A 71,562-nucleotide genomic window follows, 5' to 3' on the forward strand; every position below is an offset into this window, starting at 1 on the left:
TATCCATGTTATAGCCTGTCAGTATTTACTTCATTTTTATAGTTAAATAATATTCCATTGTGTGTGTGTCTATATATATGTGTGTATATATATATGTGCATACATATATATATATTGTTTTTGCTTATTCATTCATCTCACTAAAAGTTTTTGAATGATAATCCTGTAATCTGCTTTTGGATGGAATCCTATAGATTACGGGAAAAGTTACCACCATTCCACTTGAAAGTTTCCCAACACTTCCAGATTTTATTTGATAGCCTAGAATTCCTTGGGGAGTTTTTTGGTTTTTTTATTCTCAGATATAGCTGCTGTTGTCCCAGGAAGTAAGGCATCTTAGGGCCAGAGCTGTGGTGTAAATAGGAAAAGAGTGAGGTCAGGCCCATAAACTGGTTCATATTACATTGTTCCATGAATATTCTCAGGTCACTCCTCTGTGGAAGGTACCACCTTAGTCACTCTGGTGGTCACTCTTCCCACGATGGCCATATGCCCACTTGGTGGAGAGAGTGGACATATGTGCTAAAACAGCAGGCTTAATACTACTGAGGCTCTGTGCTGCATAGCCAAGTAGATGTTGAAGAGAAGTTATGCATTTCACTCATACACAGGTATTGCCATAAATCAACAAACAGCAGAAGATGGTCAAGTAACTTTTTGGTCCGTACCCCACCCTCCCCGCCCCCCGCCCCGCCCCGCCCCGCCCCTGACCCGACCCTGACCCTGCTTCTGATAGCTTGGGTTTTGCGAGCATGTCGTCAATTAGGTGCAGAAGAGGACCCGGAAGATTCCTTCTTCTGATGCTCTTTCCCTTTACCTCATGAATTCCCCTGAATCTCATGCTACCATCATGGTATTTTGGGTAAGGATCTATCCATATTTTGGGCAGGGCACTGCACCACACAGAATGACGCAGTGAGAATTAATTTTCTCCTTTCAGACACTTCCACATGTTATCACAGTTGTCAAAGCAGATGAAAAATAGGGCTGCTGCTGAGTCACAGCATCCTCCATTGCACACCCTCTCCTACATGAGTCCAGAGAACTGATGTAATTTCTCCAAAGATTTTTTGGAAAAAGTGACTTTTTGGTGTTTCCCAGTAATATTACTTTGCTTTGTGGCCATAAAAGCATAAAATTTGGCTCTAATTTTAATCAGCATTTATGGAACTATTTTTTCCTTATTATTTTCTTCTAGGGTTCTCCTCGCTATCCATATCTAACGTCTCTGTAGTGGTAGTGCGCTCCAAGAAGTTTCAGACAATAGAAACCAATCCCAAGATTAATAGTATATAAAAGATTGTGTACTTTTTTTCCCTAAGAAATGAAACAAATCAGTATGACATATGAGAAAGTATAATTTTTCTAGACTTTCATGTCTCTATCATAACAGGGAGCTTCCCTTGTGAATAAGTTCTTTTTTTTCTTCCAGAGAGAAGTTTATTACAAGGAAGCTAGTTTAACTACCTTCGGGAATTGATGGAAGTCCATCTCTTTGAGTCATGGTGCGTAACTCAGTGGGAGTCGATTCCACACAGGATTTCAGTGACGATGATCTCACTATTTTATGCCTCATGTCTACACTTTAATTTATGTACCAAGGTTGCTTTCCCTGATGAACAAAGTCCTGTCTAAGACACAGTTGATCTTGCATTTTCGTATGTCCCCTTTCCCTTCCAGTTAGAGATGAATCACACTCTTCACACTTTGGTGTGTGGTACTTGTTAACTAGTTTAACCAAAGATGCTGTGACTTGAGATTGTTACGGCAGTTGTTACTTGACATCTACAAGTATAACCAGTAATAAGTGCACGTTAGCTGAAACCCTCAGGCAGTAGTATAACATTTCTGGAGGAGACTGGTCCACAACAGCAAGCATGTGGGTCCTGCTGTTCTTCTGCCTTCCAGGTAAAGGTAAGAAAATAAACCCTTAGGGCGCCTGGGTGGCTCAGTTGGTTAAGCGACTGCCTTCAGCTCAGGTCATGATCCCGGAGTCCCAGGATCGAGGCCCACATCGGGCTCCCTGCTCAGCAGGGAGTCTGCTTCTCCCTCTGACCCTCCCGCCTCTCGTGCTCTCTCTCTCAAATAAATAAATAAAATCTTAAAAAAAAAAAAAAAGAAAAGAAACCCTTAGATACCATAAGACAAGGAAGGAAAAAGGATGAGCTCTCCTGAATCCTCTCCCCTACTGGAATACCAAGATACCAGCTAAGTTAAGTCTTTAGTAGTTGGTATGGGGTTTGGTGTGGTCTAAGCCATTTGTCCTGTGCCAAGATGCATATTAAAAATGTGTGGCTCGGGGCGCCTGGGTGGCTCAGTCGTTGGGCATCTGCCTTCGGCTCAGGTCGTGGTCCCGGGGTCCTGGGATCGAGCCCCGCATCGGGCTCCCTGCTCAGCGGGAAGCCTGCTTCTCCCTCTTCCATTCCCCCTGCTTGTGTTCCCTCTCTCACTGTGTCTCTCTCTGTCAAATAAATAAATAAAATTTAAAAAATAAAAATAAAACATGTGGGGCTCCTCCATGAAGTCCTACTATACTCAAGTTTACCTGGAGATTTGGGTAGGAATGGGGTTGATGGTCTTCATAATTTATAAAGTCGAGAGTACTGATAAAAGAAGTAAAACTTTGAAAACTTTGAAAGCCTGCTCACGGTCATCATGAACAGCTTTACTTGGAGCACCGATCATATGAAATGTCAGTCTGGCTGTACATTTAAGCAAGCCCTGTTAAATGGGAACATGAAACATTGCTGTACACTTATGTGTACAAGTGCTGTTTCCTTCATGAAATGAATAAGTGTAACTGAAGGATCCATACACAAAACACACAAAGTTATTTCCTTAGGTTAGTGTTCTAATTTCATTTAAAATTTCATTTAAACCATGCTCCTTAAACTTGGTTCCATGGACTCCCAGGAATCTATGAATGGCTTGGGGGTTAGGTCAGATACCTGAATTTGAATGCACAATTTTGTGTGGCTATAGATGTTTCTGGGAAGAGAGTCCCTAGCTCTTATCAGAGTCTCAAAGAGGTCTGTCACTCCCCCACTCTCTAAGTGGTTTGAAATGTCTGAGTTATGAGGTATATAACTCAGTTCTCTTGTTCTCGATTATTCTCAATTATTCAGTCAAGCAATTCTCATTAATAAATATAGGATAAGTGACTGTTTAAGAGAGGCCCTGTATTTGGCATTTAGGGAGAGACAAAGAGTACAATTCTTGATTTCCAACCTCTTGGGAAAAATTGATTAATAGTCCAATTAATGATGCAAAGCTGTAAATGTGCCTAGTAAGTGGAATGGGCAAAACATGCTAAAATATTTAGTGGGGAGGTATCACTGTCCCTTGGTTTGTTGGACAGGAGCTTAAGTTGAGCCTGGAGATGAATGAACAAAGCCTGACTTTGGTGTTCTGCCAGTATACTCTGGGTGTGCAGATGTTAAATAATGAAATATTTTCTGTGCCAATTGGTTGCCATCTTCCTCCATGCCCACCCCAGTGTCTCCGCTGCCCTGGCCATACCTGTCCCTCTATCAGGAATTCCCAACACTCCCCCTTGTCTCCTCCCATCTCAGCAACTGTAGGACTAATGCCTGGCTCAGAAAGAATTCTCTAGGACACTGCTCCAGCTCTTTGGCTAGAGCCTTTCTGATGGCTCAATGTCCATACTGCAGTTATTAATATTATTTGTTAATATTTTGGGTATCGCCACTGCATTTAAATTATAATGTGTGTTTGTTGGAAGTTCACTTGTAACTGAAATGATAGGAAGGAGAGGGAAAACATCTCAGGAAGGGGAAATGGTGAGAGGGAAAAGAAGCCCAGTTTGTTGATAAGACCGTTCTGGAGTTGGATAGCTGAGTAATTAGTTGGATACAGAGAAGGGGAGTAATAAATCCTAAAGTTAAAAAGAAAAGCTATAGCCAGCTTGTTGCACAAACAGTTTGGGGTGGGGAGCTTGGAAGGGAGAGTAGGTCTTGCACTCTGGAGCTTGGGCTGTATAAGTTGGATGGCATCTGCAAGTGCTTAGGTGTGGAATGACATGATGAAAGTTAACACTTTTAGGAAAATAATCTGGCAGGGGTGTTCGGGATGAAAGGACAAAGGGAATCATTAGCAGGGTAAATTCCAAATGTAAATTAGCCATCATGAAAAGCCTTGTGGAAATGAAACAATCCACTGTGAATTTCAATGCAAGAATGTGTAGTGGAAAAGAGACACCGGCTATGGCACATGAATAAAGAACATTTGAAATGGAGTCTTAAGAAACCTGGGCCATCTCGTCACATTGTCCCTTGGTGGAGGGCAGATCAGGGTGGTAGCCACAGAAGGGAGCTCTGTGAAGAGCAGGGAAAATTGCATTGTTGCTTGGGGTACCTTCAGGGTAGAAGGATGGAGACTATACCACAAAAATGCCACTCAGCAATTATGTCTTTCCTATGTAAAGTTCATAAGATAATATGACAAAAATAGTTGAGACAGAGAGAGAATGAATGGATCTTAGGCTTATTATTTGATTGTTGACTTGTTCTTACTTGTTCTATCCAATTCTAGACTGGCAACCAAGCAAGTCTTGGCAGCCCAGAATCCCTCCCTAGCACATGTTGCGCGATCCTAGGGAACACCAGCAGGCCTTGTATGGTATACATCCCGTGTGGTTATATGCAATTGCCTTTGTGACCCCATGAGATCTTAAATTTTATTTAACTTGTCTAGTTATTTTCTCCTATCCCACAACCACCCCTGAAAATCAACCCTTCTAATTGGAGCTTAAGACCAGAAGACAACATTAATAATATTATTTTACTTTGCATTTACTGTTCAAAAAGTGTTTTTATGTATATTAGTTCATTTAATCCTCACAAAACACCCTATAATTGTTAGGTAAACATTATTGTCTTCATTTTGCATTTGAGGAAACAGAAACCAAGTTTCTGAAAGTTAAAGGGGAATATGGTTAGAACTCACATTTTTTGAGTCACTATTATATGCCAGACCCATTACATGTGCCCAGGTTCACGGAGCTAATTAGGGTCAGAGCAGAAACTCAGCCTGGTTCTCCTGGTGATTTTAAGGCGGCGACAAGCAATTTACCAGCCATTGTTCATCCACCTGAGAAAACTTTGCTTTGAGTATTGGCACCAAAACTAGAGTTCTTATTCTTCAAACGGTTGAAAAACAGCTGAGGTCAACCTCCCAAAAGGTTTTAATGTTTCCATTTCAATTCATAAGCAATAAGGGATCAACCAAGCAATAAGATCCAAAGGATGCTTTTTTGTTTTATTTTTATTGGGGATGAAGCCTGTTTTTTTTTAATTTTTTATTGTTATGCTAATCACCATACATCATTAGTTTTTGATGTAGTGTTCCATGATTCATTGTGCATAACACCCAGTGCTCCACGCAGAACGTGCCCTCTTTAATACCCATCACCAGGCTAACCCATCCCCCCATCCCCCTCCCCTCTAGAACCCTCAGTTTGTTTTTCAGAGTCCATCGTCTCTCATGGTTCATCTCCCCCTCTGACTTACTGCCCTTCATTCTTCCCCTCCTGCTATCTTCTTCTTCTTTTTTTTTTCTTAACATATATTGCATTATTTGTTTCAGAGGTACAGATCTGTGATTCAACATCTTGCACAATTCACAGCGCTCACCATAGCACATACCCTTCCCAGTGTCTATCACCCAGCCACCCCATCCCTCCCACCCCCCCCACTCCAGCAACCCTCAGTTTGTTTCCTGAGGTTAAAAATTCCTCATATCAGCGAGGTCATATGATACATGTCTTTCTCTGATTGACTTATTTCACTCAGCATAACACCCTCCAGTTCCATCCACGTTGTTGCAAATGGCAAGATCTCATTCCTTTTGATGGCTGCATAATATTCCATTGTGTATATATACCACTTCTTCTTTATCCATTCATCTGTTTATGGACATCTTGGCTCCTTCCACAGTGTGGCTATTGTGGACATTGCTGCTATAAACATTGGGGTGCACGTACCTCTTCGGATCCCTACATTTGTATCTTTGGGGTAAATACCCAGTAGTGCAATTGCTGGATCGTATGGTAGCTCTATTTTCAACTGTTTGAGGAACCTCCATACTGTTTTCCAGAGTGGCTGCACCATCTTGCATTCCCACCAACAGTGTAGGAGGGTTCCCCTTTCTCCACATCCCCGCCAACATCTGTTGTTTCCTGACTTGTAATTCTAGCCATTCTGACTGGTGTGAGGTGGTATCTCATGGAGGTTTTGATTTGGATTTCCCTGATGCCCAGCGATGTTGAGCACTTTTTCATGTGTCTGTTGGCCATTTGGATGTCTTCCTTGGAAAAATGTCTGTTCATGTCTTCTGCCCATTTCTTGATTGGATTATTTGTTCTTTGGGTGTTGAGTTTGATAAGTTCTTTATAGATTTTGGATACTAGCCCTTTATCTGATATGTCATTTGCAAATATTTTCTCCCATTCTGTCGGTTGTCTTTTGGTTTTGTGGACTGTTTCTTTTGCTGTGCAAAAGCTTTTTATCTTGATGAAATCCCAATAGTTCATTTTTGCCCTTGCTTCCCTTGCCTTTGGCGATGTTTCTAGGAAGAAGTTGCTGAGGCTGAGGTCGAAGAGGTTGCTACCTGTGTTCTCCTTTAGGATTTGGATGGACTCCTGTCTCACGTTTAGGTCTTTCAACCATTTGGAGTCTATTTTTGTGTGTGGTGTAAGGAAATGGTCCAGTTTCATTCTTCTGCATGTGGCTGTCCAATTTTCCCAACACCATTTGTTGAAGAGACTCTCTTTATTCCATTGAACATTCTTTCCTGCTTTGTCAAAGATAAGTTGACCATAGAGTTGAGGGTCCATTTCTGGGCTCTCTATTCTGTTCCATTGATCTATGTGTCTCTTTTTGTGCCAGTACCATACTGTCTTGATGATGACAGCTTTGTAATAGAGCTGGAAGTCTGGAATTGTGATGCTGCCAGCTTTGCTTTTCTTTTTCAAGATTCCTCTGGCTATTCGGGGTCTCTTCTGGTTCCATACAAATTTTACGATTATTTGTTCCATTTCTTTGAAAAAAGTGGATGGTATTTTGATGGGGATTGCATTGAATGTGTAGATTGCTCTAGGTAGCATTGACATCTTCACAATGTTTGTTCTTCCAATCCATGAGCATGGAATGTTTTTCCATTTCTTTGTGTCTTCTTCAATTTCTTTCATGAGTATTTTATAGTTTTCTGAGGACAGATCCTTTGCCTCTTTGGTTAAATTTATTCCTAGGTATCTTATGGTTTTGGGTGCAGTTGTAAATGGGATCGACTCCTTGATTTGTCTCTCTTCTGTCTTGTTGTTGGTGTATAGGAATGCCACTGATTTCTGTGCATTGATTTTATATCCTGCTACTTTACTGAATTCCTGTATGAGTTCTAGCAGTTTTGGGGTGCAGTCTTTTGGGTTTTCCACATACAGTATCATATCATCTGCAAAGAGTGAGAGTTTGACTGATGAAGCCTGTTTTTATTTGTAATTTTTCTGGAGGAGTTTAAGGGCTGAAGGGATGAATTACCTCTGGTTTTCTGTTCCAACATCATCAAAATGCCCCAGTAGATATTATGTTATTAAAAGGGATGCTGTGTGTGAGGGCATTCTATCTTGTTACATTGTATACTAGGACAAAGTATTTAGAATAAATTGAAATGAATAATTAATGAAGGGAAAAGAATGTTTCTTTCAAGTTTCCCAGATATACTAGTCCTGTTCTTACCCCAACCCTACTGACTTCTCCTTACTTCCTCTTTCCATTTTTGCATCATCTTTACCTGTTTGTTCACTCATGGTTTATTCCTTCCTTTCCATTTTAGAATAGCTGTGATAGCAGACTATCTGCCAATAAGGAGCCTTTGTTCTCTCAAAGAGATGGCATGGAAGACAGGAACAGCTGTTGCTCTTTCTACCATGAGCTCCTGGAAATGCCTTGCCTTCAATCCATGGACCCACCCACCAGGCTGGCAAACAGGAAAAGGGCCCTGTGATCACTGACTAAGCCAGGACAAGGGGAGCCCCACAGTATACGGTACCCTTCCACTGGAATGACCATTTCTGGTCACTCTCTGCTGTTTTAGTGAACTGGTTAGTCTACAGCTTCTCTACTCAGAGTATAGTCCAAGAACCAGCATCATTAGCATCACCTAGGCAGTGTTTGAAACACAGAACCTTTACCCCAAACTTGTGGAATCAGGATCTGCATGTTAACAAGACCCTCAGATCCAAATGGACATTAAAGTTTGAGAAGTACTAGTCCACAGGATGTCCTTTTGCCCACAAACACATTTTTCTTTCTTACAACTTTGGCACATGCTGCAAGGAAAATCAACAAATATCATACACTATACTGAGATACATCTTAGTGAAAATTATATTCTTACATCTAAGTTCACTAATAACCAAGAAAACAAATTTAACTTAGAACAAGAAGTTGAATTCTTCTCCCTGGTTATGTTATTAATGTGCTGATTAGATCAGTGAACTTCCTTGTTGCAATGATTTGACACCTCTTTTGGATTACTATTTAAACCAAAAAAATAATCAGAAACAACTTACTCAAGCACCAACTCAAATCTTGCTTTTTGGCAATTTCTACAACTCCTCATATAGCCCCTCAGGCAAAAACAAACTAGAAATTCCCAAATCAAAAAACAAAGATGGTAATCAAAATACATTTCTTCTAACATTTTTTTTTTTTTATTTTTTTTTTTTTTTTATTTTTTTTTTTTCTTTTTGGCAAAGAATTTTATTCTTACGAAGAGTTCCACGTATATGCAGCCTACAGAAGGCCAAGAACTTCCTTTCTAGGTGTCTTCTCTGAGCTAGTCCCATACAGGGCATCCATCTGTCACCCAGAAGGAACTTGCTACCCAAATAGCTACTTCACAGCTTCTGCCACCCTGGCCCACCATCTGACCACAAAGGAGCTAGCTCCCCCAAGGAAGAGGCCACATCAAAAGGTCCACTGGTTGTCAAATGATCCTTTATTGAAACATTTTCCTTTGTAGTTAACTAGCCGGGCATTCCAGCGCACCACTGTTGATGTCATCTATGATGTCATGAGGGTGGCGGCCATCTACATTGCAGCCCACAGACTGGGCAGTCCCCAGGATCTCTTTAATGGTTCCAGAGAGTTCTCTCGCTAAAGATCGGTGTCGCATCTGTCGGGCAATATTGACAATCTCATCAAAAGTGATATTTCCACTGTGCTTAATGTTTTTCTGCTTCTTTCTGTCTCTTGGTGGTTCCTTGAGGGCTTTGATAATCAGGGCAGAGGCAGAAGGTACCACTTCAATCTGGGCCTGTCTGTTCTGAATGGTCAGTTTCACCATAATCCTTAGACCCTTCCAATCACCGGTTGCCTTGGCGATGTCATCACCAACCTTTTTTGGAGACAGACCCAGCGGGCCTATCTTCGGGGCCAGGGCAGACGTGGCACCGACTTCGCCACCGGTGCACCTCAGGTACACGACTTTGATCTCGTTGGGGTCGAACTTAGGCGGCATGGCGGAGGCGGCTGGTGTCGGATGAACCCAGATTCGGGACGACCGAAGAAAGTTGCACCTTTGCCTCCCCGAGCCGAAAGCCAAAAAAAACAACATTTTTTTTTTTAAAGATTTTATTTCTTTGACAGAGAGAGAGAGAGACACAGCGAGAGAGGGAACACAAGCAGGGGGAGTAGGAGAGGGAGAAGCAGACTTCCTGCTGAGCAGGGAGCCCAATGCGGGGCTTGATCCCAGGACCCTGGGATCATGACCTGAGCCGAAGGCAGCCGCTTAACGACTGAGCCACCCAGGCACCCCTCTTCTAATATTTTTTTTTAGCTGTTTTCATTATGTTTATTCATGTTCTCTTAACAGCTGACCTCCCTGAGAAGCTACATTAATTTATTTGAATGCTTTGCCTGATTCTTTCTCATTTGGGAATTTTGGTGATAACACAATCAGAATTTAATATTTTGATTTTCCCAACATTCTGAGGCTATGTTCTTTTTAAACACCCAATATTCTAAGGCTGTGTTTTTTGTTTTTTGTTTTTTTTAAGATTTTATTTATTTGACAGAGAGAGAGACAACGAGAGAGGGAACACAAGCAGGGGGAGTGGGAGAGGGAGAAGCCGGCTTCCTGCCGAGCAGGGAGCCCGATGCGGGGTTCGATCCCGGGACCCTGAGATCATGACTTGAGCTGAAGGCAGTTGCTTAGCCAACTGAGCCACCCAGGCACCCCAAGGCTGTGTTATTTTTAAACACCCTGGGAATCTCAAGATTTTTTTAGTTTTTTATTTCCTGTGATTTTTAAGTTCAAGCCTAACAGTTTGGTTAATCCTTTCATCAGTTCAGCCTAAGAGAGTTCTGTCAGAAGCAGTATTCAGTTTGCAATTAGACAAGCAAAGCAAGAAAACATCAGCAATATTCTCAGATTTTTTAAATTTTCTTAATATACAATTGAAGTTTACTGCTTGCTGTCTTTCAGGCTTGGATAGTAAGAATTGGTGTTTATTTTTGAGCCTCTAGTTCATGAGCAAGGATTCTAACTTAATTGTTCCCCTTCCAGCATTGGAAAGAATTGATGTTTATTTTTGAGCCTCTAGTTCGTGAGCAAAGATTCTAACTTAATTGTTCCCCTTTCCAGCATTGTCAAAGACAGCAGCTTCATTTTCTAAATACTTTAACAAAACAGAATTTTCTAACTGATCAGTTATGTATACATGATAAATGAGTGGCCCAGGGAAGATTCAAGAAGATAATGTCCTTTATTCTTTATCCTTATTATTATTTTCCTTGGATTAACTTTTATTTATTTATTTTTTAAGATTTTATTTATTTATTTGACACAGACATAAAGAGAGAGAGAGAGCAGAAGCAGGGGGAGCCAGAGAGAGAGAGAGAGAGAGAGAGAAGCAGGCTCCCTGCTGAGCAGGGAGCCCAGTTTGGGGCTTGATCCCAGGACCCTGGGATCATGACCTGAGCTGAAGGCAGACAGACGTTTAATCGACTGAGCCACCTAGGCTCCCCTTAACTTTTTTTTTTTAAATGTTTCATCTATCTCACAATATTTTATTCACTTATACGAACTTACTCATACAAACTAATATGAAAACTCAGACAAAGGGGTTATAACATTGGGTCCAGAGTATTTGGCTTCTCCTCTTGCATCTTACCACTAGTTAGAAATAAGTAGCTGTATAGCATGTACTAGGTATAGTTATTGGACTAGTAACTGTAGGTGGCACAAAAAAAAAAAAGATCTCTGTCTTAAAAGTAGTTCTGTAGGTGGGAAAGACAAAGGAGAAGAAATGTGTAAGAAAAAAATGGAAAAGAAAATCTCTCCAGTGTATAAAATGGTAACAGCCACTATTTACTGAGCTTCCCATGGGTAAGGCACTGTGTTTAGCCCTTGACATGTACCGTGTATCTCATTCACAACAGCTCCATTTTACAGATGAGGAAACCGAGGGCAGGGAACTTCAGTAACTTGAAATTGGTACTTAAACCCCCATCTGATATCAAAATCATGCTCTGGCTGTGTAGTGTTGCTTGCTTGATAGAGAGTAAGGGATGGGATACTTATTTTGCTTAACTTTTTAAAAAAATCAGCTGCTTACTATTTTATTTTTTCCAGCTTTAGTGAGATAAAATTGGCATATAACACTGTGTAAATTTTAGGCGTACATCTTGTTGATTTGATAGACTTATATATTGCAAAATGATTACTACCACAGTGTTTTCCTTAACACCTTCATCACATCTCATAATGACCATTTCTTTTTTGGTGGTGAGAACATTTAAGATCCTCTTCCTTAGCAACATTCCTTTACTTTTATATATTTCAGTTGCAAACCTCTTGAATCCCTCAGGATCTGGCACAATGCTGGGAGCGTTGTAAGTATTCTAACTTCCCCAAGGAGGAACTGCAAACCAGGTCACCAGAATCTTGGCAACAGTAATATAAACTTGAGGTACAAGACCTTCTCTTTTTTTTTTTTTAAGATTTTATTTATTATTTATTCCTGAGAGACAGAGACAGAGAGAGAGAGAGAGAAGCAGAGGGAGAAGCAGGCTCCCCGCCGAGCAGGGAGACCGATGTGGGACTCGATCCCAGGACCCTGGGATCATGACCTGAGCCAAAGGCAGACACTTAACCATCTGAGCCACCCAGGCGCCCTACAAGACCTTTTCTAAAAGGAAGGGCATAATATAATGGATTTCAGGTAGTTTCCTCATTTGCATAGCCACGAAAGTCTTGGTGCCTCCCTAAATTGTTTCATGCCCCTGGGGTTTTCACCTCACCCTTGGTTTCAGTTGGCTTCCTAGAACTTTTTTTTTTTTTTTAAGATTTTATTTATTTATTCATGAGAGACAGAGGAGGAGAGAGAGAGAGAGAGAGAGAGAGAGAGAAGCAGAGGGAGAAGCAGGCTCCCAAGGAGCAGGGAGCCTGATGCGGGACTCGATCCCAGGACCCTGGGATCATGACCTGAGCCGAAGGCAGACGCTTAACCATCTGAGCCACCCAGGCGCCCGGCTTCCTAGAACTTTAAGAGTCAACTCACTCTCCATCTCTTCTCTAGAGGAAACTGACCTCCTGAGATGGTGGGGACCATTCCCTCCTTTGTGTTTTGCTAGTTCCTGTCTGTCACTTCTTCATAGCACACATTATACTGTACTACGTAAGTGGTGTGTGTGCGTGTGCGCCTGTGCTGGTGCTTGTGTGAATTTATAGAAAAGTCTGGGAGGAGTTCCTTGCCATCTGGTGGGGGAGATAAATATGTAACGTAATAAACATATCATGGCAGTGCAGATTTACACGAGATGTCTAAGGCATCTCATGTGTGACATAATATTCATTGAGTGTGTTATAGACATTCAATAGTTTTTATATTAGGAGATGGTATAATTTAGTGTAGGGAAGGAAAAAGTTTTCCTGTATGTCCTTAGGGTAGCTAGCTGGGTCTGAAAATTAAACTGACAAAGAGATTAGCAGGAGAAAAGCATACAAATCTGTGTTTAATACAAGTTTTACATGACATGGGAACCTTCATAAGGAAATGAAGACCCAAGGAAACAGTCAGGCCTGGGTATTTGTATGCTAGTTTTAATGAAGACTGAACAGTCATGTAGAAATATGTTAAGATCAGAGAGCATGAGGCAATCATAGTGAACTAAGGGAAACTTAGCAACTCCTGCTTCTTAGGATTCTTCTCAGCGTCCCTTTGTCTTCAGAGGTAAGAATGCTCCCTTTCTCCAGGTATAGGGAGGGCACCTCTCATAGTAGAGTTTCATGACCTGTTTCAGAGGAGAAGGGTGGTGGTAGGGAAAAGGTCAGAATGATCTTGCTTCTACTGTTTCCTCAAACTCCTTCAGTTTAAAATATTCAATATGCCGTATTTTGAAGTAGCATGTCCTGAACCCCGTCATTAGTGAAGCATACTCAGATTGCCCTATTAGAAACTCTCTGAGGTAGTAATAGCTGCTATGTGAGGAAAAAGAATTTAGTGGTCAAATTAGTTTGATAAATTTGAGGTTGAATAAAATTAAACTTTTTAACGTGTGCTTTAATTTTTTCCATGCAGTACCTTTCAAAATTCTTAATGTGCCGATGCGCATTGTGAATCTCCAAAAGTGAATCCAGTATGCAACATTTTCCAATCATATTTGGCCATGGAATTCTTTCTTCTCTGGGCACCTTAGAACACAGCATGGAGATACTTGATTTCATGGTCGAGAGTGAAATATAGTATCAGTGTCATCATATATTAATTGCTTGACTTTCATCACCTCTTTAAGCCTTAGTGTGCTCATCTGCACATGCAGGTAATTCCTATATTTCATATTGTTGACACAATACAAAAAGGTTATAAAACATCCAGGAGTCCTCTGTAGATGAACAATTACGATTGTTAATAATAATATGTCCAACAGCTGACTGCTCATTGTTAGAACCCTCATCACTTTGCAGAGTACTGGATCTGAAGACTGTTACCCATGACCCAGCTTTAGCATGTAGGTGGCCAAAAAAGGCTTCCCTACTACCTGTATCTTTTACCCTCTAACAGGATCTGAGTCAATATTAGATCAGTCCTCTTCTGGTTATGGTCCTACTGCTTATCATCATCTTATGAAAAAATAAGATAAAGAAGAAGTAAGGTTGGGGCGCCTGGGTGGCTCAGTCGTTAGGTGCCTGCCTTAGGCTCAGGTCATGATCCCAGGGTCCTGAGATCAAGCCCCACATCGGGCTCCCTGCTCGGCAGGAAGCCTGCTTCTCCCTCTCCCACTCCCCCTTCTTGTGTTCCTTCTCTCGCTGTGTCTCTCTCTGTCAAATAAATAAAATCTTAAAAAAAAAAAAGAAGTAAGGTTGAACTAGATAACCTCTAGAGTTCATGCTTTCTAAAATTCTAAGGTGGAACAGAAGTAATTCTCAAGCTGCAACAGATGGAAGTTTTTGTACTTTCTAACTGGGCTGCTGAGAACAAAAGTCCTTGTCATGCACTACTTTATTTTTTTCACTTAGAAAAGCAACTTTATTCCCATTAGTATTCTTTTTTTTAAAGATTTTATTTATTTATTTGAGAGAGACAGAGAAAGAGAGAATGAGAGAGCACAGAGGGAGAGGGAGAAGCAGGCTCCCCACTAAGCAGGGAGCCCAAAGTGGGCCTTGATCCCAGGACGCTGGGATCATGACCTGAGCTGAAGGCAGATGCTTAACTACTGAGCCACACGGGCGCCCTTCCCATCAGTATTCTTGGTATAAATGAATTTGACTTTTGTTAACCTGTTATTTTAGATCAGTGTATCTGTATCGATTATTATATATAACTCATAGCACTATATACTAGAATGTATGCCTGGAAATCATTTTGGTACATCTCCTCCCTGACCTGTATTTATGAGCAAGTGCAGCTGTGAGGTGGTTCTTTGTGTAGGATTAAGAAACACTGCAGTTCTTGAAATAAGCCAGATGTTTTTATTTTCAGAGGAAAAGATCACACTTAGTGAAGTATTTATTTACAACTTCACAACAGAACAGAAGATTGTAAGAAAACTTTCAAGGGACATGGGTCATAGAAACCAAGTGAACACCACAGCTTTCCCAACTTCATAGCCTGGAAGATGTTGCAAAAGACAAAAACCGACCTTGTACTGGCTGTAAATATTTGTAGATTGGGGTTATAATGACCAATAAATTACAGTGAGAGTTACTATCTTGAAGAGAGACTTCCACTTTGACCTTATTTGTTTTGTTTTGTTTTTAAGATTTTTATTTATTTGACAGAGAGGGACACAGCGAGAGAGGGAACATAAGCAGGGGGAGTGGGAGAGGGAGAAGCAGGCTTCCCGCGGAGCAGGGAGCCCATGCCAGGCTCAATCCCAGAACACGGGGATCATGACCTGATCTGAAGGCGGACGCTTAACGACTGAGCCACCCAGGCGCCCCCTTATTTGGTTTCTATCCATTTTTTCAACAGTATGTCCAGTAATATACACATAAAAAGAGTGATTTTTTTTAAAAAAAACGTCCTGAAATTAGTGCTTATGCAAACTTCAGGAGTACTTTTTGGACAGACTCAAAACAAAGAAGCACTTTTATTTTTTAATTTAAGTATAGTTGACTTACTATATCCTATTAGTTTTAGGTGTAGTCATAGTGATTTGATATTTTTATATCGGGAAATGACCCCCATGATAAGCCTAGTTACCATCTGTCATCATACAGAGTTATTACAATATTTACTGTATTCCCTATGCTGTACATTTTATCTCTGTTACTAATTTATAACTGGAAGTTTGTACCTGTTTAATCCTTCACCTATTTCGCCCAAACCCCTCCCGGCTTTGTTACCCAATGTTTAACTTCTACATCAAAAGAGCCGTGTTTTAAAAATCGAAACTGAAAATACTTGTAACTCGTTAGTAATTATTCATTGGAAACACCATATTTGGTATTCCAAACAGTGGTTAGTTTTAAAGAAAATCCCCATTTGAGCAGAGCTTTCTTTTCCTTCCCTTCCTTTTCTCCCTCTTCTTTTTTTTTTTAGGAACCCAGCTGTTGATCGGAGTGATGAGCCCTCTCGGGAACCAGGCCGCGCCGGCCTCGGGGACCCGGGCGGCCCGCCCAGTCCGCGGGGCTCCTGGCCAGTCGGGCGGGCGCTCGCTCGGCGCGCCGCCCAACCCGCTTTCCCGGAAGGGCGGGCGCGCTGGGCTCGCCGCGCTGCCTTTCACCGTCGAGGCGGGTGAGTGGGCGCCCTGCCGGGTTCCCTGGCTGCCATCCCTGCTCCTAGAGAAGCCCGGGTGGGGAGGGAGGCGTGTTCCGCGGGGCTGCCCACTGCAAGGCAGGAAGCGCCCCGCGGGGAGCTAGCGGGTCGCTACGGGACGCGGCAGCCGGGGTGGGGGTGAGGCGGGCTGGGTCAATCGGGCCCCCCTACCCCATCCCTCCCGCGCTCCTTTCCCCACCCCTCAGCCGCCGCCCTTGACCTCGTCTTCTTAGAGTGGTTTGCTTAATTTCGGAAATTGAAATGTAGAATGGTTTGTGTTTCCCCACTGTTTCCGTAGTGTCTCCCAAGATAGTTCTTAGGGAAACTTGATTGCTTAAGGAGATTTACTCTCCTTGGCAGGTGCAAGGTTTGGCAGCTGTGCCTTACTTTTCGGAATATGCAGGGATTTTCTCAAAAGAGACATCTAAAGGAGAACACGATGTTTTTCTGTCTATAGAACATGTATACTTTTTTTTTTTTTAACTATATATGTGTATCACCATTGTATTAATCACCCCCTCCTTTCTTCCAGCCCCTCGTTTCCTTTATTTTGCTGCCAGGCATGCACATGGAAAGATTTCATTCCGTCAGACCTGGCACGAAGGGATATGAGTATAATAGGAAAATAGGTGACAGGTGGGTGGTGGTGATAACAATGACCACCGACTTAGTGGTTTAGAAACCACAAAGTTAGGGAAGCCTGGGTGGCTCAGTCGGTTGGACATCTGCCTTTGGCTGGGGTTGTGATACTGGGGTCCTGGGAGCAAGTCCCATACTCAGCTCCTTGCTCAGCGGGGAGCCTGCTTCTCCCTCTGCCTATCGTTCCCCCTGCTTGTGCTCTGTCTCTGATAAATAAATAAAATCTTAAAAACAACAACAACAACAAACCACAAATTATCTTAACAGTCTGTAGGTTAGAAGTCCAACCTGGATCCCACTGGCCTAAAATCAAGTTGTCTACAGGGTTGCCTTCCTTTCTGGAGGCTACTGGGGTGAATCTATTTTCTGTTGTTTTTTTTTTCCCCAGCTTTTGTATGTTGCCCACCTTCCTCTGCTTAGTGCTGCCCTTCCTCCATCTAAAAAGGCAGCAACACTGCATCTCTCTGATCTTTATTCTGTTGTCACACCTCACTCTGACTCTGCTCTTCTGCTTTCCTCTTTTACTTTTAAGGGCCCTCATGATAATATTGGCCCTATGGATAATTCAGGATGATTTTCATATTAAAGTCAGCTTTAATTCAATCTACAACCTTGATTGTAATCTGACATATTCATAGATTCTGGGGATTAAGAGTGGGTATGTTTGAGAGGGTCATTATTTTGCCTACCATATAATGGCATGAAAGGTAACCTATTACTGTACATCCCACTCATGCGAAGAAAGAAAGTATCCAGACCCTAAATATACCAAAAAAAAGTTCTGGGAATATTATGTAGTAGACCATTTATATGAGTTAAATATATTGAGAGTCTTCATTACAAGCTTTTAAGAATATTGATTTAAAAAAAATAAAAAATGTTGCCATTTCTGCTTTCTGGAAATGTAATAACAAAACTTCATATGCATGGGATGTCCTGAACAAAACAAGTACTAGTCAAGATACCACGCAATTCTGTAAATACTGTTTTCAGTGTGTGTGCTTATATTCTCTGAATGGATGCAAGGAGGAGTGGGCATGGTTCTTAGCCTCAACGTCATGACCATCTAGTCATGGAAAATGACACGGGTACACAAATAATTAAAGCTCTCCAAAAGAGCTAAAAGAGGGAGAAGTAATGTCCTGTAGGGGAATCAGAAAAGGCTTTAAAAACTTGGGGGAACTTGGAGTAGACCTTGAAGAACCGTAGAATTTCATTAAGGTTGGGAGCAGAGGAAGGATGTGATGTATTAAGGGACCAGAAGGGAGAAGAGGGACCCTTTGAGTGTTTAGTGTGGTTAGGGTACTTAGTCTAGTTGTCTAAATAAGACTAGAAAGTAAGTTTTGGTTAGATTGTGTAAGACCTTGGATGACTGTTGGGTGTTGTAAGGACTCTGCAGGTGGTGCAATAGGGAGCTACTGATGTATTTTGAAACCATCTCAAACTTACAGAAAAGTTGCAAGTACAATAAAAACAGTAAACTGTTTTTCCTGAATTATTTGAGAATAAGATTCTAACTTCAAGACCCATTACCCTGGAATTCTTGAATATATATTTCCTAGAAAAAAGGTATTCTCTACATAACTAAAATTCAGTAATCAAAATCAGGAAATTATATTGATACATTACTGCCATGTAATCCTTGGATCCAATTCAACATTTTGACAGTTATGCCAATGATATCCTATATAGCAAAAGGACCCAATTCAGAGTCATGCATTGCATTTAGTTGTGATGTCCCTTTAGTCTCCTGTCTGGAAGAGTTTCTCAGCCTTTCCTTGGCTTTCATGAACTTAACACTTTTGAAGAGAACAGGCCAGTTTATCTAATGTTTCCTCGTGCTGAGATTCAGATTATGTATTTTAGGAATATCATAGAAGTCGAGCTGTGTTCTAAGTGCACTCTATCAGATGGCAGATGATTTTGACTTATCTCATTATTTACTTTGATTATTTTATTATGGTGGTGTCTGCCTGGCTTCTTCAATGTAAAGCTACTTTTCCCGCTTTGAAATTAATAAGTATTTTATGGGGAAGTATTTTGAAACTAACTATGTGGTCCTTTTCTCACCAAAATTTCAATTTGTGTATATGTATGTATGTCAGTATGGACTCATAGTTTTTTATTTTCCTCAGTGGATTTAATCATTAGTGTCATTATTTTTTTATGCTTAATTTATTCTTAGACTTGGCTAGTGAGAACCTCCTCAGGCTGGATTCTGTGTTTTTTTTCTTTTCTTTTTTTTTTTTTTTAACATGCCCTCATTCACTGAGCATTTTCTTGCTTTCTGGCACTATAAGGTGCTTATTTTGTATTTTTCTTGTCCCAGTCCTGGAACCAACCATTTCTCTGAAAAGCCTTGGTTCCTTGTAAGGGAAAACAGTATTAGAAACCAAATTCTGGGTGTTAGGTGTGCTCATTGCTCCTAGGCCCTCTGAGCAGGCAGAGCTAGGGAATATATATACAGATAGATATACGTATGTATATATGTGAGCACACACACATATATATATTTATATCTCTGTATCTTTCTCTCATTCTATTGGAAATCATGAGCTTATACCGATAGTTCCAGTTCCAACCCATAGCATTCATTCTAGTTTTCTGTCTTTCTATATTTATAATTAACTTACCTGGCAATGAAAAACCTGGCTTCTTTTATCCTCTGTATATTTACTTACTTGAAAATCCCCTTCATGTACCTTTGGCCACTGGAAGCTCCAGGCTTATCTTGTATATTTCCTGGCCCATGGGTGGAATCAGCCATTGCTCCAGGGAATCCTGGTTCCTTGTATTGGAGGAGAGATTAGAAACCAAGATCATATGCTATATGATCCCCTCTGTTTTTGGACACTGCTTGTGTTCACACTAATTTTTTGCCAGTCTTCTATTTTTTTTTTTTAAGGAGGAATAAATATTTTTCCTGTTTCTTCTACAGGAATAGTGAGAATTTACCTACTTGAAATTTTAGAGGATTATATCACAAACTGGGTATTAATGTGCTTCTAAAGCAATAAAAGCAGTTATGATATTCCTTGTCTCATTTTTGATCTGGGACCTCTCCATCTCAGTAACTTCATATGCAGGCAAATGTTCTTTACTTTTTTTGTGCCCTGGATTCCTTCCCAGTCTGATAAAGCTCATGGGCCTTTAAAAAAAAAAAGTTTTTCAATGTATAAAATAAAATATGTGGAATTACAGGGGCGCCTGGGTGGCTCAGTCATTAAGCGTCTGCCTTCAGCTCAGGTCATGATCTCAGGGTCCTGGGATCGAGCCCCACATCGGGCTCCCTGCTCGGCAGGAAGCCTGCTTCTCCCTCTCCCACTCCCCCTACTTGTGTTCCCTCTCTCGCTGTCTCTCTCTGTGAAATAAATAACAATCTTTAAAAAAAAATATGTAGAATTACAAAGGAAACCAATTATATTGAAATATGATTATCAGAATATTAAAACAAATTTTTGATATAGTAATATATATCAATATATTACAGTATAAGACCTAGTAGTGAGTTTAATAACTACCATAATTTTTTAAAAATATTTTATTTATTTATTTGACAGAGACACAGCGAGAGAGGGAACACAAGCAGGGGAAGTGGGAGAGGGAGAAGCAGGTTTCCTGCTGAGCAGAGAGCCTGATAACATGGGGCTCCATCCCAGGACCCTGGGATCATGACCTGAGCTAAAGGCAGATGCTTAACGACTGAGCCACCCAGGCGCCCCAGTAACTACCATAATTTTGAAGGAAGGTTTTAGACAAAAAGTATTTCAGGATATCTGCAATAGTTAAAACATTTTATGAAAATATTTGTGCTGTATTGGGAACTTTTGCAAACGCTATGTGGCTTGTTGCCTATATTCATATTTGAAGAGAATGCTAAGTTTCAATCAGAGATTATTATAAGTAAAGATGTAACTTTTTTCTTATTCAGGTGTATGGACTAGGGAGGATTTGTGAAAACTCCAGAAAAGAACTGGGTACATGTAGGGACTCCTGGGTGGCTCAGTTGGTTAAGCATCTGACTTGATTTTGGCCTGGATCTTGATCTCAGGCTCGTGGGTTTGAGCCCCGCACTGGGCTCCATGCTGGGTGTGGAGCCTACTTAAAAAAATTTGAAAAGAACTACTGTACATGTAGAGGAGTTTGGGGGGGCCTTTTTACTGCATTTACATTTGGGAAATACAATAGGGAGAACTGGGTGTTTAAATTAAAACCTTTGAAAAGACCAAAATAGTAATCTTTTAAAATGGGGCACCATAATATGATTAAGATGTGAACCTCAAAGGAATGTTAATACCTATCATTTTCTATTATTGTGTTGAAAAGCAAACGATCTTTAGAACCCTTTTATATATTTATAGGTGTGAAAGTTATTTGAAATATAGACTCTGTTCAAATATAAGCCACATGATAATAAAGACTTTGATGATAGGAAAAAAGATACGGCAAAGAAGAGATATTTCTTTTTCTGTAAAAGGGTAAAATTTTTTCTTTTTTCTTGAATTTGTGTATATGTACTAGTTTTAAAAATATTTACTTTTTGTAATAATTAGGTAATCATGGCAGCTGATGAAGATAACAAAAAACAAGTTCTTAAGGAGCCTTGGTCAGATGAAGGATTTATGAAAGATGAACAAAGAGAGGTAAAAATTACTGGGTCCTATTAAAAATTAATTTATATCTATTAGTTTTACAGTGAGGCATGTTTTGTATGTTTTTGCCCAACATTACTTTGAATTTGGGAAGATTTTAAGGTTTTCAAAAATTTTTTCCTCCATTATTCAAGCCTTACAAAAATAATCATATTTCTATTCTTTCTTTTACAAGGCTTCAACATTAGCTGTTTTTTCCTTCCCTCTGTCCTTCTTTGATTTACACCCAGAAATTAAGAGCTTAGTTAGCAATTATCTGATCAGACCCAAGAGGGGATGGAGGCTCAAGTAGCTTAAGCCACTTACCCAGGGCCATATGCCTGGCGTGTCAAGGCAGCTGTACTGTGGGACTCACAGCAAAAACATTTTTTGATTGCCCCCAAGTAACATATTCCACAATTAGGTGCAATTTATTTATTTATTTTTTAAAGATATATTTATTTATTTTAGAGAGAGAGAGCACATGCAAGCATGAGCTGGGCGGGGGGGGGGGTGGTAGGGGCAGAGGGAGGGAGAGAAAGAGAGTCCCAAGCTGACTCCACACTGAGCGCAGAGTCCAACACAGAGCTCAATCTCATGACCTTGAGACCATGACCTGAGCTGAAACCAAGAGTCAGATGCTCCAGCGACCGTGTACCCAGGCTCCCCTACAGTGCAACGTAAAAGTCATATTGTTGTCACAAATAACCAGGAAAGGAGTTGATAAGATTGAGGTCTGGCTCTCAATCCTTGCTCTACTACAAAAATTTCTGTGATTCTGGTTTAGTGTGAAAGGTAGTTCCCCTGCTTGTATAAAGGAGATAATAAAATATATCAGAGGTAGGAGAATCAACAGGTGATGATGTCTTTCTTTGCCTTTATTAGGGTGATAGAAATTTAGCTTCTTCAGTTCGTTTAGAAAAATGAGGTCAGAGGCTGTTGAATTTTTTGGTGTTTGATTTTTTTTAGAGATTAATTGATGAAATTGCAAAGGAAAATATTCAGTTAAAGGAGGAGATCCAAAGGCTTGAAACTGAGTTACAAGAAGCCACCATAAATTCCCAGGTACCTCCTTAATTATTTTATGTATCACATTTTTAAATGACACCATTTTTCAGAAAAATCAATTTAGTTACACAAAATTCACTTTTAAAACATTGTGGTCATTGATGGCACCATTGTTTGTAATAGCCCCAACAACTCAACTCTCCCTCCATAGTAGAATGAATTATTAATTTGGGGTGTATTCACACAATGGAATACTACACAGCAATGGGAATGAACAGACTACAACTATATGCAGCCACATGGATGAATTTCATAGATACAGTGTTGAGCCAAAAAAGATAAAAGAGGGCACACCATATGCTTGCATTTAAATAAAGCACAAAAGTAGGGTGTTAGAAGTTAGCATCCTGGTTACCCTTGGAGGCAGGTAGAAACTGGAAGGGAGCTCAAGGAGGCATCTGGGGTGTTGGTCATGTTCTGTTTATTGATCAGGGTTCTGGTCACATGTGTGTGATCACTTTGTAAAGTTTCATCTGGCTGTACATTTCTGATAATACAGTTTTTAAATTTATGTATACTTATTTTTTTTTTATTTTTTAAGATTTTATTTATTTATTTGACAGAGAGAGACAAAGTGAGAGAAGAAACACAAGCAAGAGGAGTGAGAGAGGGAAAAGCAGGCTTCCGCAGAGCAGGGAGCCTGATGCGGGGCTCAATCCCAGGACTCTGGGATCGTGATCTGAGCCGAAGGCAGATGCTTAATGACTGAGCCACCCAGGCGCCCCTATATTTTTATTTTTTATGTGTGTATGTTAATGCAAAAACAAAAAAAAATGATGGTCATTATCAGTCATTTTTGGATCAAATTCTTGGTCTTCTCACTAAGTTCCTTTATTTCTCTTCTCATCCAAGTAATTTAAATGAATTTCATAGTTTAAAACAATTGGATATATATCTACACCATTTAAGTTCTCTCCTAAATTCTCCTGTATTTGAGTTAGATATAACTTTCACCCCTTTATTCTTCATAACAACTCATACTGTTAAAAAAACTCTGTCTTTAAACAATTTAAGTGCTTAAAACATTGTCACTTTTTGTTTCCGAAATGGGGGGTAGGATATTGAATATCAGGAAGTGGAGTTCCCCACGTTGATGGGACTTAGCGAACACTCTGTTACAGTTCTGGTTACTTCTCAGACTGGAGAGGAATCACTTAGTCCTACAACTCAAAAGGCCTTGGGAACCCAGCCAGCTCAGCTGACCCAATTTACAGAGGACTGAAACTGTGGTCTAGAGAGCATAGGTGAGCTGCTCCTGGCCAAGTGTGCCCAAGACCAGAATCAGGCACTCTCATCCAAAAGCTCTCGACTTTTCAGCATTATGTTGGGTATTTCCACATTATTGGGAAACACTCTGCCTTTTCTCAGACACTGCCAATTGTTTTGAAATTGGACTTATGGTAATCAGAAATTCTACGGAGGTTATGTGTGAAGATAATAGAACAAATGTGAGATTAGGTCCGATAACTCATTGAATATTTCTAACCCCTTTGTGATAACACAAACATTTTCTTTCAGCATATAAAATGATTATGGGAAATAGAAATGCAAACAACAGATTCATCTGTGTATTTATGTACAGTTGTATATGCTTGTTAATCCCAATGATTTTAAACAGATAAGTATAACCAGTAACTTTATCCTTCAGATTATGAATTTTGTTGATAGTGTCCCTTACATTTTTATAAACCTAAGTTTGATGATGGTTAAAAAGTTGATGGGCAGGTGTTGGGAAGGGGGAATTTAAATTTGATGATTGTTAAATGATATGATTCAGGAGTTTTTCTTTTTGGATAAAATTATCTGGGCTTGCTATCAGAATAAACATGGTATATACTCAACTCTAATTTATACTGCTTTGTAGTGAGCGTAAATGTACTGTCTAATGATTCCCTTGTAAGATAGCCTATTTTGGGTACAATTGTTTAAAAGGTACATATCTGTAGGAGTGATGTAGGCTTTAGAATCGAACACCATACAATATTGGCTTGTTTAAACATTGATTAGAAAAAGTGAGAGATTATATATTTACAGTTTCATCTGGGAAATAATATTAAAGGATCAGCATCTGATTAGATTACTGAGTACTTACCTAGGAAGAAGTAATTACTAAAGATATTAAATAAGACCATAGTCGGTATTCGGAGGGATTCTGAAATCAGTGGAGAATGAATTACTGGATGATCAAATCACATTATCACAAGAAGGGCTTAAGTTATTTCTTGTCTTGATTTTAATCAAACATTTCTGTTTAAATTAGATTAAAGAGGATATTCCTGAAACAAAGGTGAAATTCACATCTTTAGAGAATCCTGAGAATGACAGCCAGTTTTTAAATATCTCCTGTTCATTTCAAGTGAGCTCGCAAGTTCCTTATGAGCTACAGAAAGGACAAGCTCTTATCACTTTTGAAAAAGAAGAAGGTATGAATAATGTTCAAAAATTTGACCATGTTACTTTTGGAAAGCACTGAAACTTTCAAAGAGCTTTCTTAGATATTTGGCTATTGCTTTCCAATTTTTATGTCTATCATTTCATCTCATCTCATAGTGACACCCTGGGTCAGATAGGATTATCCCCATTTTATGATGAGAAAACTGAGACAAAAATGTCTCAGCATCTTTCTTCTTTCTACTCCACCTGCTACCTCCAAATGATACTAGTAATAATCTCTTAAGCTAGTAGAGCTCTACACAGTTCAGACAGTTCTCTCAGACATCTCATTTTATACTCACATGACTCTGTGAAAGCAATATGATAGGAGAATTGTGGTTTACATCTTATTACTAAGAAAACAGATTCTCGGGTGTTTAAGTGATTTACCTAAGGGTACGTGACCAGTCACTGGAAAGAGCCCATTCCCATTTGGGAATGGGACCTGATGTTTGCTAAGTCTGACATGGTGTAGGACCCTGTTCAGAGCTAGGGGCACATTAGGACAATCTGGTCTTCAGTGTCAGCTTAGCCCATTTCTAGGTGTGTGATTTGGGTTGGGTTCTTTCTAAATCTCAGATTTTTATGATAGGCTTTGTGGTAGTCCCTACCTCTTGGGTTTGGGTTGAGTATTAAGTGAGAAATGCTGACATAATACTTAGCATGGTGTCTGACACATAATAAACACTTAATAAATGTTAGCTGTCATTATTGCTACTCATTAGGAATTTTCCAGATAAGGAAATTGAAACTTGAAGAAGATAAAGAACTTGCTCAAGGTCCATACAGTTAAAAATTGCAAAACCGAGAGCCAAACCCATGAGCACCCATGTGCCTTGTACTGGACCAACAGTCCTTGGAGCAGACCACTCTTCCAGGCCTTCAGTCTTATGTATGTCTAGTTATGGGGTGGGACCAGATGGTCTTAAGCCCTTCTGGTGCTCAGATTCTGAGAATCTAGGATTATAACTTCTATCTCCTTATACCTGGTCTGTCACTATAGCCTGAAAATAAATATTAAAAAGAAAGGCATTCTAGCAGGTCAGTATATGCACATACTGTTGGTTCACCATGGGTCCACCCTGGGTCTACCCTTGAGCTGAGGGTAGAGGAGGAGGCCAAGAGCCCTGTGTTGGCAGTTGGCAATGGTAATGGGGATATAGCCAAAAGACAGAAGCGAGGGTTTGGGAGGCAGGGATCCTGCACAGGAATTACCCGGGAATGCTGGGAACAGGGTTGTCTTCAGAAACAGCTGCATCGCTGCTTCCATTCTGGGCACGGCTCTGAGGGCTTGCTCTCCTGGGACAACTTTGGGCTTATACACAATTAAACAGGAGTTGGCTTTTGATAGAGTCACAAAAGTTGAAACGCAAGCGGTCCTCAGCTGCGTCAGATCACCAGATGTTGGAGGTTTGGGTGGGGGCTGTGGGAGGGAAAGGGCATCATCTAAGTATTACTTAATTGACATTTTCTGTTATTGTTGCCTGTTGTCATTAATAAAAAAAAAAAGTTGAAATTCAAGTTATCGAGTCATATCATGGTACAATGAGTGTGAATTCCCACATGACAACGCCCTGCCTTTTAGACTGTTTCTCTCGGCCTTCAGCTGTGATGTGTGTGCTGTCTGGTTGTCATAAACATGTGAGATTTATACGACCAGAGTGGGCATCTCTTATCTTTATGACAAATTAGAGCAAGCGGCTCTGTATTAACAACTGAAGTGTTATAACCTCTCATGTCACACAATTAAAAATAAATGCACACCCACATGCATTTTAAACTGAAATATAATTGCTATCTGGAGTTTTAATGATTTTTGGCATAATGACATTACTGAGCCTCTCCCATTTGCACAAATAAATTAGATTTGGTAGTTTTGTGATTGGCATAGGCTATCATCTTTCTAATAAAGTGATCTCAAAAGCATTTTAGCAAAAGTAGAATTCCTCATTAAATACAGCAAAAAAAAAAGACTCACACTTTGATATTCAAACCTATGTGGTCTTTACTATATCATTCTTAGGAAAGACAAAAATGAATATTTATTTCTTTGGTGTTTATAACATTAAAGAGAAGTGACAAATGATAAATAAGATTGTCAGAATGCCACTGACCCACACAACTTTTTCCTACTTACTCAACATGGAAGAAGTTTCTGGCTGTGCTTCAGTTAATATACTAAGGGAATTCTCTCATCATTCTGTTAACAGGGGAATTCTAAAGGGTGTGTGGCTGTGCTGAAGTAATATATGAATTTCTGAAGGATCACCAGGCTTATCTCTTAAGAGATGAATCTAGAACTTGATGAGACTTTCTACATTATAGTTTTTTTTCCAGTTTTACTGAGAAATAATTGACGAATGTCACTAAGTTTAAGGTGTATGGCATGATGGTTTGATTACGTATATTGTGCAACAGTAACCACAGCAGGTAGAGCCAACATCCATCTTCTCACATGGGTACAATAAACAGAACTCCCATAGATTCAAAAAAAGGAAAAAAAAAAAAGGAAAAGCTTTTTTTTTTTGCTGTAATGAGAATGCTTAGGATCCTACACCTCTTAACAACTTTCCTGTATATCACACAGCAGGATGTTGTACATTACAATCCTGGTACTTACATATCTTATAACTGGAAGTTTGTATCTTTTGGCTACTTGGTAATTTTTGCTGATGTATTTTGACATTTTTGACATTAATGTATTTATTTGCCACTTTGGTGGCAAGACCAATAACACTTGGAAGTCCTAGGAAATTTTTAAAAATTAGATCCTTTATTAAAGAAAATTTAAAATATTTAGGATAATTTGTTCTTAAACCCAAAGTGAAAACATTTATCAAAATATTGGCAATTAATACTCCCAAATTGTTTTTCAGTTGCCCAAAACATCATCAGGATGGGGAAGCATTATGTGAAGATAAAGGATGTAGATGTGGAGGTTTTGGCCAAGCCCGTTCCATTAAATTCAGGAGTCAGATTCCAGGTAACATGCTGATTATAGCTTTTTAGAATTCTGTTAGGTGTCACTTTTCTCACCCCTATTGTTGAATATGAAATGATTTCCCAGGTTCATGAAGAATACTCTACAGTGAAGATCAATGTTACTGACATTCCTGACGGATTGCCGGAAGATCAGATGAGAGACAAGCTAGAACTGAGCTTTTCTAAGTCCATAAACGGAGGCGGGGAAGTGCAATGCGTGCAGTATGATAAGCAGTCACGGAGTGCCATGATCACATTTGTGGAAACTGGAGGTATTTGCCCATTTAGGTAGTTAAAAAATACTTCACCATTTAAATTATGTTCTGCCATTTCTTTTCTTTTTTTCTTTTTTTGTAGATTTTTATTTATTTATTTGACAGAGAGAGAGCAAGAGAGTGCACAAGCGGAGGGGGGGGCAGGAGAGGGAGAAGCAGGCTTCCCATGAGCAGGGAGCCTGACGCGGGGCTCCTTCCCAGGACCCTAGGATCATAACCTGGGCCGAAGGCAGACACTCAACGTCTGAGCCACTCAGGTGCCCTTTTTCTTTTAAAGATTGATTGATTGATTGATTGATTGATTGATTTTTTAAAGCTTTTATTTATTTGACAGAGAGAAACACAGGGAGAGAGGGAACACAAGCAGGGGGAGTGGGAGAGGGAGAAGCAGGCTTCCCGCGGAGCAGGGAGCCCGATGCGGGGCTTGATCCCAGGACCCTGGGATCATGACCTGAGCTGAAGGCAGACACTTAACTGATTAAACCACCCAGGTGCCCCTATAGGTATAGTATTCTAATCATAATTTTCAGTTATACTTCTTTAGCAACTGGGAAACTCGCAGTCTTGTTAGGATGATGGGGGGCAGGTTACTTTTTGCAGATGGTTATTTTGCATTTTGTGTAGCTCAAGATAGATCTGAGGACATCACAGCTGTCTGCACTGATTGTAGTGGATAGTTCAAGACAGAAGGATCTATTAAACCTCATTATTGTTGGGTCTTGTATTTTTCAAAATTATGTACTGTGAAGTGGATTGTAGAATTTTTAAAAACACTCAGTTCACTGTTTACTGTGATGTTCTGTTTGAAGAAAGTTTTAACTTTGGTTGAAAATGTCTATGATATAAAAAAGAAAATAATTTTTAAAAAATTTACTTCTAGTTGCTGACAAGATTTTGAAAAAGAAAGACTATCCGCTTTATATAAATCAAAACTGCTATAGAGTTACTGTTTCTCCATACACAGAAACACACTTGAAAAATTTTCAGGTAAAGTCATCTCTTTTCCTTCATTTTGGGAACTTACAGCTCAACCCACCCCACAAGAAATTAAGAAAAAGTTGTGAGTCTGTTCCTGTTGAATCTTATTAGTGAGCAATCTCAAAAAATAGTTTCTTCATATCTGCTTGGTGCAAAATAAGTTTGTCTTTTAAAAAAATACTTTAATGCAAAACTGTACCTTATTTAATTTCTTACATACTTTGTAAAACCTGAAACTACTCAGGTAATGGTATGATATTTTTATATGTGGAGACATAGCTACATTTCTCTTGTGTGTCTACTATCCTTGGGCATTAAAAACAATTCTTCCCGCTCATTTTCTCTGAACTCATTATCTTGACCCCAGACCTATTCCTTTTTTCTGTTCCTACCTAGGTATTAAGTGGCACCCCCATCTACCTAGTTCACCATCCTGAAAGCTACAACTCATGCTGAATTCTTCATTTTGCTTCACCTCCCACATTCATCTGGTCACTCAGTCTTGTCACTGGCCCCTCTGGCTACCTGTCTCACTGGTCTTTCTGTCCATAGAGATGCCTGTCTTTCCGCTATTCATCATAATGCCACCAGAGTTATCTTTCTGAAATTCAGATCTGACTCGGATTTTCTCTTGCGTGAAACATCTTGCTGAGGCTCCTGGTGTCTTCTAAGATAAGGTCCAAGATATGAAGCAGAGCTTTGTAAGTCTAAAGTTTTGTAATTCAAAGCTCTTAGAAAACTTTCTATTTATCTTTTTAATTTTCCTTTTTAGGTATTTTCAGGAATATCGGAGAGGACGGTGCTTCTGACTGGAATGGAAGATCTTCAGATGATGGATGAAGAACTTTTACAGGATTTAGTTAACATTCACTTTCAACGGAAGACGAACGGAGGTGGAGAGGTGGAAGTGGTCAAATGTTCTCTAGGTCAACCTTACATCACGTACTTTGAAGAAGAGAGGAATGGAATGGTCTGAATATTAGAGCCTCTGAGCCCAAATCACTGTCAGTTTGACAAAAATGAATATCCCTTTTCCTTTAAAGAATGAAGACTTCAGGGCGCCTGGGTGGCTCAATTGGTTAAGCCACTGCCTTCGGCTCAGGTCATGATCCTGGAGTCCCGGGATCGAGTCCTGCATCGGGCTCCCTGCTCAGCGGGGAGTCTGCTTCTCCCTCTGACCCTTCCCCCTCGCATGTGCTCTCTCTCTCTCTCTCTCATTCTTTCTCTCAAATAAATAAATAAAATCTTTAAAAAAAAAAGAATGAAGACTTTAATTCTTTAGTGGCCACTTATTCTTAGATACAAAATACATTTCCTTGTTTTTGAATTGTTCTTTGTTTCAAACTCTGCTGCATGCTTATAAATGCAGTAAGTGCACTGCATTAGAAACAGTTTTATTTGTTCATAAATTATGTGGCTTGGTGCCATGTCCATTGAAATCAGCCATAAGTGATGCAATTGTCCCCCTGCTGTGTTGGCTCCTTTGGTCATGAGCATGTGGGCCAATTCTCTTTTGGCCCCAAGTCCACCAATATGCAGACTTGACTCCTGACATTTCCCAAAAGAAATGTTACATTCAGCTGTTTGTGATTTCTGTAGACTTGACTTTCGAGGGACTTCAAGAGCAAGCATTTCCCACTTTCCCATTATATAGCATTTTCCTCCACAGCCCCAGAGGTATTTTTCAGAGCTGAGTGTGGTCTTTTTACTTGAAATTTTCTTCGCCCAGAGTGCCCAGTGTCCCGATTCTTTCCAAAACATCTTCTCCAAATAGAACTTGTAAAGACCATAATTTTCTCTTTTACACTTAAGATGGAAAGAATGTTTAACAGAATGACATCCTTGGAATAAAGGTAAATGCAAAGCTAGTGGCTCATCACTCATCAGGCTAGATGCTGAGGAACCCCTGAAGATGAAAACAGAGGAGCTCCCCTGTATGGGCTTACATTTTAGTTTGAGAGACGCCCAGTTCATTAGCATCCCACTGGTTTTAAGTTGTAGAAACTAAAAACAGTGAGAGGTGAGGTTCCTGTTCAGAGGAGGTAAAATTCTCTTTGGTAAAGAATGTTGGAACAGGGGTGCCTGGGTGGCTCAGTCGTTAAGCGTCTGCCTTTGGGTCAGGTCATGATCCCAGGGTTGTGGGATCAAGTCCCGCATCGGGCTCCCCGCTCTGCGGGAGGCCTGCCTCTCCCTCTCCCACTCCCCCTGCTTGTGTTCCCTCTCTCGCTGTCTCTCTCTCTCTGTCAAATAAATAAATAAAATCTTAAAAAAAAAGGAACGTTGGAACAGCTTTTATCCTATACAGTGTGTTCCATAAAGAGTCAACAGCAGAAGTAAATTCATATTAAAATGCTAGCAGAAATGAAATGCTTTAGAAAAGATTCTAAACCTAAACCTACCCCATGCTGCCTGCCATCTAAAGTAAAGGGAAAGTTAAAAAAAAAAATTGGCTCGCTTCTGATTATTTATTTTTAGATTTTAAAGTTTTTATGCTACCGTTAGAAGTACTCATTGCATTCACATTTCTCTTTAGAATGAGAGATGGTGCCTAAAAACTGGGCAATGTATAATAACTCTACATTTTCACTGTTTTAGGAAAAACATCATATGTCAGTTGTTCTTTGGGAATGGCAAGATTATTTCAAGCCCCTCAAAATATTAAGAAAAATTTAAAGAACCTAATTAATTTTGATTGGTACGGCTTCACTGACACAGAAGGTATCATTTTTTAGTCGGTGGCAGACTGCCAATCAGGAAGAATTTTTTTCCTAACATTTAGGACAAGGTTTGAAATAGTCACTTTTGTTTCCTTTGGGGGCCTTCTTCAGGCCATAAAATAGTTTATCTCATTCAATTCTAAATATATACAATGGTTGTTTTCTTTATATAAATACTACTTATTGTAGAAAGTGAGACTTTTCCCTCGGGCTCCTTTCACCATTCCGCCCTTGTGTGATCTGGCAAGGTCTCAGAAATCAAGCACTGGCTACCCTGCTTATTTCTAGAGTTTTAGAGATTTTGTAGGAGCAAAGTTGCCTTTGAAAATTTACCAGAAGATACTGTGTTGACTATTGCATATTAAGTTCGAAAGCCTAGACAGTCAGCCTATAAGTCAGGAAAGATGAATTTGTAGAATCACAAGTCCCTCTTGCCTTTTGTGGACTTATCAGTCAAGATAGCCTAGGCTCTGCTGTAATGACAACCTCCTGAATCTCAGGGGCCTAACAAAACAAAAGTTTAATTCTCATTCATGTTGAATGTCCAACACAGGTTGGGAGGGGAGTCTTTTTGTCCTAATCACTTAAGACCCCATCTTGAGACACACTTCCAGAAACATGGAGGTGTAGAAAAACGAAGTCTGCAGAGTCTTGCACCAGGAATTAAATGCTGTAATTTAGAAGTAACGATGTCTTTTGTCTCACATCTCATTGGCCAGAAATAGCCATCTGACCTCATTGAAACAAAAAGGGATTGGAAAATTCGGTCTTGTAAAAATGAGGAGAACCAGATACAGTTGAGCCAGAATATTAATGAATGTAGTCTTTCCTGTACTATGATCTTCAATATTTGGATCGCTCTTCTTCATACACGAAACACACACTCACCCATACCCTAGGGTGGAAAAACCAAAAGTTCCATTAAGTCGTGGTATCCAACTCAAAGTGCGTGAACTCTAGGTGGTATGTGGTAGTTTCTATATCAAGTCTGAATGTTACTCCCCTTTATCCAGAGCCCCCACCCCATGGTAGATAGTAGTGGAACTGGAACAAGAGAACTGCAATAAACTCTCGAATTTGGAAAAGGGGATGAATGGGGGACATGTAGTCTGGGCCAAAATCATTCTGAAATCTCGCTGAGTAGATACATGCTTCATACCCCCCGAGTGTGGAATTTTGGGTAAGCCATGATTCCACTCTGGAAATTCTTCTCTTGCTCATTGTCTGTATAGCTCCTGGGCATTCTTCTTTTTTTTATTATTCTCCTTTTCCATATCTAGAATATATCTTTTTGGAGGCTGCAAACCTTATTCATTCAGCACACTATCTATGATCAATGTTTGGTACCAAAATTTTTAAAGTTTTGAACCATCACAGTCTCTTTACTCTGGCTGGTAGCTAGTTAGCTGTTACACTTCAAAAACTTAATAGGCTTCTCATCTATTTTATTTTGGTCAGTTTACATGTGCTAATAGCCAGATCGACAGTTTTTTCTAGACTCCCTTTTTAGAGTTGTTATAATTCTCTGCTTTCTTGGTCCTATTCTCTCCCTCTCTTAACTGTAGGTACTTTAGTCTATCAGACCACTTTTATTTTCTTTTCCCTGAGCCAGTTTGTCTAACTGAAAGGGTTTATTGGATTCTGTTTTGAATTATTGGTTTTTGTTGTTGTTGTTGTTCTGAGGGACCTTAATCTGTTCAGAGATCCAAAGCTTGATTTGATTATTGATTTGATCCTTTCAATAAAGCAGAGTTCTAATCAGCCTTTGTTACTCAAAGGTTTTGTCATTTGAGAATGAGAAGTATTGTTTCTTCCATCCTATAAATTCCCATATTTCTGTATTTCTCTATTCCCTTTCATTTTGGCTTTCCAACTGGCCGATTCTTTTCTAAGCTCATTCGTTTTTTATATTACTTTGTCAGATGCACTCAACAGTAACAGACATATGCTACTAATTTTGTTTTTCACACCCTTTTTTAAAAAAGCTACAAGCTAATTAGGTACATTATCTGCCTTCCAAGCTATTACATGTGACAGTTTTACCAAATGTTTTTTCACTGATAATATGGATCACCATCCTTCTAATCTCTGATAATTATTTTCTAATGACCTGCCCCTAAACCAAAGCCATGTATTTTAGATTGTGTTGGGGATTGTCTTTTTTTTTTTTCTTTTGACTATAGCAATGCTCCAGAATACCAGTTCTGTATCAATCAGGATAGATTATATGATGCCGGTGTGGCAAATTATCTCAATTTCGGAGACCAAAACAACAAAATTTTACTCCTTGGTCATGCTACATGTCCATGATGGGTCAACAAAAAGAATGCTCGGGGTAGACACTCAGAGGGACCCAGACTAACAGCAACCACAAACTTTTTTTTTTAAAGATTTTATTTATTTATTTGACAGAGAGAGACACAGCGAGAGAGGGAACACAAGCAGGGGGAGTGGGAGAGGGAGAAGCAGGCTTCCCGCTGAGCAGGGAGCCCAACACAGAGCTCGATCCCAAGACCCTGGGACCATGACCTGAGCCGAAGGCAGACGCTTAACGACTGAGCCACCCAGGCGCCCCACTTTTTTTTTTTTGAAGATTTATTTATTTCAGAGAGAGAGAGACAGCATGAGTGGGAGGGGCAGAGGGAGAGAGAATCCCAAGTAGACTCCCCACTCAGCAAGAGCCTGATGCAGGACTCCATCTCAAGACCATGAGATCCACCTGAGTGGAAATCTAGAGTCAGAGGCTTAACTGACTGCACCACCTAAACGCCCCAGCAACCATGAACTTTATTGCTGGATATCATGCCAGAGGAAAAGAGCTTTGAAGTGTCTTGAAATAGCAATTAAATTCTTGGCCCAGAAATGCCCTTTTCATTCACAACTCAACCAGAACTAAGTATGTGGCCCCACCCAACCATAAAGGAGCTTGGATGTTCAATCCTACCACATGCTTGGAAGGCAGGAAGCCAAAACTATACAATGAATAGCATTAATGATATCTGGTTGGTATTGAAAAAAAAGATGCTCATTCTTGAAAGATACACAAACTATAATGAAGATAATAATCATCAAAAATCCACACCCAGGGGCACCTGGGTGGCTCAGTCAGTTAAGCGTCTGCCTTCAGGTCAGATCATGATCCCAGAGTCCTGGGATCGAGTCCCGAATCGGGCTCTCTGTTCAGGGGGAAGGCTGCTTCTCCCTCTCCCTCGATCTACCACTCTGCCTACTTGTGCTCTCTCTGTCAAATAAATAAATAAAATCTTTTTAAAAAAATCCACACCCAGATAGTGGTAACATTTTTAAGTCCTCCTTTCCAATTTTTTTCCCCAATCATATATCACATTCCATTTTGTGAATATAACCTATTTCTAGGGTTATTATTTCTCTATTGTAGGACATCAAGATTGTTTCCAATTTTTCACATTTATAAGTGCTATGATGTACATAAACCGTTTATATCCTGGAATACAAATCTTTTTCTGCAAGTTTAATCTTATTTCAAGGTGATAATTACTAGGTTGATAGGGTGAAGAATACAAATTCTTTTTAAGGATCTTGATACGTATGGCTACAGTTGCTTTCCTGAAAGGTAGGCATCAGTGTGTACTTTTTTTTTTTTAAGATTTTATTTATTCACTTGACAGAGAGAGAGACAGTGAGAGAAGGAACACAAGCAGGGGGAGTGGGAGAGGGAGAAGCAGGCTTCCCGCTGAGCAGAGAGCCTGATGCGGGCCTCAATCCCAGGACTCTGGGATCATGACCGGAGCCGAAGGCAGACGCTTAATGACTGAGTCACCCAGGCACCCCTCAGTACTTTTATTGTAAGTACAATAAGGACTATTTCATTGTTCCCTTTCAGCATTGAGAACTACTCCTTTAAAAATTATTTTCTTCTCGTGCTATTTTTAGAAATCTTCACAATATATGCCACATCTTATGAAATTAAACAATTAACAAAATACAGGTGAAATATCCAATAATGGGTTTTATTTTTGGTTTTTTGGTATCACAAATTATAAACACCCAGGAAAATGTCAATTTGATTTTACTTAAGCTATGATTCAGAGCAAAGTACAGTGAGATGGGAGTCCTCATAACTGGGGCTGTAAGAGATTAAAATATTTTTTTGGATGCAGTTTCAGTAATAAGCTGCTAGAATTATTTTGACCACATTTGGAGTCATGCTTCCTCAAGGATTGTTTGGCACACTAGGGGAAGAAAAAAGTTTCCTTAACCCTCTTAGAGTCAGTCCCTGGCTGGGCCTGAAGATTAAACTGATACAACCAAATTAACAGGAGAAAAGCACAGAAATTTATTTACTTAAATTTTATGTGATATGGGAGCCTGCATAAGGACATAAAGACCCAAAGAAATACTCAAACCTGAGGGTTTCTATGCTAAAGTTGATGAAACGTATAAAGTCATAAAAAGTTGGAGATGATAGGACAAAGAGTGTTAGCTAAGTGTAATAAACGAAAGGAAACAGCAAGACCTATTCATTCAGATTCTTTTTTGTGTCCTTGTGTCTTTGGACGTAAGGCTCTTCCTTCCGTATCTTCTGGATACAGAAGAAAGGGAGGAATGAGGATTACATAAAACACAGGACGGTTTTATGACCTGCTTCAGGGGAATGTCAGAAAGTCCTTCTTGCACATGTCCTTTCTCTTATTCCCCCAGTTTGAAATATACAGTATGCCAAATGGCCATATTTTGGGGGTAGCATTGTCCTGTGCCCTGTCAGCACGTACAAGCTGGAATAGTTGGGGCATACCAGGTTAAGGGTCATTCTAAGTCAGGTTCCGTGGCACACATGGGTAGACCTGCCCTCCTGACTCTAATCCTGACTCTAATCCTACACCTCTCGTTATTGCCTGGAGAGGGTCCCAGCTTGGATCATGGTGCTCATGTCCATTTACAGTTAATTTTGTTCCCACCTCCAGCCCAAGGCACCTCTTTTCTGCTTTCTCTCTTCATATGTTTGTCTTTTCTGGTTAAACAGAAGTATACAACACATGACCTTTTGTATCTGTTTTTTTCGCTTTGCTCGATGTTTTTGAGCTTCATCTTTGTATCATGTATTAGTATTTCATTCCTTTTTATTACTGAGTAGTATTACATTGTAGGTATATACTGCATTTTGTTTATACTTTGAGCAATTGATGGTCATTTGGGTTATTTCTACTTCTTGGCTATTATATATAATGTTGTTATGAACACTGGCAGTCTTAGTTTGGACATATGTTTTCATTTCTCTTGGGTAGTTATCTAGGAGTGAAATTTCCTGGTCATGTGGTAAATTTATGCTTAACTTTTTGAGAAACTGCTAAACTGTTTTAAAAGATGGCTGTAACATTTTACTTTCTCACCAGCAATGTATGAAAGTTCTCCTTTCTCCACATTCTTGACAACATGTTATTATCTTTTTGATCATAGCCATTTTAGTCAGTGTGGAGTGGTATGTCATTGTGGTTTTAATTTGCATCTCTTTAATGACTAATGATGCTGAGTATATTTTCATGAGCATATTATCCATTCATGTGTCTTCTTTGAAAAAAGTCTCTGCAATTTTTTGTCCATTTTTAAGTTGGATTGTCTTCTTATTTTTTGTGTTGTAATAGTTCTTTGTATAATGTAGATACAAATCTTTTATTAGATGTGTCATTTGCAAATATTTTCACGGTGTTCTTTTATTCTAGTATGCTAGGTGATATTGCTGAAGAAAATTCAGTGGCTTAAAACATCAGAGCTTTATTTTTCTTTTCTTTTTTTTTTTTTTTTTAAAGATTTTATTCATTTATTCATGAGAGACAGAGAAAGAGAGGGAAGCAGAGGGAGAAGCAGGCTCCCAAGGAGCAGGGAGCCCGATGCGGGACTCGATCCCAGGACCCCGGGATCATGACCTGAGCCGAAGGCAGACGCCCAACCATCTGAGCCACCCAGGCACCCAGAGCTTTATTTTTCATTCCCATATATTTTGTTATGGGTCCAGGCAACTCTCTAGTGCAAATGTGTTCCACGTATTGGCTCAGCGGTGCACATTTCCTTCAATGCATTCTTCCATGAGCACCAAGGCCAAGAAGAGAACATTGGAGACTCTTGTGCTGCCAATGAAGTACCTTCACCAGATACGAGACATGTCAGTTCTCTTCACTTTCGTTGGCTGAATGAATGATATGGCTTTGCCTAAATCAAAGGCTGAGGAAGGGCAATCCCTCCAGGTGCCTGAATTGAGAAGATCAAGCAACATTGGTTAGCAGTACTAATGTCTACTATGTGGGGGGAGACAAGTAGAAAAAAATAAATATATGAAGATATTTTTAGAAAGGGGTGATGCTATTAAGACAGAATAACAGGGTGATAGGATAACAATTAACTTGGGGGGACAAATTCGGAAGGGGTAATCAGAAGCAGTCCCCCTGAAGAGAGGTCATTTGAGCTAAGACTCCAGTCCTAGCAAGGAGTCGTTAAGTGAAGATCAGGGAGGAGCTATCCAGACCTGGACAAAGAACCAAGGGTAAGGGGCGCCTGGGTGGCTCAGTGGGTTAAGCGTCTGTCTTCCGCTCAGGTCATGATCCCGGGGTCCTGGGATCAGGTCCCGCATTGGACTCCTTGCTCAGCGGGGAGCCTGTTTCTCCCTCTGCCTCTGCCGCTCCCCCTTGCTTGTGCGCGCTCTCTCTCTGTCAAATAAATTAAAACAAACAACCCCCCCAAAACAAACAACAACCAAGGGCAAGAAAAGACACGAGTTAGATGGCTTGTTGTGTGGTCAGAAAAGAGGGATTGAGGACAGTTTATGGGGGTCTAGCTAGAGAAAGCAGATCAAGGCCATTTTGGTTTCCTGGTGAGAAATGTAAATTTTATTTAAAGTGCAATGGAACTTAGTAAAACAAAAACAAAAACAAATGTACAGTATTAAAAACAACAAAGTGTTTTTGGTTTTTTTTTTTTAAAGCTTTAATTTATTCATTTGACAGAGAGAGACACAGTGAGCGACAGAGGGAACCCAAGCAGGGGGAGTGGGAGAGGGAGAGGCAGGCTTCCCGTGGCGCAGGGAGCCCTATTTGGGCTCGATCCCAGGACCCCGGGATCATGACCTGAGCCGAAGGCAGATGCTTAACAACTGAGCCACCCAGGAGCCCCTAAAAACAACAAAGTGTTTAAACAGGGAACAAACCTGATTTACATTAAATAGGAATTGTTCAGTGTGTGGTATCCAGAATGAATTGAAGGGGAACAAGGCTGAATGCGGACGATCTGGCTGGCGAAGGTGGGGTTGGAAAGAGTGTGTGTTTATGGGATGTACTAACAGAGCTAAGGAAAAGAGGAATCATGGAAGACATGAGAGTCATGAGCTTGGGCTCCTGGGTGGGTAGTGTTATTATTTACTGAGAGGGAAGAAAGGGTGGAAGGAGAGTTTTGCTTGGTCTTGTTAAATTTCACATGCTTATTACACATACAAGCAGGCATTTAGATATAGGAATCTGAAGAAAAGTCTGAGTTGGGGAATTACATGTAGATTTACCTCATACTGTTTTAAAATCGTCATAGTCTTAGGCCTTATAGATGTGCCATCAGCCATATAATAAGTAGCTCTATTCATGGACTGAGTGAAAAAACTTAAATAAATTACACATATTAAAGCAATGCAAAGTTGGAATTTGTGTACAATATCTTTGTTCCACTTATGCACTAGAAGTTTTAAGTTACAAGTCCACTTGTGCACTGTAAGTTATACTTGAGTTCTGAAAGTGGAACTGCCAAGTCTATGCATTTTCACACTTCTTTTTCACTTTGCATTTTCAAAGGGGTCAAAATCCTTAGAAATGTTTGCACCTATCTAGGCTTGCAGCAACAGATGCTTCCTCACACTCTGGCTAACACTGGCTGTTACCACACTTTTTAATTTTTACCAACCTAATCGTGGCAAAAAGGGATCTCATTATGATTTCAATTTGTATTTCTTTACTTAGGAGTGGAGCCAAGCTTCTTCATGTTTGGCAGCCATTTGCCTTTCTTTTTCATGCTCTCTTTGACTTCGAAGCCACGTAGGTAGATGACTTGTGTTCCCCTAGGTGCCAGACTCTGGAGTCTGAAGGGCGTGGACAAGATGGTGAGCTCTCTGTTGACAGGGACCCTGCGCTTTTCAACCCGTGCCCGGTGCACCTGGCCACCGCGCGACTGGCCCTGGGCAGGCAGGTGAGGAAGAGGAGAAACAGGTGTGGTGTGAAGTCCCACGACTGGGGAGCTGAGGGCACAGAAAGGACGGTCCAGATTTCCACTGAGCACGGGACAGACACAGCCCCCGGAGAGTCCCCGGATTACTGCCGGGGATTCCTGCTGGGCCCCCTCCAGCGCGGTTTCAGAAGTTGTGAAACTACCGAGGCAACAGCCCGCCCAGGTCGGAGCTTCCGCCGCGAGGCCAAGAGGCGCAGAGCAGCAGGATGGGGTGGAGGGGCCGTCCTTTCCGCTCATTGTCTCCAAGCGGGCGGCGGCCAAAAACTGAAAGCAAAACCTTCCTGCCGGGCCCCGCCTCGTGGCCCGCGCCGTGAATTTGGGCCCTGCCGGCAGCCGAAGGCGCGTCTCTCCTCCGCCATGGCAAGTTGCTTTCGTTTCGGATTTTGCGGGGCAGGGTCGTTCCCGCCCGGTTACCACGGTCCCCCAGAAGGGCGCGGAGCGGGGCGGGCGGGGGTGCGGAGCTGCCCCGGGCGGCGCGCGATGGAGCCCGGCGCTGGCGGAGAGCCACCTGCCGCGAAGGCCGACCCGCCGGCAGACCTGGCCCTCACTTCTCTGGCACCTGCTCCTCGGGCGGTGCTGCGCGCGCCTGCAATTCCTAGTAGGCCGTGTGAGCGACTCCAGGGAACGCCTTGCCACCTCCCGCACTCGGTGTCTCATGGTCGGGGACACAGCTGTCTCGTCGAGGAGTCCCTTCGCAGGCTGTTTGGGCTTAACTGTCGCCTCCCACTTCTTGGGGAACAAGAGCGGAGAGAATTACCCAGAAACCGAGGCCACTGTTTCCTTTTGAAAAGCGCCAGCAAGAAGGATTCGAGCCAAGGATTCGAGTTGTGAAGGCATCCTCATGTCTTGTCTGCATTAGTGGGAATTCTCTCTTGTGACCTTAGTTCTTTCTCCAGGCACAAAGGGCTCTGTGTTTTCACCATCTGTGCTGGCTAGCAAGAACCGTTAGCAAGTTCAAGATTTAGCCTTCCGTGTTCTTTCCATCAAGCGCTTGAAAGCAGTGGCAGGGTCTTTAATTGCTAGGGTCCCGGTAATGCCAAAGCAGTCGTGAGGTTCCAGTACGATTTTGTTTATTGGCAGCAGTAAAGGCAACGTCAATGAAAATAAACAACTAAATTTTTTAAAAAGAAATATACACAAACACAGGGAATGAATCTAATTATTTCTCTCTAGGGCCTTACTTACAAACTCACAGTTTTTCTTTATAGCTTTTTGCTTTCTGACACTATGGTCAAAAGTGTCTTAAAATATATCATTGATACTGGGAAAATGCCATCACCTATTATAATAACTCCTGGCCAAAATGCTGCTCTTGTTTCAAAATCCTGTATCTCTGTGGTAACTCTTGAAGGGGTTATTTCTGAGACATCTCTTTTCCTTATGCTGGATAGAAGAGATTAGTAGTCATCAGGGAGAATTCCTTTGATTTCAAAGATAAATTAAATGCAGACACTTGAATAAAGAAATATGGCATTAGAATTGATGAGGGCAGAGGTGCAGTAGCATTTTCTGAATTTAAATTGATTGAAAGTTTTTCTTTGACGTTGACGAAAGGCAACAAGGAAGCTCAGTGACTAGCCATGTAACCATTGAGATTGGGGTGGACCATTACAGCCAGTGTTGTATGGAGACAAGTCTGTGAAGTAGAATTCCTGCAAAATCTCTTTTTCTTTTCCTCTCCTAGGAAGAACTATTTTGGGATTATCACATCATACCATTTGGGACTAGGGTGGAGGAACACATATATTTTTACTGTTTTCTACACAGTCTAGTTGTGAATATTTTAAGAAACTCTGTTTTCCTCCATTAAAAGTATCTTCTGTAACAAATAATAGATTATTATAAGTTTCATTTTCAGAAGACACTCCCTTTGTTTTATTTATTTTTTTAATATATATTTTTCTTTTTTTCTCCCTTTGTTTTGTATGTCTCAACATGAGCCATTTTCATCCCCTGTCCCTTTGCTGTTGTTGTGAACTCTTCTTTTGAATTTTTAATTAAATTTGACCATTAATTAAAATTTGACCTCAACCTTTTTTATTCTTATACTTTCATTTTTTTAAAAGATTTTATTTATTTATTTGACACACGGAGCGCGCGCGCGCGCGAGAGAGAGAGAGAGAGAGAGAGAGAGAGAGCGAGCACAAGCAGGGGGAGCGGCAGGCAGAGGGAGAAGCAGGCTTCCTGCATGAGCAGGGAGCCCGATGTGGGGCTCGATCCCAGGACCCTGGGATCATGGCCTGAGCTGAGGGCAGCGGTTTAAACCAACTGAGCCACCCAGGCGCCCCTCTTATACTTTCATTTTAAGGTGCCGTTGGGATGAACAGGATGTTGTGTACCTAGACTGTTTTCTTGACCTGGAAGGTCAAACGTAGCTTGCTTGTCCCCAGTGAAGTCCTATTCTGAGTACAGAGTCCTCTGAGCTGAGAGCCCAAAACATCTTTGTGATCTGTTAACCCTTACTCGGGCTCATGAGATACCCTGTCCTCCCTGAGGGTAATTTAGGATAGATTAAGTCTGAGTTTTGGTATAATCAGGTTGGACTATCTATTTAAGCACTGGGAGCAGCTTATGAGTCCACTTCCCTAAATGGGCTGGGGAACAAATCAAAACATTGAAAGAGAAGCCCCTTACCTGGATATTAGAAGAAGTTCAAGAGAGTGAGCTCAGGGAAGGATCTACTTGTAGTTAGTACTCTGTGCTCAGTATGGTGGCAGGGTCTGCAGTAGCGAATGGTCTCAGTAGCTGAATTCCATCTCAAATAGGTGCAGGAGGGTAGGATTTACTCCATTGCAGCCCCAGTATTATTGCCAGGGTTTTATATTTTTTATGGTGTTTTTTTTTTCTAATTCTGACAAAAAAAAGTAGGGGATATGTTTCTTATTGGCTTATGTATTTTGGGACTCTACAATCAACAAAACATACAGCCGTCTCCAAACTATCATATTTTGTGGTTAGCTTGATTTGTTTTTAAACTTAAATTTTTAAAATTTTATATCTCTGATCTCTTCCTTTGTGACTGCCATTACTTTTAGGCCTTTCTAAAATCAGACAAATATTAAGCAATGCTTTCCATTTATAAAAAAATTAAGAGGGCGCCTGGGTGGCTCAGTCGTTAAGCGTCTGCCTTCAGCTCAGGTCATGGTCCCAGGGTCCTGGGATTGAGCCCCGCATTGGGCTCCCTGCTCCGCGGGGAGCCTGCTTCTCCCTCTCCCACTCCCCCTGCTTGTGTTCCTGCTCTCGCTGTCTCTCTCTCTGTCAAATAAACAAATAAAATCTTAAAAAAAAAAAAATCTTAAAAAAAAATTAAGAGTTCACTTTTTATATTTAACTCTCAAATTCATGTGGTATGTGATGTGAGGCAAGGCTCTAGCCTTAATTTTTTTTTCTAGTATCTAATCAACTGTACCAGCACTTTTATTGAATAAAATAGCCTCTCCCCCACTGGTGTGTGATGGTGCCTGTATAAGTTGAATCTTATTTTTATATTTAAAAAGCATCCTGTTTCTCTTACAGGCATCGGGTTTGAAAGGCAAGGAATCCAAAACTTCTGAAAGAACAGCTGCAGTTGCTGGTCATTCAGTTGGCCTTTTTAATGATCAATTACTGACCACAGTAGTGAAGACTCACTTCCAGGATATTAAGAATGAAAGCAGAGTTGTTGAAAATGTGATATATCCAACAAGAACCAGGGGAGTTGAAAATGTGACCTTCAAAGGAAAAAAAGGTATCTCCAAATCAAATTTTGTAATCTTAGAAATACTTCTGCAATGAAATTAAAAACTGAATTTCATTAAAATGATTCATGGGATTGGTAAAGTTTAAAGTAGCTTTTTGGAAATATTATTCTATTCTGAATATAAAAGTGGTAAAATATTGCCCTAACGAGAATATATGTGAAAATGGTTCATGATAAAGTTGGTAGTAACTGCCAAATTTCTTGAAGACTTCTTTCCTTTTATATTTGGAATCTGTCTAGATCTTGGGGAAAAAATGTGATACATTTTATTGTAGAAAACTTGTGGGGTGCCTGGGTGGCTTAGTCATTAAGCGTCTGCCTTCGGCTCAGGTCATGATCCCAGAGTCCTGGGATCGAGTCCCGTGTCTGGCTCCCTGCTCTCAGGAAGACTGCTTCTCCCTCTCCCGCTTCCCCCCGCCCCCCCCGCCCCTGCTTGTGTTCCCTCTGGGATCATGACCTGAGCCGAAGGCAGATGCTTAATGACTGAGCCACTCAGACGCCCCAATAAATAAAATCTTAAAAAAAGAGAAAACTTGTAAAATACAGAAAAAAGTCCCCACAAAAATAATCTATAATCTCACAAACAAGATGACTGCTTTGGGAATTTTCAAGTGGCTTCAGCAATATAATCATACCATTTGCTGCCCTCCGTTCAAAGCAACAAAAGGATATTTTAATATAGCATTGGCTTTATCACTGGTAAAGTTGGACTGGAGAAATATGGCTTGGATCTGAGATCAGATCGAGCCATTTTGTTCCTCACCTCCACCCCGGACATAGGCGAGGACGTCGGGTCTGCAGAACAAATTCATCCCTTCAGGCTCATGGAGAGGAGCAGCCTTCTCTACAGTTCAGTGACTGGCAAAATAAATTGCCAGAGAAAGATGAGTTTCCATGCCAGCATCTTGGAGCAGAAGAAAAGATCTTGTTTTGCTTGAGGGAAGATAGGATTTAGGGAGAGACCTAAGAGACTATGGATTATCAGAGTGCCTTTATCTGTCACCATTAATTCAGTCAAATCCTTCCCAATGGGGATGTTCAGGTAGGGATGGCAGGAATGGCTCCTTATTATTTCTCTCAGGGGTTGAGGTGTTTTTGGAAGTTAATTTTTCAAACATTGAATTGGTAACTCAGAGAAAGAGAAGGCTCATTCATTCATTTGTTCACAAATATTTATGAGTGCTTATTATTTGCCAGGCCCCATTCTAGGCCTTCTGGATACAGCAGTGAGTGAAATAGGCAAAATGTTTTCTTTCCTGAAGCATACATCTGTGCAGGTGGACAGATAATAAAAAAGCAAATAAATGAATATATATTGCATTGGGAGTTTTATTAATTTGTATATTCATAAATTATTTATATATTTATATTTACTTATGTTTATATATTTATTTGTGTATATTAACATATAATGTGAGTGTGATGAAAAAACATAAAACAGAATAAAGGGATAGAATGTGATGGAGAGGGCTACTTTATTAGATAGAGTGGGTGGGGAAATATTCTCTTTAGGTGACATTTGAGCAGAGACCTGACTGAGGTAAGGGAAAGTGCAGATAAGGGGGAAGAACATTCTAGGGCAAGGGAAGGACTGGGAAAACTTCTCTGAGAGGGTAGCACGCTGGGCATTTTGAAGATAGCAAGGTGGCCCTAATGGCTGGAGCAGAGCGAGCAAGGGGGAGAGTAAAAGGAGATGTGGTCAGATGGGTAGCTGGAGGCTGGTTTATATTAAGCAGCCTATAGGTCAAGGCAAGGTGTCTGGATTTTATTCTGGGTGAGAAGGAGGGTTTTGAGCAGGTGACTGACAGAGTGTGACTGCCTTCTCTTAGGTGATCACTCTGGCAGCGGTTTGGAGAGCAGGAGCTCGTAGTCATTGCTGGTTTTGGCTAGGGTGTTAACAGGGCTGGTGATTGAGAACTGGTGGCCATTCAGGATTTGCTGATGGATTCGGTGTCATTTTCTAAGATGTGGAACACTGGAGGAAGAGTACTTTTGGGAGGGGGGATTGTTATCAAGAGTTAAATTTTGGTCATTGAGATGTTTACTTGGAAAATGAAGTAGAGATTTCCAAAAACAAAGGAAAGTCAAGGCCAAAGATAGAATTTGCAAGTGATGCATCTAGAGATAGTATCTAAAGCTGTGGGATTATCGAGATCAACCCTTGGCTGGGTGTATGTTTGCTAAGAGGTACAAGGCCTGAGGCCTGAGTCATGCCAACATCTAGAGAATGGGAAGAGAAGGAGAATTAGCAAAGGGCACAGTGAATTTTGAGGAAAACCAGGATAGTGTGGTATCCTGGATTCAAGAAGGTGGTCTCCTCATGGCCATAATTAACAAAGGGAGAATTTTCTCTTAGGTTTTTGTTATATATATATATATACACATTATATATACATACTATATATATATACACACATATACACACTTGTGTGTTTTCAAAAAATATGATTAGGATCATATGTACACATAAGATGAATTTTAAAGTAGAAGGAAAAACTAGATGTTGCATTTAGAGGAAAATGTAGAAAAAATCAGATGTGCAAAATAACAGAGTTGAAGATTTCTGTTATTAAAAATTAAAGTAATTATTAGTGTGTCATCCCACTTCTGATGGCAGTGTTTCCACTTAGGTACAGAGAATGTCAACAGAAAACAGGAACACTGTCAGGCAGAAAAGTTTGGACCCTCTCAGTTCACAGACTCTCATTTCAGTGAAAAGGTAAGGTGTGATACTGACAGTCCTGGATCCTGTTTCCTTCCTTCCTTCCTTCCTTCCTTTTTGATTTTTTTTTATTTATTTGAAAGAGAGAGAGAGCACAAGCAGGGGAGGGGCAGAGAGACAAGCAGACTCCCCACTGAGCAGGGAGCCCAAAGTGGGAGCCCGACACAGGGCTCCATCCCAGGACCCTGGGATCATGACCTGAGCTGAAGGCAGCCGCTTAACTGATGGAGCCACCCAGGCGCCCCCTGGATCCTGTTTCTTCTGTGTGTTCCCTACATAGAAGACCCAAAGCACTCTCACCTCATGGTTCCTACCAAAGAAAATGCAAACTTGCTAACCTGAGTCAGTGTTAAATGCCAAATGTGTGTCTTGAAATTTTTTGCTTATTGCCTGGTCTATTTTATGTTTCTGTGTTGAGGCTTTCAAAGTGACAAGGAGCTTTTATGCTCATATGGAGGATGTCAGGTATCTACCTAAAGACTTTTTGGGGACAAAAACCCAATTAAGATGAACATTAAAAAGGAGCTTTCAGAGAGGCAGGAGTAGAAATAAGAGGAAAGCGTTAAAATTCATTGGTTTAAAACTATTCACTAAGAAACGCAGGATCCTGGGCAGCCTCTGATGAACTTCACTAGAAGGGCTCTCTAGGGGGACCCCTGCCACAGAGAAGAACCAGACCAGAGTGTTATCTGTACATCATAACAATGTATGGGTTTTGTTTAAGGCTTTATTTCAAATAACATTCTGTCTCCAAAAAATATTTGACTATGGGGCGCCTGGGTGGCTCAGTTGGTTAAGCGACTGCCTTCGGCTCAGGTCATGATCCTGGAGTCCCGGGATCGAGTCCCACATCGGGCTCCCTGCTCAGCAGGGAGTCTGCCTCTCCTTCTGACCTTCTTCCCTCTCGTGCTCTCTCTCTACCTCATTCTCTCTCTCAAATAAATAAATAAAATTAAAAAAAAAATAAAAAATATTTGACTATCTCTGTTCTAGGATATGCAATGAGGGACTGTGAACCCAAATTGAACACTGTGGTCTTTATGGGGTTGTGGGACCCTCAGATGGGCTGCCATGGCGCAAGAAACCAGTCTGTGCTGGGCAGTTGGGGCTTGGTTTGGGGTAACTGCTGTGGAGACAGAGAACGTGGCAGGAAAAGCATGTGTTTATGTAGTCTGCTCCACTAGCCAGTGCTGTTTTAATTTCTCTCTGTTTAATTTTAGGTCTTCAGCTCTGTAAAAGCTATCCTCGATCTTTCTGTTTTTCGGAGTCAAGTCCCTCTAGAAAGTCTGGTAATGGACCTGAAAAGGAATATCCCAACTTTATGCTTCAGTCCTTTGGAACCCAATGGAAGAATCTCCATTCAAGGATCGTTTCTGGCTATGCAGAAGCTCAAAGAATCTTTGCTATTAAAAGCAAGTTCTCTTTTAGAGAAAAACAGGAATTTTATCAATAAGGAGAAAAGATGGAATAAGCAGAACTCCAGAAGGCAGCTCCAGAGAAGTAACTCCTTAGAGTCACTCGGGTCCTCAGTACCTGAGGCCACCAGGAGAGGAGAAACACTTGTTCTTGACACAGATATTTTCCTTTACCTCAAAAAGAGCAGATTTTATGAAAGCACACTGAAAAACTGTCATGTTTTCTGTGAGGAAAGAGTGGATGGTGCAATTACCACAATTTGTATAAAAAATGCTCAAGAATGTTCTCAGCCAAACAATGCAAAGGTTGTAAAAGCACTTTTTGAGGAATATTCACTTGCTCTTCACTTCGAGCTTAGAAAGGAGACACTTATTTTGAAAAGAAAGGAGAGCCAAAATAAAAGAAATATTAAGTTGGCATGTGAACAACTAAGTTCAAGGTTCCCTCAGGTTCTGATTAGTTTTTATGACACACACATTGACATTATAGGATCTTCTTCTGACACAAACTTGTTTAAAAAAGAGGTCATGAAATTAATAAGGTTAGACAGGCGATGAGATCTTAGCTGTAATAATGACAATGGCAGTTGCTTTTCCTGAGTAGTGACGATGCTGCGTCTGATGCTGGCTTTACACACATGATCTTATTTAATCCTCGCAACCATCCTTCAGTGTAGGCATTACTATCCTCATGTTGTAGGGGAAGAACCTAGGACTTGGAGAGGTTAAAACTTTTGTCTGGAGTTATCCAATGGGCAAGGAATGGGACTGGGGTTAAACTCGGCCTATCTGACTACAAAATGCTGGCAAAACTCTCTTGAGAAGGTACTTTGATTGAAAGTACTTCTGAAGCAGGTAATCATTACTTAACTAAATCTGATTGGTACGAGGCTGCTGGACCATATGGGACATTTTTATTGTTGCTTATTTAGCCTAAGTACATACATAAAATGTTGGTTCTGTTAGAATTATGAAGAATTACAAAGTATAGTGTCTTTTTTCTTTATTCCCCCCTTATTTTATAATTGTATGGTTAAAGTAATAGCATTTGAGGAATAAAATCATGGGTGTTTCCTTAAAGATGACGGAAGGACTTGAAAATTCATTGCTGGGGCACCTGGGTGGCTCAGTCGTTAAGCGTCTGCCTTCGGCTCAGGTCATGATCCCAGGGTCCTGGGATCGAGCCCCGCATCGGGCTCCCTGCTCTGCGGGAAGCCTGCTTTTCCCTCTCCCACTCCCCCAGCTTGTGTTCCCTCTCTCGCTGTGTCTCTCTCTGTCAAATAAATAAATAAAATCTTTAAAAAAAAAAATTCATTGCTGAAGAAGGGAAAACAAGAGCTTGTAAGTTATTTGGTTGTCTATGACTACCCTGAATTTAACTTTGGGATAGTTTTAAGTGCCTGGGGCGTATTATCTTAGGATAATAAAATATATACATCTTGCTCATCTCAAAGTAAATGTGATCATGATAATGTGAACTGTTTATATTAAAAGGAAACACAAGACAACTCTCTCTCTATGCTTTCATTTTTCTTAGCCATCTAAATCCCAAATATTTCCATCTTTTAAAATACGGTATTTCGTTGTTTGAATAAACTTTTTTTTTGTCATGGCAAGCTGCTGTTTTATCAAGTACCCAATAAGATGTCTTTGAATTAAAAAGATGCTTCATTTTTATTTTGCTCCTAGGAGTTTGTTGTAGTCTGGGTCCAATCAGGAGAGAGAAGGCACATGGCAATTTGAATAGGGAGAGTTTACGATAATTGTTAATTATAATAGGGGATTAGAATAATGAGGGATTGGCTAGTAAGGAATAAAGAGAACTCTAAAAAATATAGGAATAGCAGATCTAAGAAGCAGTTTAGATAGAGCACCCTTGGAAGAGTCCTCCACCCCCCATCCCAGGACTGAGAACTTGCTGGAAGTTTTGTGCCAAGGGGATCTTGCTGGAAATCCATCCCCTGGGTTGCTGGAGGAAACTGTTTAGAGGAAGTGTCTTACCAGAGACATTCCATTACACAATGTACTCGGGAGTTGCTGGGGGAAGCTGGCCATTACGCTCTTAAGGGCCCTGAGTGCTGGGAAGGCCTTGTGTGCTGGGGGCTGAGCTCATGCTGCATGCGCTTAATGTTGGAGAAGCTGCCCATGCTGCAGAAGCTGGGTACCGGGAAAAGCTTCCTCTGCGGAAAAACTGGATCCCTAATGGCCTGCCAATTAACAATTTGAAGTGGGAAAAGGCTTTCCTCTTGCAGTGTCTCTCCAGCGCCCTCTACTGAGAAAACTTAACATCCTATCAGCTACAGAGGAAAAATATTGAAGGGTCCCAGATTCATTTTCAGAGTAGGCACATAGGATGAATTTAAAGCAGAGTCAATAAATTGATGACTGGCAAAGTTTAATTTGATACCTACTAAGGCTTTCATTATTATCACAAATTTAATGCCAACAGAATAGTCTTTTTTTCTACTTTTTTTTTTTAAGATTTTATTTATTTATTTGAGAGAGAGAGAGAGACAGCATGAGAGGGGAGAAGGTCAGAGGGAGAAGCAGACTCCCCGCTGAGCCGGGAGCCTGATGTGGGACTCGATCCCAGGACTCTGGGATCATGACCTGAGCCGAAGGCAGTTGCTTAACCAACTGAGCCAACCAGGCACCCCAGAATAGTCTTTAAACAAAGAGCTGGATCAGAAAAATGCTCATTCCATGATCAGATAGACATTGATTTATAAGTATGGATATAGCATCTTCTGCTTGACATTATGTATTTCAGATGTTTTTACATGTTGCTGTGTATTTTAGAGTTTGTTTAACAGCACTTTCCTTATAATATGCTAGTTGTATAACCAATTTCTATCTTTAATAAAAACCGATATTTTTTCCAAAGTGGCAGTAGTGACTTTCATTAAGATTTATTTCTGCGGGTTACTGATGCTTAGGCAGATGATGTGAATTCCAGGCCTAAACCCTGTTGTATGTGTGCAACCGGGAGAAAAACCTATCATTTAATTAGATAATAAGTTGATACTTTTCAAAGAGGCTGCAGGTAGTGAAGAGGGCCATTATCCAGTTAAAAAAAGAGAATGTAAGAGATTCAGATCAAGACAGACAAAGGAGTAGAGTGGGAGAAAGGGTTCCAAGGCATTTAGTTAAGAAATGCTTTCAGAAATACTTGTTGAACTCATCCTCTGGGACAACCATTCTGCAGGGTTCTGGAGATAATGATGGGACGTAAGACAGAAATGTTCACTGATTTCCTAGAAGTCACTGCTTAGTCTGGCAGAGAAGGCAAACAAGCTATTACCTTAGTGCTTGCTACAGAAGTAGTTGGTGTAAGGTGGAAGGGACTGTCAATTGTTACCTAGGATATGTTAACCATTTTCAAATTATTTGCATAATTTTCATAGAAAAAGATAATGAGCATGTGTCAAAGTTTTATTTGCCTTATTGAGGAGTAAACTAACAGAATGACAATACTGGTTGAAAAAGAACATGAGAAATAGAATTTAAAAATCAGTAGGGATGGGGCACCTGGGTGGCTCAGTCGTTAAGTGTCTGCCTTCGGCTCAGGTCATGATCCTGGGGTCCTGGGATGGAGCCCCGCATCAGACTCCCTGCTCTGCAGGGGAGCCTGCTTCTCCCTCTCCCACTCCCCTTGCTTGTGTTCCCTCTCTTGTTATGTCTCTTTCTGTCAAATAAATAAATAAAATCTTTAAAAAAAATCAGTAGGGAAAAGCATGTTCATAAAGGTTGCTAAACTAGAAACAAAGCTGATTAGTGTCCAATGAGGCTACAAAACTGTGTTTTGGGGGGTTGTTTTCTCTGCTAGACAGAAAAAATAATCACACTTTATCATGTTTTTTAGAAGTTAAAGTTCTAACTGTACTGAGTTGTAAAAGGTCAGTGCCCCAATCAATTGTGATATTAAGTGAAACGTAGTTACATTCCCCAAGAGATGCCCCACTAGTGGGCTTATTGGAGCATGTCTAGCAAGGCATTACAAGGTCACATAATTATTTTTTGCCTTATTTCTGTGTTTTGAGGAATTTTCTTTAACAAGGGTCAGAAGGAGCTTCCCAGAGGTTATGAATTGATGGATGGGTGTTAGCTCAGTGAAGAGATGAGGAGGGAGGGCAAAACAGCATTTGGTTTGGTAGATGAAAGCCAAGTTTAGGGATGGCTGAATTTTGACAACTTAGTTTTTACAAATTTTATTTGATGGACAAGATTATTTGATTCCTCAATAAGAGAGACACACATACAAAAGTACAGAGGGAAGGAAATCTCTAATTTCCTTTGTGAATCTCTCCATATAAATCATGTTGGTGGCTATGTATGGATTTTCCCAAAGACAGTAATTTAAGAAACTTACCTATCAGTGCTTAGATTTAATTCCTCTAGGATCATTTCCTGGTGTAAATACTGGTCTAGGAAAATAAAAACTCTTTCAACTCCAGTGGACTCTCTTCCATATTTTCTACCCATCCCTTCTTTTTCATCTTTCACTTCTTCCAAATTGAATGATTCTGGGAAATTTCCTAACCCTTCTAGCTTCAGTGTGCTTATGTGTAACCTGAAAATTGTACCTACTTTCACAGGGTTATTGTAAGTTTTACAAATCATGGTAGGTAAATGTTCAAAAACAGTAGTCATTATTCTTAAGAACTCAGTAATACCAATACCCCAAGGAAAGTTCCCTCTGCTTGGATTGCCTCATCTCAGGGTGGGCACAAACATGTTACTCCAGGCAGAAAACCAAGCATTGTTTTGGACTTTTTCCTTTTCTTTTTATTACCTTAGATCAGGCCTGTGTCATTTCTTGCCTGGGTTAATGAGTTGAATAGTATCCCCTCAAAATTCAGAATGTAACCTTATTTGGAAATAGGGTCTTTGCAGATGTGATTCGTTAAGATGACATCATGCTGGATTGGAGTGAGGCTTTAACCCAGGGACTGGTGTCCTTATAAGAAAGGGAGAGGACACTGAGACTCAGAGGAGAATGGGGTAAATTTCACGTGACAGTGGAGGCAGAGGGTGGCCTGATCAGCTATAAGGCAAGGAATGCGAGGGATGAATGGGAACCAACAGGAACTGAAAAAGGCAAGGAAGAATTCTTCCCTAGAGTCTTCAGATAGAGCTTGATCTTGCCAACCCTTTGATTTTAGACTTCTGGCCTCCAGAACTGTGAAAGAATAAATTTCTGTTGTTTTAAGCCACCAACTTTGTGGTAATTTGTTATGGCAGCTCTAGGAAACCATACACATGGATTTCTTTCAAAAAAATTTCTGGGAACCTCTGATCTTTACAGTTGGTTTTGTGTGTGGGCCCCTGTCGTATACTCTATACGCCCGTCTCTCCTGTGACAGCATTTCACAGTACATTTTGTTTGTTGGTTTCTCGTCTTCCTTTCCGACTCTGTGGTCTCCTTGAGGCCAGGAATTTTGTCTATTTCTACTTTATTTATTCTCTGTTTATAACACTATGTGTCCGGCACATCATAGACATTCCACAAATACCTTTGAAATAATTGAACAGTTTTTGTGCTCCCACAGAATTTATACAGGATTTTGTAGTGAAATAAGCATCTCATAAATGTGTGTTCATTGGTCCAGGAATTTTCTTTTTATAGTCTTCCCACTTGCCAACATCAGAATACTTATATTAATCTTTTACCCCTTTAGAATGTGTCTTCAGTTCCTACTTGTATTATTTCCTTCAATGTAGGGAATTCTGGCAAGAGAAACGCAAGCAACAAGGCATCCCTCTCTTTTATATTCTTCTCATGCAGGTTGGTTAGTAATTGCTCCTAGCAGGAAGGCACTAAACATATTCCCTGAAAGTGCCTGGGATAGTTCTTTCCATTTGCCTAGTTCCTGACTGGGTTTCACCAGTGAGACAAAAAGTCCCTTGTGATTTAATTAGATAGTTATGAAGATTTGCTGGGTCTGTTTACTCTTGTATCTGGTTATTGTCAGCACTAGGAGGTCAATGGGGGGGCGGATTCTCAATGTTTATAAGCAGTTTACTCATTAATGCTTGAGATACTAAGACATTTAACCAGTAGAAAATACCACATAGCATATGTACATGTGTCAAGACTCCTGTAGTTAACATATTTCTAGCAATACTGAGAAAAACAATAGGAGTAGAATATGCCCCCTTTTAATTTTCTATGAAATTTAGTATTGGAGGAAATTAGTCTAAACAAATATTTTATGGATTCAGATATTACAAGAGTTAACTTAAAGAACCCAATCTTTTAGGGGGTGGTGGGAAGAGATATGTAGAATATAAAAAAGGCTTTTTTCTTGTTATGGGAGAAATCTGTTTAAATTAATAAATGATTTTTCATGAAAGGAATAAAAAGATAAAATGTAACAAGAGTAGCACAATTTCCTTCTCTCAGTCTATAAATGACAAAGCATTTTGGATTCTATCTCCATACCATTCCTTGTATTTGCTTCCTCTTCTCCATTCTTTATGCCCCTAACTTTGCTTTTGCTTCAGGCCTTTATTAATAATAGGAGGAGCATGGTAAGGAAGATACTGCCTGATGTTACAAAACATCTCTTGTAAAGAGAATGCCCGCTGAAGTGGTCTTCCCATGTGTACAGAGGTAGAACTAAAGCAGGGCTCATCGTTTCACTGCCTAATTTGGGGAGGGGATATCAGAATTTTGTCTTGATGTTTTTCATCTCTGGGGGAAGAGGCAGTGATTTTTGTGACAATAGGTGACTCTACCTCTTAAAGATTTTTTTTTTTAAAGATTTTATTTATTTATTTGAGAGAGAGAGAATGAGAGATAGAAAGCACAAGAGGGAAGAGGGTCAGGGGGAGAAGCTGACTCCCTGCTGAGCAGGGAGCCTGATGTGGGACTCGATTCCAGGACTCCAGGATCATGACCTGAGCCGAAGGCAGTCGCTTAACCAACTGAGCCACCCAGGCGCCTGTGACTCTCTACCTCTTAATCCCCAAAGGGCTGAGCTCTGCCTTTATGTTTAAGGACACACTTGACTCTGTAGCTTTCTGCCTCCAGGATGACTTGGACCAGGTTAGATTAGATTCTTGTAATTTTCAACTTCCATCCTTGATTTTTTTGCTGGGGCAGCATGGCGGGGTGGGGGTGGGGTGTACTTCTATAGTTAGCTCTATGTGGTAAACAATGCCACACAGGAAATGGCTCTAAACCCTTTTAAGTACTCTATTATGTTTTATCACCTTGGAGTATAAGGTAAGGTTACATTCTATTTAAATATTTAAATGAATGACTCCTATCCTTATTTTTACCCATTGTGAGAAGGCCTTCCTTTTTTTCCTGGGGTCCTCTCTTTCTCCAATTCTAAAAGCCCCAGGGATACTTACTCAGCAGAACGGTCAGGGCTGAAGGAAAGAAACCTGGTAAACCTGCTCAGTTTGCCGTGGGAACCCATCCTGGTTAACAAGTTGCCTCTAGTGGTATCATTTCAGTATGTCACCCTAAATAAAGAGGGAAACTGAGGCAAGCTCAAATTTCCAGAAATTGAGCTTATTCTGGAATAGTGGAGGAATTGCGATTTGGGAAATGCATGCTGAAGGAAGCCGCAGGGCAGTCTCTTGTGGGTTTGGGGTGAGCTGTATTTACCCGCAAGGAGTGCAGAGAGGACAAAGTCCAGCCAGAGTCCTAGCAGTACGGGTGTTGGCTTGAGGATGGGAAGAGATTTCTCGTGGCTGTTCATTGGTCAGGGGATAAGTCTCGGTCTTCTGTAAATCAGGCATTGGCGGAAAATCAGTTTCAGTTCTGTTGTTTTCCCGAGGGCGCATGCGTGAGACCCTTCCTTATGCTCAGTTCCATTTTAGACGGAATCCCTTTCACCAACCGGGTCTGTACCCGCCAGGTGCTCAAGCCCGTGACTATCTCCGATCTGGTAGTAGTTTCTGCAGGTGAAGAAAGAAGACTCTGCCCGGTGTTGTACTCAGCCGTACTCAGGCCGAGGTAGGTCAGCCCCCCGGGATGCGCCTCCGAGGCACAGAGCTCTCGCCTCACAGATAGAGTCGAGTGTCAGTATTCGTTGGATTCTGTGTTTGTGAATTCATCCACTCGGTAACATTTATTTGTAACTCCATTCCTGGACCTCAGGGAAAGGTCAAAAAATTTGAGTTGCGTGACAAGCATGCTGTCAGCATGTTGTGGAACAAGGCGAGGCATCTTATTTCAGTGCTTTTGCTGTAAACAAGTGTCCTTTTCGTGGTGTTCAGTGCCATGTTTTTCGCATTTCTGTGCATCGTGGGGGTGATTTTGCTGTTGAAAGTGGCCCTGAGTGCATTGCTGAAGTCCTGTCTGATGTGCGTAAGTGCGAGAAGGCTGTGACGTGCTTTCCTGAGAAAATACCGTGGTGATAAACTTCATTCAGGAGTGAGTTATGGTGCTGTTGGACATGAATTCGTTAATGAATCAACAGTAGACATGAAATAAAGCATCTTTAAGCGGAAACCCACATAAAACAAGGTTATGTATTGATGGGTTGAGGAAAATGTTACCAGAGGCTTGCGGGAATCCAACCCTGCATTTCCCCTTGGAGCGATGGCTCCCTATTACTATTCTGAGAATCGGTGTTTTCTAAGACATAACCACCACGAGTAGCGAGAACTGACTGTATATACAGCCGTTTCCTTCGGATATGCCCCCGATGCCAGGAAGGATGAGTCAGAAACTGTCCCTCTGTGAGGCCTGGAAGGACCAGACTTCCTCGTTTCCAAAGCCCTGCCCCTCTTACTGTTCTCCAGGGCGCTGGCACCGTTGGGTGGGGGGTGGGGTGTCTCTGTCTTTCTTGTCACTGCCACTAGCCGGCGGGGGCGACAGGGGTGCAGCAGGGGTGCAGCGTGGGAGAGATACTCACATGGTTGATGTGATGGTGCAACTCACCCTTGCCTCTCTCATGCAGCCTTCCACCAGCCCCTCCCCCTGGTGTCTCCTTGCCCCCAGATATGCAGAACATTCCTCATTCTGGCTTCAGAATGATTTGTAGTGGGACTATCTATGGTCTAGTCTAGCTCTCATCCTTCCAACATATAATTGCAAAAATAAAACAATCTGACACTGGTACATTCCTAAGATCTGAGCTGTCCAGTTGTAGCCAAGGTCACCCTGATAGAGAGTGATATAAACACTAAAAACAGTTCTCTCTGGGTCCTCTTTATATCATTCCTAGAATAAAACCTGAGGCTTCACTGGGGAGTGAGGAGTAAATCGACACTGCCCACAGTCAAGTCAGGTTTGAGCTGGGCTGGAGGTTGAATTCGTCTTTAATCAAAAGTGTATTGGATTTTGTTGTTGAACCTTAGCTTTTAGTGAAGAATTCAAAGGTGGCAATTTCCTAAATTTGGTATTCTTTTGACACAGTCGAAAAGATTTTTCACATGTGTAAGAGACCAGTTTTGAATAACTAAGTTACTGCTACCCTGAGAATTTCTGTATGAGGGACTTTGGGGGTGTTCACCCCATATTTAAGAGATGGGGTTCAATTTATACCCTGCCTCCTTTCCACTTTAATTCAGCATTGCTTCTTCTTTCAGGAATGCATTTTTTTAAAAATGGTCTGTGACAGAACAATAAGAATTTTTGAACAGGGGTGCTTGGGTGGCTCAGTCGTTAAGTGTCTGCCTTTCGCTGGGGTCGTGATCCTAGGGTCCTGGGATGGCTGGGGTCATGATCCTAGGGTGCTGGGATTGAGCCCCACAGCGGGTTCCCTGCTCAAAAGGGAGCCTGCTTCTCCCTCTCCCACTCCCCCTGCTTGTGTTCCCTCTCTCGCTATATCTATGTCAAATAAATAAATAAAAAAATCTTTAAAATAAAAGAACTTTTTGGGGTACCTGGGTGGCTCAGTTGGCTAAGCGTCTGCCTTTGGCTCAGGTCATGATCCCAGGGTCCTGGGATCGAGCTCCACATCGGGCTCCCTGCTCAGCGGGAGGCCTGTTTCTCCCTCTCCCACTCCCCCTGCTTGTGTTCCCTCTCTCGCTGTCTCTCTCTCCCTGTCAAATAAATAAAATCTTAAAAAAAAAAAGAATTTTTGAACGTAAATAACAAAAATATCTTTAAAGTGTTTTGGCAGGAAATGCATGCATATCCATATACTCATAGATGTGAAAATTATTCAAGGCAAACAAGTCTTGTTTAATTAGGTATGTCTTTACTTGACCTTGCTTTCTTTTTGAAAATACCAGTCACAACATTTTATATAATCAATTATTTTTAAAAATATTAATTTAGTATATGTAGATTACACATAATAGTGTCTATGCCCTCCTTTTCTTGCGACCTGGTGCTATGTCCCAGTCTTAAGAATTTTTGTTATCTGTGTATATGTTCTTCTTTCGTTTTATCTCTTATGTTCTGTTGTTCATCATCCTATGCAGTGACAAAAGCAAATATGACATCAAATTGCTTTTAGAGAAACCCCTGGTTACTCCCCAATACAGTAATGAATGTGATGTAACAGTAGCAGTTTAAAATAAAGGAGCTATTAAAACAGTAGGGATATCTTGGAAACAGCAGCAAGATAATCTGGAATAAATGATGGTAATGCTAAATATCATGAGGAATTGACTCCCTACTTGGCATTCAGTAACTATTATGTTTCATTATTTTTTTTTAAGATTTTATTTATTTATTTGAGAGAGAGAATGAGATGGAGAGAGAGAGCATGAGAGGGGGGAGGGTCAGAGGGAAAAGCAGACTCCCTTTGACAGCAGGGAGCCCGACGCGGGACTCGATCCTGGGACTCCAGGATCATGACCTGAGCCGAAGGCAGTCGCTTAACCAACTGAGCCACCCAGGCGCCCTATTATGTTTCATTATTAAAAGGAAGAAAATAATTCCCCTTTTACTGTTGGAGTAGTATGATGTAAGAAATACATAGCTACAAGGTTATAGCATGGAACTATTTACATCAGGATTATTTTTCTGTTATAGTTGGTATGAGTTCAGAGACAGCTACTATTCGAATAAGCACTAGAGGGAGCCAGACCCCTGTCTGATGAATTCTTCTTTGTCCTCGAGCTGGAGGGAGCACAACCCTCGCCCACATTTAGATCAGCTTATAAACTTGTGAATTTCGTGCTCATCTCAGTCCACAGACGTGATTACGTGGGTACCTGAGATTTAAAAACCACAGATTTTAGAGAGTCAACTGTTACACATTAGAAGGGACTTAAGAGACCTGCTCAGCGCGGAGTCTGCTTCTCCTCTGACCCTATCTTCTCTCATGCTCCCTCTTACTCAAATAAATAAAATCTTAAAAAAAAAAAAAGACCTATTATCTAAATACAATCTATGGGACCTTGTTTGGATTCTGATTCAAACAAACCAGCTTTAAAAAGATGTTTCTGGGACAACTAGGGAAATTTGAACAGGCACTAAATATTATATCATGGAACTGTTGTTAATTTTATTAGGTGTGATAATGGTATCTTGGTAATGCTAAATAACTCTTTAAATGCTATTAAGGATACATATGGAAGAATTTTGCATGAAATTATATGATGCTTATAATTTGTTATAAAATATTCTAAAATAAAGAAAATGTGTGTATGTGTGTGTTAGTAGATGAAAGAAGATTGATAACATCTTGATAATAGCTGGAACTGGGGTTCATTATACTATTTTTTCTACTTTTGTGAGTGTTTGAATTTCCCATCAAAAGTGAAAAAGAAAAGCACAGACAGCATTTTCTTACAATTTTTATTTATGGTTTAGTTTATGATCATTTACTGTTAATGTGTATTTCTTAGATTTCAAAGTCAAGCATACAAGAAAATATCATCTTTTCCCCTGAAGGGTAGCAGATTATGCCACTCCAAAATGTGACTCTTGGAGTTCAGGACATTCTACCCCAAATATGCTGCTATGGTATATTGATTATTTTGAGCTGAAGGCACTTGAAAAGCACCAAATCCAGGGAAAAGCTTTCTCTGAACTCCCCTAGCTGCCTAAAGAGGCATGCTCCAAAAGGAACTCAATCATAAATACCCTCCCTGGGAGTTTCATCAGCTAGGAAGATTGACTTTTGTCACAGGAGAGGGGACTAGAAGTTATCACCATATCCAGACGGACTTTGTCACAAACTATCATTCAAACTTCCTATCTATTCTTCTAAGGACTTATTTATCTCTCCTAAAAATAATTTACTTTTCCCTAAAGGTTCTCCATGGCTCCTCCCCATTCCCTGTTAATATGGTATTTAATCCTGGTTTCTAAGCCACCTTGAGGAATGACTTATTTTTTCCTGGTATTGAGCATGGATCCCATGTTAATAAGCTTATGTTTGTTTTTCCTCTGTTAATCTGTCTTTTATTACAGGGGTCTAAGCTAAGAAGTCAGAAGGGTAGATGGAAAATTAATTTCCCTCCCCTGCGGCCCTCCCTATAATTTAATCTATATTTTGAGTTTCTATTCTAGTAGATATCCGAAATTAAATATCATTTATTTTAGAATAATCTCACATTGCACTAAGTCAAAAACTTAATTCAATATAGTCTTAGTCACTTCTGGGTTTTACCACCCCCATTGGCACAGCAGGGTCTAAATGTGGTAGTGAAAGCCAGTGAGTGAGAAGTAGTGGTGGTGAGGTAGGAACTGGTCCATGATTGTCATCTTTGTAGTCAGATGTCTAGAAGTCTAGAAAGACAACTTTGATCTTCTTTCCTGTCAGTTTGTCCTGCAAATGATGGCCACGTTGTCCAACACCCTCTGCAAGTCTTCTGTTCAGTATTGCCAAACCTCTCTTGGAGTAGGGGAAACATCCAGAGGTTTTCCTATGCCACTCTGGCTTTTTCAGCCCTATTTAACCATTTCTCCTCTATTCCCATACCACATTTGTTATGGAAGGCCCTGGAGGACTTCTCTAGGACACTTGCCACTTGCCTAGGCTGTATTTGGTGACAAAGGTTCAGGTCCCTTCTGCTTTCAAGTTCCTTTACAAATCTGGGACTTTGGGATATACTCAAAAGAGAGGGACATACATAGGCCACCTTCTTCTTCTTCTTTTTTTTTTAAAGATTTTATTTATTTATTCATGAGAGACAGAGGCAGAGGGAGAAGCAGGCTCCCCGTGGAGCAGAGAGTCCGATGAGGGACTCGATCCCAGGACCCTGGGATCATGACCTGAGCCAAAGGCACACGCTTAACTGACTGAGCCACCGAGGCGTCCCCATAGGCCACCTTCCTAAGGAAATATCACAGTGCCCATCATCTCTTCCTGAAGCTTGTTGTGTCTCTATCTGAACTGGTGGATAGGCCGAGTAGGTAATCTATAATGATGGCTTATGGCATGAACATGCCCAAAGTTCTTCTGAACTCTGGATGCAGAGAAGGGTCAGGGTTAACAGGAATTTTGAAGAAACATTTTCATCAATTAATATAATAAAATCTTATTCCGTCAAGTTATTTTTAATTTTAATTTTTTAAAGATTTATTTATTTACTTGAGAGAGAGAGAGAGTGCGAGCTGGGAGAGGGACAGAGGAAGAGGGAGAGGAAGAGAGAGAATCTCAAGCGGACTCCCTGCTGAGCTCGGAGCTTGATCCCAGAACCCTGAGAACATGACCTGAGCAGAAATCAAGAGTCAGAGGCTTAACCAACTGAGCCATCCAGGCGCAACCCCCCTTCCCCTGCCCTGCCCCAGTCGAGTAATTTAAATTCAAAACTTACCACTTGCTTTTTATACAGAAATGAACGAGGCAAGCAGTAGGTCAGTGGTGGTCAAGAATATGGGTTCTGGGGGCGCCTGGGTGGCTCAGTCGTTAAGCGTCTGCCTTCAGCTCAGGTCATGATCCCAGGGTCCTGGGATCGAGCCCCGCATTGGGCTCCCTGCTCAGCGGGAAGCCTGCTTCTCGCTCTCCCACTCCCCCTGCTTGTATTCCCTCTCTCGCTGTGTCTCTGTCAAATAAATAAATAAAATCTTAAAAAAAAAACAGAATGTGGGTTCTGGTTTTAGATAGACCAGTATTTTAATTTTGCCTCTGTGTTCTTTAAGTGGGGATCAAGTACAAACTTGTTAAGGTTTTTAAACCCTAATTTTCTTATGTATAAAGCAGAAGCAGTAATATCTAAAATATATCTGTGTATTTATGTATGTGAAAGTGCACAAAGAGAGTTGGGCCCTTTGTATAGAAAAAATAAATGCCAACCATTTTTACTAAGAATAACAAAAGCAGAAAAAAGGACCATTTGCAATTTTTCCATCTGGTTAATAGATCCTTCCCCTAGGACTTCCCAAGTGTCTCGCAGGACCTCATGGGCATTTGGGTGCAGCTCCAGGAAACTGAAACTACTACCACCTAGGAAAGATTCTTTCTCTGGTATTCACTTTTAGCTATATAGAGCCTAAAGTCTTGTGGTATTTTAAGAAACAACTGGTTAGCTTTCATTCCCAGTGTGACCCATCCTTTATGAACTGTCAGTGGAAAGGAAGCAGATGAAAGGAGGAATTCCAAGAGTATAATATCACCATGGCCTCATGAAACAGGGGGAAAGAAACCAAACAATTTATAGTGGACAAGCTTCCAGATGTTTATTGCTGAGACCTTCTGCTCAGAGTAAAAAGAAAATGCAAACAAATGCCATGTCTCTCTCCTGCACTGTAGGAAGAAGCAAAATTACTTTACTCAGCTTTAAATTTTTTTTTTCTTTTTCTACCCTCCATTATGGCTTTGGTATTCTGGGTAAGAGAGGAAGATAAATCGCTGCTCTATTTTCCTGGGAGGTCTTGACAGTGATTCCATGTTGAATTGGCTTGATTCCTCTTTGCCCTTAGACATTGGATTTCAACCCCTTCGGTAGAGATGTTCAGCTTTGTAATTAGCCTCCTTCTAGGGGTAATATGGTGCTTGCTGGTGAGGTGGCAAGAATTGACTTGGAGTAAGAAACTGCAGTCTCAGATATACACAGGCTCTCTAGATATGATCTATTAATTAATCTTAAGCACCCATTAAGTTTTAATGGTTTACTGTGTAAAGTCAGTTCAGTGAAAAAATGTGACTCATATTCCAGAAATCAGTTAATCTCACAGTACTAATTAACACAAGTCTCTCAGATTCAGAGTATTTTTAAAAAAATGTCCTTGAGAAAAGGGGAGTATGTCAGAGGGGGAGACGAACCATGAGAGATGATGGACTCTGAAAAACAAACTGAGGGTTCTAGAGGGGAGGGGGCTAGGGGGATGGGTTAGTCTCGTGATGGGTATTGAGGAGGGCACGTTCTGCATGGAGCACTGGGTGTTATGAACAAACAATGAATCATGGAACACTGCACCAAAAACTAATGATGTAATATATGGTGATTAACATAACAATAAAAAAATTAATAAAAAAATGTCCTTGGTGGACACTTGTATTAATTTTTGTTGTGGCTGTAAGCCTTATGATGCGTCCATCCAAATAATCCATATAAGCCCTCCATCTGAAGATCTTGAACACAATCATCACTGTAAAATAACTTTTACCACATAAAATAGCATATTCATGTTTTGGGGATGAGGATATGGACATCTTTGGGGTCCATTATTCTATCTAACATAGTCTACCCTCTGTTTCATGAAGATTTACTTCTGTCCAGATGTAAAATACATTTCATCCCCATGCCAACATCTCAAAAAGTGTCACCCTATTATAGCATTAACTGAAAGTCCCAAATCTCATCAGCTCAAAAGTCCTGCATCTCATCAGGTATGGGTGAGGCTCTGGGTAATTCTGAGGTATGGTTCATCTCCCTCTGTGAACCTGTGGAACTCTAGAAACAAGTTACCAGCTCCCCAAATACAATGGTAGGATAAGCACAATATAACAGACATAGACATTGTAATTCAAAAGGGGAGAAAATGGAAAGAGTGAAGAAGTCACAAGTCCCAAGCAAACTTCAGGGTCCAGCAGGGCAAACATTAGCTTTCAAGGCCTGGTAACAAACCTCTGTGGTTCATAGCTTCGCCCCCTGGGCTGGAGGTTATGGCCTTGGTCATCTTCCCTTCTTCATAAAGGAGAGCAAGTGTTTGCAAATGAGTAGTTTTATAAGTCTGTTTCCTGCTTGTAGAATTTTGGGAATCTTGACTACTTTATTTCATCTCATTTCATCCCTTTTAGTCCATGCTGGCAGTGTTTCTACTGCTTTAATATTCTTACGAACCTTGTGGATCTCCGATGTATATCATGGGGATTTACTCCATTAGATAGGAAGCTTCTCTGCAGGTATTTCTTGGATAACCCAATCCCTGGTTCTCATTCCTGACTTCTGCTGAGATAGTTGAGAGGATCCATGAATTATGTGCCTAATCTACTCAAAGAACTCTCTGGGACTGAATGCTCAGGCTTTTTGATCCCTTTGAAGGTTGTTCAGCCATACCTTTAGCTTTCTCTCCAGAGCATGACTTTCTAACAAGTGAATCTCCTAATTTTAGTGTCTTTTGATATTTGGATAGGTTAAGAGTTTTTCAAATCATCTAGTCCTAGTTTCTCTTTGGCTGAACGATTCTTCCTTCAACCTCTTTCCTCTAGCATTTTACTATAGCAGCAAGAAGAAACCAGGCCACACCTTCAGAACTTTGCTTAGAAATCTCAGCCTTTATGTGCTGAGCGAAATAAGTCAATCAGAGAAAGACATGTATCATATGACCTCACTGATATGAGGAATTCTTAATCTCAGGAAACAAACTGAGGGTTGCTGGAGTGGGGTGGGGGAGGGATGGGTGGCTGGGTGATAGACATTGGGGAGGGTATGTGCTATGGTGAGCGCTGTGAATTGTGCAAGACTGTTGAATCACAGATCTGTACCTCTGAAACAAATAATGCAATATATGTTAAGAAAAAAAAAAGAAGAAGAAGATAGCAGGAGGGGAAGAATGAAGGGCAGTAAGTCAGAGGGGGAGATGAACCATGAGAGACGATGGACTCTGAAAAACAAACTGAGGGTTCTAGAGGGGAGGAGGGTGGGGGAGTGGGTTAGCCTGGTGATGGGTATTAAAGAGGGCACATTCTGCGTGGAGCACTGGGTGTTATGCACAAACAATGAATCATGGAACACTACATCAAAAACTAATGATGTAATAATGTATGGCAATTAACATAACAATAAAAAATTAAAAAAAATCAGCCTTATATCCAAGTTCATCATTTATAAGTTTGCTTTCTATATAACCATAGGATGCAATTCACCTACACTTTTTATTACTATATAACAAGGATCCGCTTTCCTCTAGTTTTCAATGATATGTTCCTAATATCTGCCTGAGCTCTCATTAGCAGTACCTTTATTTTTTTAAATTTTTTATTGTTATGTTAATCACCATACAGCAGTACCTTTAACATCCGTATTTCTACAGTCTTTTTTTGACAACTTAGGTTTTCTGTACATGGCTGCCCTCCTCCTTTTGAGACTTAACTAGCAGAATCATTAATATCCGTATTTCTATAAACAGTCTGTAGGCAATCTAGGCTTTTCTACCAAGCTCCTCAAAAGTCTTACAGCTTCTGTCCATTGCCCAGTTCCAAAGCCACTTCCACATTTTTAGTTTTTTTGTTTGTTTTTACAGTTGCACTTTACTTCTAAGTACCAAAATTTTCATCCATTTCCTATTGTAACAAATTGCCAAAAACCTAGTGACTTAAAGCAACACAAATTTATTATAATTCTGGATGTAAGGATGAGATCTATCTCGTGGGGCTAAAATGAAGAATCAGCAGGGCTGCATTTCTTCTGTGCTCTTGGAGAGAATTTATTCCTTAATTTTTCTGGCTCCTAAATATTTCCCACATTCCTTAGCTTTTACTTCCCTCCCAGCAACCACATTGCTTTAACCTCAGCTTCCACTGTCACATGTCCTTCTGTGCCTGACTCTCTTGTCTCATTCTTTCACTTACAAGGATCCTTATGATCACACTGGTCCCACTTATATAATCCAGGGTAGTCTCTCCACTTTAAATCCTTTTTTTTTTTTTTTAAGATTTTATTTATTTATTTGACAGAGAGACCCAGCAAGAGAGGAAACACAAGCAGGGGGAGTGGGGGAGGGAGAAGCAGGCTTCCCGCCGCGCAGGGAGCCCGATGCGGGGCTCGATCCCAGGACCCCGGGATCATGACCTGAGCCGAAGGCAGGTGCTTAATGGCTGAGCCACCCAGGCGCCCCACCACTTTAAATCCTTAACTTAATCACATCTGCAAAGTCCCTTTTGCCATGTAAGGTAACATATTCACAGGTTCTGAGGACTAGAATGTGGACATCTCTGGGGGATTATTATTTTGCTTATCACAGCATCCTAACTGTCCCAGGTGGGGTTCTCTGGAATCAGGCACTGAGAGTCAGGTTGAGTTGCAAAGATTTTAGGGATTAACACCTGAGGAAGGAAGCAAGAATGGGCAAAGAAAAAAGTTGGACTTCGATGTAGGTCTGATAAAACCTTGGCCAACTCAAGGCCAGTTGCCGTCAAAGTTATCCTGTGTTGAGCCAGAATGGTCAAGGTTTTATACCCCCACCTTGTTCGTTCACCGAATAGATATTGCCTACAGTGAAGTAGCTTTCTGCAGCTGAGGCAGTCTCTGAAAGAGTAAACACTTGGAGGCTGTCTGCTGATCACAGGGGGATGTTCTTCCTTGAAGGGTAATCTGGGTCATGCGTTTTTGTGTTTATCACACGTATTGGGTCATGGTGAATGTGAAAGAGATTAGACGGTAGGTCTGTAGTTCCTGCAACCTTTGAGTATTGAGTTGGAGGCTTCTCCTGGACTAGCTCTCAAGTCCTGGGACAGTAGTGGTACAACTATCATAGTATTTAGGGCAGCCATTTAACTTAGGAAAGAGCTCAGTTGGGCTCCAGGGACCAATGACCATCATGGAAGTTTCTCTCTATACTTAGATCATTCCTCCTGGAGGTAGGTTGTTGGGGAATGTCTAGTTTATTCAAGACCCAGACACAGTCTTCTGTCTTCATGCCAATAATTATTGTCGTTACCTAATTTCATACTGCTATTATTTATTGAACACTTGCTCTGTACCAAGCACTGTGATAAGTATTTTACATGTAGCATCTCACTTAATCATTTCAATATGGCTGGGAATGATTAAGGAAGTAGATGTGGGTTAAGTAAAGAGGGATGAAAAATTTCAATTCTAGGCCCAGTGATTTTTCTTGGGGCATTATATCACAGCTCAGCAACAATAGACCTCTGATCACCATCTTCTTTTGCCCAAGTCTTGACGTGTAACTACAGTATATTACAACATGGAATGGGGGTCAGGGAGATCAGTTGTTTGAGTTCTGGAACATTGAACTTCTTTGCCATTCAAACAATTGACTCTGTCCTAATAAGTTCCACTGTTTTCTAGAAGGTGCTAAATGGTCTCGTTCTTTTTAAAAAATAGATTAGGGCTTCATTTTTGGTGGGGTTGAGGCCAAATTGGAGAGAGATTTGTCATGCTATTTGTACCATTAAATTCTGATTATCCACTGTAAGTGACAGGTAAGCTATAGTCTAGAAGCTATAGCCAAAGCGATCCTCCTAATTTTCTCTGACACTGAATGTTTTGGTGTATTTTTTCCTGTGCTCAGTATTTATGGTGATCAGAAAAACAAGTCATATCATATGTCACATCATATATAAAGATATTTACAAAATGCTCACATTTTAATGTGATATGGTGTCTTTTTGAAGTTCTGGGCTCAGCTATGAAAATCTGTTCCACTCTTGTAGATTTGTATAACTGAAATTTAGACTCTTTTTAGACTATAGGAGATATCTATGAAAGACATATTAAATCCTCTCATTTGTAATTTTGTACTTAAATTTTAAGGTCACATGTTTGAAGTCTCTTGCATGATTATAGATTGCATGCATAATTTCTCTTCAGTGCTAGATACTTTTAATTCTCTGAAATAATCTGTAACTTCCCAAAGTGTATTCATGTTAACAAGATTTTGAATTCTAAATGTGTATAGATTTTTTGTTGTTTCTTTGTGAAGATTTTGAGTTTTCTGGCAACAAGTCAACTTGAGATAGTAACTTTCTTACATAAATAGAATTCTCTTGATAAATCATGAATGCAGTCCTTGAGAGAAAAGGTGGGCACAAATAATTATACGTGTGTTTGATGGGACAAGACCTTGACAATTCTTTTTTTTAATTTTAATTTTTAATTTTTTTTAAAAGATTTTATTTACTTATTTAATTGACAGAGAGAGAGAGAGAGACAGCGAGAGAGGGAACACAAGCAGGGGGAGGGTCAGAGGGAGAAGCAGGCTTCCCTCCGAGCAGGGAGCCCGATGCGGGGCTCGATCCCAGGACCCTGAGATCATGACCTGAGCTGAAGGCAGTCGCTTAACCAAGTGAGCCACCCAGGCGCCCCAACAATTCTTTTTTTTTTTTTTAAAGATTTTATTTATTTATTTGAGAGAGAGAGAATGAGAGATAGAGAGCAGGGGAGGGAAGAGGGTCAGAGGGAGAAGCAGACTCCCTGCCGAGCAGGGAGCCCGATGCGGGACTCGATCCCAGGACTCCAGGATCACGACCTGAGCCAAAGGCAGTTGCCCAACCAACTGAGCCACCCAGGCACCCATGACCTTGACAATTCTGTTAGTGGGTCTCTTCTACGTTACATAGGAAAAGCCTTGCAACTAGCCTTCCCAAGTTCAGGCTTTCACTGTGTTTACCCTGCATTAGTCTTGTATTGCTGGTATAACACATTACTAGCAATCTAGTGGCTTAAAACAACATAGATGTATTATAGCTCTGGAGGTCAGAAGCAGCTCAAAATGTGTTTGGACTAAAACCAAGGTCTTGGCAGAGCTGGTTCCTTCTGGAGATCCAGGGCAGAATCCATTCCTTGCCATTACCAGCTTCTAGGGATTGCCTGCATCACTTGGCCAATGGGGTCATATCATTCTGACCATTATTGCTTGGTGAATGCAGATAAACAGTTATCTGGCTCAGACCCCCCTGACCTCCCTCTTAAAAGGACCCCTCTGATTACATTAGGCCCTGCTGGATAATTCAGGATAATTTTCCCACCTCAATTTCCTTAACGTAATCACATATGCAAAGTTCCCTTTGCAGTGTATAGTATCATATTTGCGGGTTCCAGGGATTAGGACATGGACTTCTTTGGTGGGCCATTATTAATTTACCATATACTCATTCATATGGAGCATTCCAACTAAAATGGCTTCAGCTAGCCATCTTCAATGGCTTCCTGCTTCTTCCCACATCAGATTCATACTTATTTTAATGTTGTTGGCTCAGTCGTTAGGCGTCTGCCTTTGGCTCAGGTCATGGTCCCAGGGTCCTGGGATCGAGCCCCGCATCGGGCTCCCTTTTACGCGGGAAGTCTGCTTCTCCCTCTCCCGCTCCCCCTGCTTGTGTTCCCTCTCTCGCTGTGTCCTCTCTGTCAAATAAATAAATAAAATCTTTGAAAAAAAAAAGACTTTTATATTTGGAACCATCCCTTCTTTCCAATTTTAACTTCTTCCTTGCATTTAAACTCTTTCGTGAGCAGGCTATAACTTTGCTGTATTTAGTTAAACTAGTGTGCCCTTATTTGTGTTCTCTTACTGAGAATGTCTGCTCTTCAAACCATCTAAATCCTACTCATTATTCAAGGGTCATGCTCACATTTTGCTTCTTATCTGAGACTACTTTCAGTGACCCCGCCTTTTTTTTTTTTTCCTTCATAACCTTCTAAAGCATTTGTGGATTTTGTACACGACTTTTATATCTATGTTTATATATATGATATCAGTCTTTTGCTGTTACTTCACTTACATTTTCCTTGCATCATTTTGATTATAAACTATTTGAGAGTAGGAAAAAATATTTGTTGCATATTGAATAACTCTTAGTGTGGTGCGAAGCGCATGGTAATGTCAAGTAAATATTCACTCACTGCCTCATTTGGAGTTTTCTTTTGTTAGTCCATGACTTTTAAAAACTTCCACTTAGAATGTAATAAAATAGACCTCAACTTGGTATCTACTGAATAAACAATGGAGGATTCTGTATGGATCCCTTCCATATCTACTCTAAAACCATTTTTCCTCATTTGTGTTTTAGGACCTGTGATTTATAATCTTTATAACCAGACTTTCTCAATATTGTGATAAAAGCTAGTGGCATACAGTGCATACTTTGCCCTAGAGTGACTTAGCTTTGTGCAATATTGTGGCATCCCTCTGGTTTATGGAGGACTCTGTTGTCTATTCTGAGCAGTTGGTTGGCATCCTACCATTAGAAATTGTTGCATTGGTCTCAGAGTGAGCCCTTCACTCAAGGTGATTTTTGGAGGGCTTGAACACAGATAGTGGGCCTTTCTCGAACTTAAAACAATAGACCATGAGGCCTTTTTGTGTTTGCTTGCTTACAGTAATTGATGTTACTGTTGATGCATTTGGTGGAATTTTGCCTAAGACGTGTTTTCATTATAACACTCCACCAAGAAGGAAAATGTGGATACAGGGAAAATGGTCCCCTTGTGGAGTTTGTCAAAGAGGCTTTTGTTATTTACCAAAAGAAACTGATGACTGTTGAATGGCCAGTTTGGCTTAGGTCAGTGTGCAATAATGAACTTAGGAGAAAGATGTTATTATTGATTATTGTTATTGCCTTCATTATAGATGAGTATACTAAGGAATATAAAATCAAGTGACTGAACATTGATGAAACTAGGATTTAAATCTAGTATGACTTGAAGGTATTTGCTTTTATCTTTATGCAAAACAATTGGTATATATTTATATTCCCTTGGGGTAATTGGCAGACATGATATATGAAGACTAGACTGCCATATACAGTAGTGAAAGGAACTGTTTTTTTTAAAAAAGATTTATTTATTTGAGAGAAAGAGAGAGTGAGCGAACAAGTGAGATCGGGGGAGGGGCAGAAGGAGAGGAGGAGAATCTCAAGCAGACTCCTCACTGATCACAGAGCCCCACACAGGGCTCCATCTCGGGACCCTGAGATCATGACCTGAGCTGAAATCAAGAGTCAGAAGCTTAACCAACAGAGCCATCCAGGTCCCCCCAAGAAAATGTTTAAAGACTTGTAAGTATTGAAATAAAAATGGCTTCTTTTCTCAACTAGTAACATTTAAAAGCAAGGTACATCTTTTGTACACTAAGTAGGCCTATTTTGTTTCTAGTTTCCATTGCTATGGAAGAGAAGTAGGAAGGAACTTACTGATTTGCTTCAAGGTAAACTTATTAATAGCACCTTACCTGGAAGGAATTTATTGCTCAGATCTCCCAAGATGGTATTAAGGGCTGTTGCCCTGTGTAGACAGTGTAATTATTTCCATAGTAATTGATTCCCAAATATACAAACCATGTATATAAAGTATTGTATATGGGATGTGTATATACACATATACATATATATATATATATACACATATATAAGTTCCATCAGGTGTTTTGATTCATTTCAAGTAATGAAATGAATCTATC

General features: G+C 40.6%; 3 protein-coding genes across 4 annotated transcripts; 2 read left to right on the top strand and 1 right to left on the bottom strand.

Annotated features, from left to right (window-relative positions):
• Nucleotides 1-8,992: 8,992 nt before the first annotated feature.
• LOC112810947 (large ribosomal subunit protein uL11-like) lies at nt 8,993-9,617 on the bottom strand. Its single transcript, XM_073884119.1, has one exon. The coding sequence runs from the start codon at nt 9,535-9,537 to the stop codon at nt 9,040-9,042; it is 498 nt and encodes a 165-aa protein (XP_073740220.1). The 5' UTR covers nt 9,538-9,617; the 3' UTR covers nt 8,993-9,039.
• Nucleotides 9,618-16,136: 6,519 nt separating this feature from the next.
• NMI (N-myc and STAT interactor) lies at nt 16,137-30,559 on the top strand. Of its 2 annotated transcripts, XM_025856043.2 has the most exons (8): nt 16,137-16,258; nt 21,472-21,561; nt 22,519-22,614; nt 24,878-25,040; nt 27,927-28,033; nt 28,118-28,304; nt 29,188-29,294; nt 30,058-30,559. In XM_025856043.2, the coding sequence occupies exons 2-8, from the start codon at nt 21,478-21,480 to the stop codon at nt 30,259-30,261; spliced, it is 948 nt and encodes a 315-aa protein (XP_025711828.1). In that variant the 5' UTR covers nt 16,137-16,258; nt 21,472-21,477; the 3' UTR covers nt 30,262-30,559. The 2 variants fall into 2 exon arrangements, with proteins under 2 accessions (XP_025711828.1, XP_073740252.1); XM_073884151.1 differs by lacking the exon at nt 22,519-22,614 and having other exon boundaries at nt 16,142-16,258.
• A 9,800-nt stretch (nt 30,560-40,359) lies between these two features.
• RBM43 (RNA binding motif protein 43) lies at nt 40,360-49,624 on the top strand. Its single transcript, XM_025856057.2, has 4 exons — nt 40,360-40,600; nt 43,757-43,967; nt 46,610-46,698; nt 47,922-49,624. Exons 1-4 carry the CDS (start codon nt 40,598-40,600, stop codon nt 48,672-48,674), a joined length of 1,056 nt encoding a protein of 351 aa, XP_025711842.1. The 5' UTR covers nt 40,360-40,597; the 3' UTR covers nt 48,675-49,624.
• Nucleotides 49,625-71,562: the final 21,938 nt, after the last annotated feature.

The sequence above is a fragment of the Callorhinus ursinus genome, unplaced genomic scaffold (genome assembly GCF_003265705.2).
Source record: "Callorhinus ursinus isolate GAN/ISIS: 27379988/994484 unplaced genomic scaffold, GSC_fseal_2.0 scaffold2, whole genome shotgun sequence".
Lineage (NCBI taxonomy): Eukaryota > Metazoa > Chordata > Mammalia > Carnivora > Otariidae > Callorhinus > Callorhinus ursinus.

What these genes read in the sequence shown, in the direction of transcription:
- LOC112810947 (XM_073884119.1), bottom strand. Translation starts at nt 9,537, where the DNA reads ATGCCGCCTAAGTTCGACCCCAACGAGATCAAAGTCGTGTACCTGAGG.
- NMI (XM_025856043.2), top strand. Translation starts at nt 21,478, where the DNA reads ATGGCAGCTGATGAAGATAACAAAAAACAAGTTCTTAAGGAGCCTTGG. An exon ending in TGAAAGATGAACAAAGAGAG is followed by an intron (nt 21,562 to 22,518) that starts GTAAAAATTACT and finishes GATTTTTTTTAG; the next exon opens with AGATTAATTGATGAAATTGC. An exon ending in CACACTTGAAAAATTTTCAG is followed by an intron (nt 29,295 to 30,057) that starts GTAAAGTCATCT and finishes TTTCCTTTTTAG; the next exon opens with GTATTTTCAGGAATATCGGA.
- RBM43 (XM_025856057.2), top strand. An exon ending in GACCTTCAAAGGAAAAAAAG is followed by an intron (nt 43,968 to 46,609) that starts GTATCTCCAAAT and finishes GTTTCCACTTAG; the next exon opens with GTACAGAGAATGTCAACAGA. An exon ending in ACTCTCATTTCAGTGAAAAG is followed by an intron (nt 46,699 to 47,921) that starts GTAAGGTGTGAT and finishes GTTTAATTTTAG; the next exon opens with GTCTTCAGCTCTGTAAAAGC.